This window comes from Artemia sp. Qi Xiang Cuo, chromosome 15 (assembly GCF_049724085.1).
Source record: "Artemia sp. Qi Xiang Cuo chromosome 15, ASM4972408v1, whole genome shotgun sequence".
Taxonomy (NCBI): domain Eukaryota; kingdom Metazoa; phylum Arthropoda; class Branchiopoda; order Anostraca; family Artemiidae; genus Artemia; species Artemia sp. Qi Xiang Cuo.
Window position 1 is genome coordinate 27,300,542 of NC_142808.1, and position 72,089 is coordinate 27,372,630.

General features: G+C 36.0%; 1 protein-coding gene across 2 annotated transcripts; it reads left to right on the plus strand.

Moving 5' to 3' along the window:
- The first annotated feature begins 2,765 nt into the window (after positions 1-2,765).
- LOC148943509 (prolyl 4-hydroxylase subunit alpha-1-like) lies at positions 2,766-56,654 on the plus strand. Of its 2 annotated transcripts, XM_089101609.1 has the most exons (7): positions 2,766-2,931; positions 15,126-15,311; positions 17,353-17,526; positions 30,791-30,976; positions 33,581-33,718; positions 36,227-36,392; positions 56,526-56,654. In XM_089101609.1, exons 1-7 carry the CDS (start codon positions 2,863-2,865, stop codon positions 56,594-56,596), a joined length of 990 nt encoding a protein of 329 aa, XP_088957735.1. In that variant the 5' UTR covers positions 2,766-2,862; the 3' UTR covers positions 56,597-56,654. The 2 variants fall into 2 exon arrangements, with proteins under 2 accessions (XP_088957735.1, XP_088957736.1); XM_089101610.1 differs by lacking the exon at positions 17,353-17,526.
- The last annotated feature ends 15,435 nt before the right edge of the window (positions 56,655-72,089 follow it).

Below are 72,089 nucleotides of genomic sequence, written 5' to 3' on the forward strand. Positions count from 1 at the left end.
CACCCTCTCCAAAACAAAACCCTGTGCTAGTGCCAAGTCAGATCTATGTTAGTTTACCTAAGTAATACCAATGAGGAAATAACACAGATCATTCCCTGGTAACTTGATTTACTTGTCAAACAGTTCGCGGTAACAAACTGTAAGTAAGGAGTGACCCGGCTTAATGGTAACCGAAACTCTAAAAAACGGAATTTTGGGACCAATAGATACATCAAAAGAATCAAATTTTAATGGTGATTTACATTATATAAGTTTCACCAAGTTTAGTCTTACCCATCATAAGTTACACGCCTGAGAAAATTTGGCTGATTTTCGAAAAAAGGGGGAAAGACCCCCTAAAAACTATAAAACCTTAATGAAAATCGCACCATCATATTCAGCGTATAAGAGAACCCTACTGTAGAGGTTTCAAGCACCTACCTACAAAAATGTGGAATTTTCGATTTTTTGCCTGAAGAAAGATCACAGATGCGTGTTTATTTGTTGTTTTTTTTTAATTTCCCCAGGGGTAATCGTATCGATCCAGTAGTCCTAGAATATCGTAAGAGGGCTCATTTAAACGGAAATTAAAAGTTCTAGTTCCCTTTTTAAGTGACCAAAAAATTGGAGGGCAACTTGGCCCTCTCCCACGCTCATTTTTTTCCCGAAGTTACCCAATTAAAATTTTGAGATAGCCATTTCGTTCAGCATAGTCGAAAATCTAATAAATATGTCTTTTAGGATGACTTAATCCTTAGGAAGGGCTGCAAGTTATGAACTTTGCCCATCGTTTACATATTGTATTGGTTATTGGGAAGTATACAGACATTTTCAGGAAGGATTTTTTCTGGTGGGGGGGGGGGGTGGCGGAGGGCGTTACACGGGAGAATCTTTCCGTGGAGGATGTTTCTTTGGGGTAAGGGATATTTCTATGAAGGTGTCGTCGGATTTCCCAGCATTATTTTAAAAACGATCGGAAATTAAATAAAAAAAAACAAGTTTTTTTTTTCAAATAAAAGTAAGAAGCAACATTAGAACTTAAAACGAACAGAAATGATTACGTATATGACCGGGTTCGCCCCAAGTCAATACCTCGCTCTTTACGCTACAGTTTTTTTTAGTGCTTTCAAAAGAACTATCTATTCTAATTAAACGGCCTTTGTGATTCAGGGGTTTGGGATTTAAACAAAATTTTAACTTTAGCGTAAAGAGCGTGGTATTGACTAAGGGTAGAACCCCCTCATATACGTAATAACACATACGTAATAAAAAAAAACAATAAAAAAAACAAGCGATACGGCCTCTTTACGCCAAAGTTTTTTAGTACTTTCAAAAGAGCTATCTAATCTAATTAACCGGCCTTTGTGATTCAGGTGTTTGTGATTCAAACCGAATTCGAACTTTAGCGTAAAGAGCGAGGTATTGACTAGGGAGCAAACTCCCTAATATACGTAATAAAAACATACGAATATAGAAGTTCGTTACGTAACTTAATTGGTAAGTTACGTCAGAACAAAATTTCGAGAAAGCCAATTAACCAAAAAAAGGAAAATTAATATGCAAATTTCGTTTTAATTATTCATGTATGGTGAGCCAAAATCAAAGCTGCATTAATTAAAAAAAAGAAGTTTTTTTAACTGAAAGTAAGGAGCGACATTAAAACTTAAAACGAACAGCAATTATTCAGTATATGAAAGGGACTGTCCCCTCCTCAACGCCTCGCTCTTTACGCTAAATTTTTTTATTGTTTTATAAAATAAAGTTGTGAGACAGAGTCAAACTTTAGCGTAAAGAGCGAGGCGTTGAGAAGGGGATAGCCCCTTTCATATACGGAATAGTTTCTAATTTCTTAATAAAATCTTTCAGTTAAAAAAACTTGTTTTTTTTTATAGTTAATTTCATAATAAGCCGAGTATTTCTGCTGAACCGTCGCACGAAAATCTCTGCACTCCTCGTCTATATCCCAAGAGTTCAAGTAATAGCATAAAAACAAAAAATAAAGTATTAGAAGTCAAGTCAAGAGCAACAATTGTACACATAAAAATGTATGTATTTTTTCTCGAAAACAGCTTGATATTTTTTTCCTGAAAATCACATGCTAACCTATACGTTATCTGACCTGCTAAAACGGTCGAGATAGGTGACGACTTAAAAAAAATATATTTTTATCCCCAGGGGTGATCGTATCGAACATATAAGATCGGAAGAGCGCTCGTTCATGACATCAGGTGAATTTTTTTCAGACAGTCGTTCTAAATTAAACTTCTGAGCGTCTGAAATCAAAACTTCGTTCTGAGCGTCAATAAACAAAAGAAAAAATGTAAATTTGGCAATCAGTTATGAATAAATGTGTCGCCTCACAGGATAATACAAATCCTTCAAAATTTGTGATTCTTTGAAGAATAAACAATATGGAGGAACTGAATTTACGCCATAATTTATTAATTCAAATGAAATTGCTGATGTGCCACCGCATTACTTAAAACTAAAGAATAAGATGATAATTATGCTAATACATAATTTAGATATTTCAGAGGGTAAGAAATATCTGATTCACATTAATCTGTGGTTAGAAGACTAGCGACAGCAAGAATAATATATATATAAGCCTGCGCCGTGCCCAGCACCATTGGCCGAGTGAAGCTCAGTCTCCTGGCACTAGTAATCAATAGCTCCGCTTTGAAAGAAAACGGAAAAGTTTACCAGTCACGATTCTTAAAAAAAACATCGAATCTCGATATTGATTTTCCACTAGTTTCAACATTCTCTCCTTTCCTTTTAGCCCTTACTGCTTCAGATTGTTTGTATCTTGGAAAATATGCCTATAATGCACAACTTTACACCCGTGCCATTGAATGGTTTGAACAGGCGCTAAATCTTTCAATGACAACGAATAATCCAAGGAGCACCCCAGATCTCGCTAGGAACTTGCTTTTGCTGGCTGAAAGAGAGGTATTTAAAGCTTATCTTTTAGATGAACAATCTTTGGAAGTTTCTTATTTTATTCAATTAAATTAAAATCAAATAAGTAGCTGTTTTTATTATATGAAATAGATGGGGCTATACAGCCATGTGAGGCATTTGAGACATACTTCAAAATCTTTCAGTAACAAGGATTCTTATGAAGCTATTCACCATGTCTCCTTAAATTTCATTGTAGTACAGGTGCAACAAACTGGTTTTGTAAAGTTTTTTTTTCTCCCTATGCTTCCGGATTTATTTTATTGCTAAAAACGGTGAGGACCTATCTCTGAAGTTTTTGACAGAAGGTGTGGACCTCAGGTTGAATTGACGATTATGACCAGGGCCACCAAGAGCCATGACCAGGCCTGGGGTACACCACTTCTTACACTCCCTTCATCATTCAAGGTGTCCTCGAATCGAAAGTAAATTTTTTCTCAGAAAAAAGTTCACTAATAGTCCTAGTTAGTATGTTTTGGTTCTTCTAGAAACAGTGCTTTCTTCTGATATAAGCAATATACTTATCGTTTTGCAGAGGGTTATTTCTGGGAATTAGGGTGGGGAGGGGGAAGAGAGTCTGGGATGCAGTTATATTGGAAGTGAATTCCAAATTTTACAATCTTGGTGCAAGACATGGCAGAAAAACAGTTATCGCTTCTTTTGAACTAAACATTACTATAAAACAATTGTTGCTTCATTACATCCACAAAAATATATCTATTGGATTTTCAGAGTCACTTTAAGATTTCCAGAGTTTCAGTGCATTTCAGACACACACACTCACACACACACATACCCTCCCCCTTAAGGTCTGGATATAGCTTTAAAATTACAATCAAAAGGAATGTACAGGACGTACGAAGACACATAGCATGTTGACATTTGACAAAACCCGATGCAATTTAAGTTATCCCCACGTAAACTTGCTCCAGGTAAACTTTGCCCCCAGAACTAAATCTCCAATCACTGCGCTCTCTAATGAAAAGCAGGATAAATGAACCACATTGGATTAGAAAAAATGTGTCAGTTACATTGTTAATATAAGAAACTAACTACCAGAGATTCTGGAAAAGGGCCCTGGCCCCCTGGATGCCTACTTGTTTACGCGAGAAATGAGTAACGCCTAGTTCGAGAATGCTTTACAATACATTATTATGTATAATTTTATTTGAAAAATTTATTTTAATATCGACGAATAGACAATTATCAGAATTTGAAGACTATTTGATCTGAAATCATAGACCATATAAATACAAATCGCATTGTACCCCTTTTAAGATCATATTTGCAGCATAGAAACATATTTTTGCATGGCCCTCAGTCAATCCTGCCGTTATCAAATGTACTTTTAATTATCATATATCAGACACTGACGCAGGAATACATTTTAGAGGGCTCACCTTTGGAAAGTGGCAAGAAAACAAACTTTCGTTTGCAAAACGAAAAAATCAAACAGAGTAATAACGAAATCGAGCCAGGTTTCATTATATGAAAATAAAGTTTCCTGCTTGTCCCAAAATCCATGGCCAACAGTGTATGAGCTGAACTGGATTTATAAATTTAATGTCAGATAGGACTATCCGTAGTGGTTATGCCAAGCTGTTGTTTCTTCGGGCCAGGTTTCTACTTTCGGATGGAAAGCTGTGTTCAAGCAGGCAAGTAAGTGGGCTCCAGTTTTAAATTTAAACTACACTAAAATCTAAAAATGCTGGAGTTATGCGATATTTCCTTGGCTCTATCGTCAAAATATTTGGTTAGAATAATCAGTAGACCGGTTGACTTCTTTATTTACATTGATGGTAATATTCCAAATGAGATGGAACACCTAAATTTGGTCACACTTTCTTTTTTTAGTTGTTTTTGAAAATGTATAGATAGATAGATATTTATTGCGACAAAGTCCACTTTGGGCCATGGTAATAAAACAACAAATAACACACATTAATACCAAACGGTACTAGCACACATAACAGGGTATAACGAAAGTATAATAACGATGAAAAAGCATAACAATTGCAAAAAGAAAACAAACATTATAAGGCACATAATATCATAAAACTAACATAATTACACAAAATGTTGCAGAGATGATCAATATATTCTAAATGCTCTAAAGCTACATGGATCATGGCTACACAAAAGAAAAAAGAAAATACTTCAAGCACACCATATAAAATTACATTCAACATTCTTTTCTTGTCCCACCTATCGTCCATCCTCCAAAAATCTCTCTCTGTGCTTCGTGGCTACACGCGCGTACCGCCCCACATTCTTAATGTCCACTCTACACTTACTTTTCAAATTCCGACCATCCAATCCTATATGATAATATTACGAAAAATGGTTCTCAAATAGTGGTGCAAATTCACGAAAATGGAAGGGAGGGGGAGTAAATGTATTTTAAAAAATCAAGGAAAGGGTATTTTCCAAAAAAATACCATTTTTTTAATACAAAGAACGGTATTTTTCATTGAAAATGCAAAAAAGAGGTATTTATATTTCTAGGGGGTCTGGCAAAAGATTGACGGAGGAGGGCAAATTTCCCTGCAGCCATGAGAACCAAATATTCAAACTGTACGCATTTATGAAGCAGAAGAAAGGAAGGATTCTTAAAGAATACTTAAAGGAAGAAAAACTTAATAGGGTACACTAGAAGAGGAAAGATAGAAAACGATAGAAAACGAAAGAAGAAATAGAACACAAACAACTCGGTTTCCGACAAGACAATAGATTACTACAGCTTGACACAAAAGCTTGTTAGCTACACTGAAGCTCTTAGAGGTTGTTAGTTTTTATAGAGTATATATTTTCTTGTTTTTTTAGAATGTATTTTCCTAATATATATTATATTTTATTGGAACAACAAGTTGAGCCGTTGACCTCGTTATTCCACTCTCAACATTTGGGAGTGAAGCAGAGGAATGGTATCACTCGTGCCTCCTAAGCCTTAATCTTGCTTTCATTGCTGAAGAAATAAGAGCTTACCGTTTGCTTCTTTCTAAGTAGTGCCATTCAAAAATTTGTCCAAGAACTATTTTTTTCTCAACCTTACCTACTTAGACTTAGACCTCAACTTAGACCACAAATCCTCCTGTGCCACCAGAGGCACCCAGGACATCCACGATTAGCCGCCAGTTGTTCTGCAAGTGCTTTGCCACCAAAACATCTTCCCATTGGGGTTGTATCGTCGTATGTATGTTAAAAAGGTCCTCTCTATATCTGCGACACAAGGTATTTTTTTTGGTCGACCTCTCTTGCGGTTTCCCTGAGGTTACTATTCCATGATCTGTCTTGGGATCCTATCGTCCTTCATACAGATCACCTGCCCAAGGATCGCCACCTTCGTTGCCGAATGATGTCCATAACCATGGGCTGGCCTGAGATAGATCGGACTTTCTGGTTTGTGACGTGATCTCTCCACTCGATATTCAGAATCCTCCGAAGGCAATTATTTTCGAAGACAAGAAACCGTCTCTCTCGTTGTTGACTTAAACTCCAGCACTCATTGCTGTAGAGGAGTGCAGAATGGACATTGTTATTAAATAGCCTAATTTTTAATTTCGTAGACGCGGATGAATAATCCTTAAAAAGCAAATAAAGTTGCTGAAATGAGTTCTTCTGTTGAAAAATTTGCTCTCTATGTACGCCATTTCATAGGGCTGATAACTATATTGCTGTGGCACACATAAAATGCCCCACGTGTTGCAGGACAATGACTGGTTGCAAGAACAAGCCAAAGTTCTGATTCAGTGCAAAAGAGAGTCAAGTCGTAATTCCGTAATTTAGTGCAAAAAAGAAATTTGGAGGCAAAAAGTATACCCGTGTCTACTTTGCTTTTTCTGCCGAAACTAAGGAGAAACATTAAGATGTAAAACGAACACAAACTATCCCTAATGTCAGGGGGGCTGTCCCACTCTCAAATTCCTCTCCCACAGATTTTCAAAAACGCCTTTTATGGGGTATTTTTATTGAACAGTATCTTTTCGGCATTTTCATCGTAAAAATTGGGAAAAAAACGATAAATTTGCCCTCTAAAGAAAATACACTTTTCCTCCTAAGCGCTCCACCTTGGAAATGACGATTATTGAACCAATTATTCAAGAAACCGCTACAACTTTAAGTGGAACGGAAAGAGAGTTGAAAAAAGCTTGGTAAGGGCTAAGACGCAGGCGACACTATTATTTACTTTAGATATATTTCTTGAATTAATTTACAGCACTTAAAAATAGTAATATTTAAAGAATAAACCATTTGATTAATTGTAATTAACTTATATTATTAGTGTTAAAGAAACCAAACATCTTGCAGCAGGATAATGAAAATGACCCTAACATCGGGTGGTGTTCCGGGTTTATATCAGTATATCGTGAATTAGTTAAATAAAGAAAACTACACAGATTGACCATTTGCATATACAAAAAAACGAAAAAAAGAAAGAAATAAGTGCGTAATAATCTCTTAATGCCAATATTCCACCGTTTGCCAATGTTATCAGACTATTAATAGCTCCTAGTGTTAAAAATATTTGTGAGTTACTGGATTTAAATGATCGTTGAAATTACCATATAACCTTATCGGAACTGCTGAATACTGAGATCGACTGTTTGCATGTCAAATAAAAGAAAAAAAAAGAAAGAAAGAAGTAAGTACCTAATGATCTCTTATTACCAATATTCTACCGTATGCCAAGACTATTATTAGCTCCTAGTGTTAAAAATGTTTTTGAGGTACTGCATTCAAATGATGATTGAAACAGTGTTGCCACCAGCGTTGCCAACGCTTTTAGATAAATTGTACCAGTTTTTCGACCAAAGTTGTACCACTAAAGATTAATTTGTACCATCTGAACAGTAGGTTGAAAATTTGCCGCTCACGTCGCTTTTCGACGCTTGCCGGTCTGGTAGTTATGTTTAATTGTTTTCGCTGAAAACTGAGAAAAAGTTCTAGGGTGAGTGAAAACTGAGAAAAAGTTTTATATGAAGAATGCTTCTATAGACTCTCTCAGCTTAACATAATAGCAGCTTAAAAATCGCCTTAATGCCCAAACCGCTGAAAGCATTCTAGAAGAAGTTTCAGTAAAATCTTCTGAAAGCATTCTCGAAGCTGATTTTTGGGGTTAATCCTTTTATTCGAAATTTTGGGCATTAAGGCGAATAATTGATAAAGTAAGAAAACCAATAACGTAGTGTCAACAGCTTATAATCCAACTATAGGATGAGTAACGAGCTCGAGAAGCTACAAACAAAACATATCAGCAATCACGCCATGAAAGTGTCTAATTCCACAAATTCCCATAGGTCGACGGATTAGGTTACCCACCGGCGAGTTACGCGTTGAAAACATACTTCACTGGTCATCCTCATAAGTTCTTGGTCGATTCTACTATTCAGAACTAAATTAATTTAACATAAGTATTTCGACTATATTGCACCAGAAATCAGGTTAAACCATACAAACGTAATAAAACTGTAACATTAAAAAAAAAGAAAAAAATAGGAACATTCTTCTTCTTCTTCTATTTAACAGCAGGCGGGCTTTTCACTATTACTATTTAGCCCTTTTCCTTTTGCTTCACTCTGTGGGCTACAGAGCTACTGGCTTGATTGCCTCATATTTATTAGATATATTCAGATATCTTTCAGCAGATCTTTCGACTCTAGGAGTTCAAATATAAGATGATAGATGTCGATTTCTATGCTCTGTGTGCAGGTATAGTTGGCTAGGCTCTTGGCTGATAGTGGGATTTTGTGGTGTTTGAAGTATTTTAACAGTTTACAAAGCAAGGTATGTTGTGCAGACGTCAGCATATTACATTCAAATAGGCAATGGTCAATTGTTTCATTATTCATATTACAATGCCTGCAAAGAGGGGACAGGGGAATTGAACCGCTTGAATTAGGAAACTTATACGAGAATGCAAGAAAATTTAGTCCATTTGTGCCAGAACGAATTCTATGGTAAATTTTAGAATAATACTTATTGGGAAAGGTGGAAAGGATAGGATTATTTTAACGAAAATTAATATCTGATAGTCTCCATCAGTAAATATCTCTAATCGGGATTGGTCTGCCACTTGGCTGGTCAATATTTATAGCATTTTTTGCTATTTCATCAACCTGATGACTACCACTTATGCCAGAGTGGCTAGGAATATACTGAAAATAAGTTCTTATGCCACTTGAAGCAAGTTTATATATAATGAGACAATGATAAGTGTCAATGTCAGACTTATACTGAGGAGCTAAGGCCTGAGAATCAGGGCTTGATAAAGAGTCGGAATATACTATAGTATTCTATGAACTCGCAATCAGACACTGCTCTTCCTTAAGGTGTTCTAATGCCATAATTATGGCATTTAACTCTTATAGATACATTATTATATAATCTCTCGCCTATTACAATTTTCAGGTGAGGAAGGAAAGCACCACTTGCTACCTTCTCATTCATTTTTTACCCATCAAAAAATATTTGGAAGTGGTTTTTATAAGTAATTGTATTAAGTTCAGCAAATTTTTTCTGGACAAAATCAATGGGGGTTAAATCTTTATTCCACTTTGAGAAATCAGTATTTATTATGGGGATTGACCAATTCAATGGAGGGGAATGGGGGAAAATAGGTGCAATAGACTTTGCCGGTACGAGGAACGTCTTATGAATATTGGCAAACTCATCTTCAATGCAACTATACTTGTCTGGATTTCTCAACCAATTATGCAGTGTGTGTGAGATATTTGATTCAATTTTTGTAAGATATTCCATCAAGAGAAAGCTACGTCTCTCCCTTATTGTTGTTAATACACTCTCCATAAGCAGAAACTTGGTGCTTGTGGGCTTCCTAAGACCAAATATCAGACAAAATATATCATTTTGTGTTGTTTCAATTTTTTGCATCTGGGTCTTTGCACATGCACCATAGACGATGAGCCCAAAGTCAATATGGGGTCTTATATGTGATTTGTAAAACTGGAGTAATGTTTTCTCCTTACATCCCCAGGGCGTGGAAAGAAGTATTTTTAGTATTTGTTTTTAAATAGCATTTTTTTTATTGTGTTTGAGATTTGGAGGTGGAAATTAAGTTTTTGTTCAAGAATGAGATCTAGGTAACTAATATGATTATTTTCTGGAATAGTTTTTCCATTTAGAGTTAGTTTTGCACTAACATGGTTCCGCTTTCGGTGAAATTGGATTCTTTTTAGCTTTGTAGGTGCAATGGGTAAATCTGAATGTTGAGAGCATTTTTCAAATTGGAAAAGTGACTTTTGCAGATTTGACTGTGCTATCTCAAAGGTTTTGCCAGATGACCATAGCACCAGATCGTCAGCATATTGTAGATTCGTGTGGGGGAGGTTCATGTCCCAGAGATATAGGGCAAAAAGGAGGCAACTGAGAACTGCTCCCTGAGGTAGGCCTTTGGTTATTGTCTTTTGGGGTGAAGAGGCTGAACCAACACAAACAATGAAACTTCGCACTTCTCTGAAAGATTTTATAAAAGATACTAACTTGGGGGGTAGTCCAAGGTTTTCAAGTTTGTTTAAAAGTATTTGGTGGTTCACATTGTCGTATGCCCCTTCAAAATCTAGGAAAGCTGCAACTAGGACATTATTTTTTTAGAATGGTTCATTTATTGCATTTGTTAGCAAAATGAAGGCATCTGCTGAGGAGTGGTGTTTCCTGAATCCAGTTTGAGTGTGAGGGATCATATGATTTTTTTCAACAAACCAGAGGAGTCTGTAATAGGTCATTTTCTCCATTATTTTCCCCATCACAGGAGTAATCATTATGGGCCTATAGGACTCACGGTTCTCTTTGGGTTTATTTTTCTTTAGGATTGGTAGGAGGGACGAACATTTCCGTATATTGAGGGACATAGAAGATGCCCAAGCGTGATTATAACAGTTTAGCAGTTCCTGATTGTATGAAGGGGTGAGATTCTTTATCCATGTAGGGTGTATATTGTCATAGCTGCCGCTAGTTTTGGTCCTAATATGATGTACTTCATTGTACATTTCCTGAATTGAAAATGGACCAGTTATATAATCGGGTCCTGGGCGTGGTTGGTAACTTGGGTTCATAGGAAGTGGGGATATTTTGCTTCGATTATTTGATGTTAGCTTATTAACAAATAGAGTTGCAAATAGCTTAGCTTTTGCATTATCATTGTCATTATGGGTATTATTATGTATAAGCTCATACAGGAGTGGGTTGGGGGAAGTCTTTTTCCCTCAGATGTGGCTTATGACTTTATGTATAATTGGCTCATGTCTGGAGAGATCTGAGCCAGATCAATAATCTGGAGAGATTATTTGCAAAATTATTCCAGTATTTATATTTAGCATCTATTATAGTCCTTTTTAGATTAAATTCTGCTTGTAATTTTTTTAAATATGTAGTAGGTGATGGTTTTCTTATGAATGCAAAAAAGGCAGCTAGGAAGCTGCCTTTTTTGTTCTCCATTTATTTTGGCACTCATTTGTCCACCATGCTTTGGGAATGTGTTTAGGGAAGGTTTTTTGGGGTTTTGTGCTGGGGATAGCATGATTAGCTGTATTTATTATTAGAGATGCCAAGACTTCAGCATGTGCGTCAACTGTTGTGTTTGAAATGCATGAATTTTGGGTGAAACTTGTAATTTCATCATTTAGCTTATTTTGGAACATAGACCAATTTGCTTTAGTGTTGATATATTTTGATGTGTGTTCATGGCCTGAACTGCATTACAGTTTAGAATGAATAATCATATATTTGGGGATTGCATGTTTGGTTGTGCATCCTGTTTGTCAGTTAAGGGATTAATTCCTGGTAGTGTTTCTGGTTTGTTTCTTCTTGGGAGGGGGTGGGGGGGCAGGCTGACCTCATCTCACCGGACAAGGAGGCTTGTTGACTTGGTGATTCCTTCTGATAGGGATGTGAGCTAGGGGGCTTAGAAGATTGTGTTTTATACGGGGTAATTGATGCATTGGGGGCGTTTGACTTTGGGGTTTTGGTTGGTTTCATTACGAGCTTTATTTGGTATTGTTGGGCAGCATTTGCTTCTATTGCTGCAAAGGGGTATGGAATGACCTTCTCTGTTGGTATTTTGAGTGTTAGTGCTCTTTTCTTATATGCAGGGCAAAGTGATTTATTGGTAGATTCATGTGGACCTTTGCAATTGATACATATAGGCTGAGTGTTGTTGCAAGTTGTCAACTCTTTAGGATGGAATGCTTTACAATTACTACACTCTAGGAGAATTTCATTGCATTTGTTTGTTGTGTGTCCCAGTTTGAGACACTTCTGACACTGGATAGGCTTTGGTTTGTATTCCTTGTGCGGTTTGATTTGCCCAAATAGGAATAACTTTTCTGGGATATTAATTTTTTCCTTCCGTGTAAATAAGAAGGATCTACTTGTTTTTAGGTGATTAGAGTTAGGTTTACCAAGTTGGGCAACATCTTCAACTGGAATTGTGTTGCCAGCCCTATCTGAGAGCCCTTCTTTTAACTCCTGAATGGGTATTTCTGGGGGAACATTATAAACTACTATTTTTGTTGGGGATTCTTTTGGGTTCCATTGGGACAGCTATTAGCAAAGATCCATCACGGTGAATATTAAGAGAGAACGTTGATTTTATCAATTTGAAAATTGCAACTCTTATTGCAGTAATCTTTTTTATTTCAAAGGGGGTAATAAGAGAAAATTTAAGGTAAATTCCTAAGTTTTGGGAGGGAGGATCTTGGGCTGGGAGAGGGGAAATGCTTTTGATTGGGTAGATTTTTTTCCTTTTTTAGAGCTTCTAGAAAGGACCTCTTGAAACCCATTATCATCATTTATAGTGACGTTAGCCCCTACACTGATCATTGTCCTATTCTCAGAATTGGAGGTATTATATGAACTTTGAGATAGTGAGCTTGACCAGCCAATATGGGTATCAGTTTCACTGGTATTTGGGGTGGGATCTGGGGGGACTTTTTTTTTGGAGCCCAGTTTTTTTTAACATCCTTTTACACAGTTTTTTCCCTTTGGATACAGAACCGTTTTCAAAGGTGGTTTCCAATTCTTTGAGACGATCCGTTTTGCACTGAGAAGCCCGTCAAGGTGGTGAAACCGAGACGACTTTTAATACTGGTTTTGTTCAGATTGACAGCTGAGAATGTTCGCTCAGCAGCAGCGGAGGCGTGTGGGAGAACAAGCAGGCTTAAAGTGAAACGCCCGAGCAGAGGACAACGCTTTGACCCATTAAAATTTTTTGCCTGTAAACCCAAAAGTCGTGCCGTGTTTTGAGTTCAAAACACGGCTGGATCTGAGTCAATCGAAGTACCAAGCTCAGAGCAAAAGGGTAATCTCTTAGCGGTGCAAGGTTTGGCTAATTTTGCTCTAATCCCATAGCATAGCGTGGATGAAGCCAATCGAAGTTTCTTACCAATAAATACCTGGAGTTGAAAAAGCGCTTTCTCATCTCATGACAGAGCACGATCAAAAATTTCCTACACTCTTTTTTTTAACTCAACTGCAGCAGATAGAGATACCTTTTCTTTGGCAAAAATCGCTCTCACCTGGCCCTCGCATTCCACATCCTTGAAATCGACGTAGTAGTTGGTGTCATGTGGGTTTATGAGGCGGGAATCACTTTCTTTGGTATAACTAGGCAACACAAAGGGGGATACTATTGTCTTGTACACTCCAGAAAAAAGATTATAGACAAGATGAATCTGGGTGTCTTCTGCATGAAATTGCTTGTTTAGGTCTTCGATATACTTCAAAATATGTACCAGGAAGGGAAAGTAAGACTTGAAAACCGCTGACAGCAGATTTTTTAGTATGGCAGTGGCCTTCCCCAGCTTTCTGGCCTTTTTAAGATTTCCCGCACGGAAGAATTAAGTCAAGCAATCCCACTGATCCAAACATCAAGCTACAACGGCTTGTCTAGACAAACATCGAGCTGCTATATGTCTCAAAATTTGATGTCCTTTCAATTCCATTTACTTTTGCAATTCTAAAATCTCACTAGCCCGTTTCAGGCTGAAACGAATACAGCCGTATACATCCTGAAAAAAATCTTTAATTTCTTTTGGCAATTGTTTGCCGGCAGCACTAGCACATATTTGAATGGAATTGCATGAACAACCAAACACAAATAAACTTGAGCCGTCTTCTGACAGCTTTGGCAAAACAACACCTTGCTCCCCATCATAACCGACGCATTGTCTGCAGCAAATCCTATTAGGTTTGTGTTTGGAGTTCCAATTTCTTGAAAAAGTAGTTTAAGTTATGACCCGGTAAACATCTTCGGCTGTACATTGCTGAAATTCTATAAGTTTCAAGAAGGAGCCTCTTGCAGGAAAACTGTCTTCTCGATTATCACCATTCAGATCAAGATGGCGAACAACTATAACCAGGCTCTTTGTGTTACTCAAGTCTGTGCTTTCATCAGCTATTATCGAGAATCTCTGTGTCTTGATGATTTCGCACAGATCTTCGAAACCAACTTCGCCAATAACGTCGTTCATGACATGTGAACGACGTTAAAATTTGGATTGAACCCAAAAATTTTCAAATGTACCGCATTGTACCAGGACCTCTAAATTGTACCAAAAAAGGTACAATTTTACCGCGTTCGCAATGCTGGTTGCCACCCTGGCCTGGAAGAATTTACTAAATCTGAGAGAAAAAATTTACTAAATCGCATCTGCTTTTACTAAATGCTCAAAAAAAATTTGCGCACCATCAAGCATCGATTTTTACTATAGGAGGATAATCAATAGTATTTTCACAATCTTTTTTCCTTTATTCTTCTTTTTTTTTATCTTTTCCTCTTTTCTCTGTCTTTTCCTCTTTTCTTCCGTTTTCATAGTATGATTGAAAATTCTGGAAACTTATAGTAGCCATAATATCTAACGTAATCAAAATCAGATTTTGTAATGAATGGACCCTAATTTTTTCCCTTAAATTCATGGAAAATAACAAAAGTTTTGTTTACTATAAATCATGACTTTTTACTAGATTTCGGAAAATTTACTAGATCATTTAAATTTACTAGATTTTTTTTTTACTAGGTCTAGTATAATCCTACTGACGGTGGCAAACTGGATTGGAATTACTACATGATCTGATTAGAACTGCCAAATATAGTGCCTAATTTTTATCAGCAAAAACAACCCTTCATTAAACTGAGTATAAACGAAGTTATAACTAGTCTTCTTTTGTAGCATGACCAAAAATTACAAAATGGAATGGTGTCTGATTACTTACATCCTCTGCCCGTTTCGAAAAAAACTGCAAGGCTGCAACGTGAAGATAAGATCCTAAATAGACGCTTTGCTCTTGGGAAACATCTTACGACTTACCAGGAACTTGAAAATTTCAAAGCCCTTTGTAGAGGCGAACAGTTAATGGTAATTTGGATTTCTTTCAGTTAATCGATACAGGTACGTACAGAAGAAGGGGGCTGTAAGAAAAAGAGAAAGAGAGCGACCCAAAAAATATTGGAAAGCATGAGAGAAAGAGTACAAAATGTTTTACTGCTAAATGGTTTTGACAATCTCTTTGGGTTTACTTTGACCCCTTATAATCACTGTTTAATTAGTCAATTACTGTTAAATTAGTGCTATAATTACTGCGTTTTATAAGTGTAATTATTTGTCATGTGCACAAATACTACAAGTTAAATCACATTATGTAAATGTTTTACGTGTAACATTCAATGTTTCAGCTGTAAATGCTCGGGTGCCACGTTGGCGGCTGGTGCTGAATTCACCCTCAGTGTATTTTTTTTTAATTGTGTCGAAGGTCAAACTAGCTATTATTTAAATTTAAAAAATATTTCAATGAAGTCAGGAGGAATGGGGAAAGCTAATGAGCTAGATATGACCCAAACTTTCATACCATCTGAAGATTGGAACCCTATTCGAAACCACAACGAATTTGAAGAGAAAAGTAGTAAGTATGTTTCTTTACATTTCATGTAAATTTACCTGTCTATTCTTGGCCCTTAATAACTGATAAATGGCTAAACTGATATTCAAAATTGAAAATTAATATATCTATGAAAAACAAAACTTTCATTCTATCTAAAACCTGGAACCTCATTGAGAACTATAAAGAATTAGAAGGGTAAGACATCAGAATTTCAAGGGACCGTTGGTTAAAGTGTTGGGACGTATGGTACAGTTTCTAAAATCTTCGCGGTTCGCAAGGACACTGGTCCAAAATAGCAAAACCTGGAGGTTGCACGAATGAGACATGTGGACAGGTTCACCACTCAGGATTCTTGCTAGGGAGTGAAGAACCAATCTATTTTGAAGTTTTTAGTCAATCAATTTATTTCATATTGTTTTTTTCTTATAAAATAAAGTAGTTAAATCATCACCCCTTCAAGGCCACATAGCCTAGTAAAAAAAGCAGGTAATGTGACAAGTGCAAGCATAAAAAAGATTAAAGATGCTTAATAAATAAAAAAAGCCAGGTAAAGAGGCACAAAAGACAAATCTGACATATTGAACGCCATAAAGGCAGTGGCATCAACTCGAAAGAGGTACGGAGAGGGGACTATTCACTAAATTTTTGTCTCTCTTCCCAAATTATTTGCCCTTCCCCTGAAGTTTTATTCCCACCCCTTAGATTTTGAACTATTCTTTTTTATATTTTTGCTGAATGCCCTTTTTAATATTTTCATTGAAAAAACTGAAAAAAACGACAAATATTCCTCTTTAGATATTGAATAATACATTTACGCCGCCCCCTCACCCTGCTTAATTTTTGTGGGTTTGCACCACTGCATAAAGAGTGTAAGATGGAAACCCAGAGAATTTATAACTATTTTGTAAAAGCCTCAAAAGAATGAACCCATGATCTGGCGCAGGAGATGTGTTCTAGGGGATTTTACATGGAACTAAAGGACTAATTTACTTTGAAAATACTAAGACTTGAAATCAATATGCAAGTTAGTATGATCTACAATTAAAATTTAATAGAGTAAAAGAGAAATATTTTATAAAATGAGCTTCAGAACTTAATGTTCATATTATTTGGTTTACTCTTAAGATTATTTAATATACTTGAGATCAAGCAAACACCTACATTTCTAAACACATTAAATTCTCAGTCAGTGTGGAAAGATATAGACCTGATTTTCTTCAGTAACAAATTCCCGTGTATAGGCTTTATATTGATTCCACTACGTTCTGCTGATGTCCTCTAGCACCGTTACCAAATATCAAGGCCTCGCCCAAGAGGGGCGGGGCTGGTCATGAGGCTTGAACCCCTTCCTGCCAAATTGTATAGTGATGGAAAACTTTAAGTTTTAAGAATTTTCTAAGAGAAAAAAGCCCTGAACAGCTTTTGCCAGAATATACTATAAACGGCCTTGTCAACTTCCATAAATGGACTCTGGATGGTGGAACAATTTACATTTCGTCAATGTTTCTCTAATTTCAGAGTGAACATGAACAATCAAAGCTCAAATGTTGGTTAGACACAAGAAAAAACCCTTACTTGTTGCTGATGCCTGTAAAGGTGGAAGAGAATAGTGATGTTCTTAACTTGTATACATTCCATGACATACTGACTGAAAATGAAATAGCCATCATTAAAAGTATTGCCAAACCTAAGGTAAATATTTTATATTTTGAAATTCAATATCTATATTACTATATATATAATATATCTTTATCTTGAAAATCAACAATTATTTTTTAAATATTTATTTTCTCTAACAATGTCTATAGATGTAACCGCAAAATGAAGAATTTCACTATTAGTGAAGGAGAAAAGTGGCGTAATCTCACAACTAAAATTTTTCTTACATTGGAATGTTCATTTGAATCAGTTTTAAAACATTTAAAAATTAACTCAGAATTAATGCTATTAAAACGGCTCTGAGATAGGGCTTATGGGCTGCTGACCAAAGCGGTTGTAGGTGGAGCGGAAGCGCAGTCAACCAAACGGGATTGGAGACGTCTTGCATACCAAAGGGAGTTAGGAACGGAGAGTGCGTGCTGAGAACCAGAAGGAGCTTGAGATGGAGCGTAAGCAGAGCTAACCAAAGTGGTCTGGAGACAGTTTACGCTCTGTTGACCAAGGGAGGTGGAGGGAGTCGACGAGAGCGTGCACACTTTTCACCAAAACTGTCGAAGTGCGGAATGTACGTGGGGCAGAGCCATTTAAGCCCTTCAATAACGCAGATTGAAAGTTCTTGTATGAATCTAATTTCAGCAAGGTGTAAAATCTCTAGATTTCTTCCAGGAGTTCTCCAATTTCTTCGATCATCTGTTAAGTATAATGACGTTGAAAAAAAAAATGGGATATATGTTACTCTTTATTAAGTCTTTACAATTGTGCTCAATGGTGATGAGGAAGATGCTTTTCAATATTTGGATAATGCTGGCACATTGATTACAGCTACTATTCAATCAGAAAGAGATGAGGGAGATGGAGGTACAAATGGTGGATGTGACGGCCGGGTAGATGATGACGAAGCTAGTGGGGCAGAAGGAGGTGACACGAAATGTGGTGATGAAGCTGGTACAGTTATTACGACTTTTATTTCGAATTCCCTTTTAATTATTTGTTCAGTTAATACATAATAAAACCATGCAAATAAAAGACCAGCAGAAATTAAATTCGAGATACCAAAGATGTTTTTTTTTCAACAGAAAAGAGATATTTCAAAACTTTAAATTAGCAGAAATTGCCCTTTTTAAAATTAAAAAAAAAAGACAGAATTTAATTTCAATTTGAAAATAATCAAAATTAATATGAACTAGTAAGTCAAACCTAAACAAAGAAACTAAAATGGCTGCTGCTACCCCTAAGCCCCCTTCTCCTAAAGTTAACTTTTTATTAGACCTTAAAGAAAAATCAATATAAATACGGTTGTGACAATCAGTGTAGTCTTACTTTTTTAATCGATATTTTTTTATTCAGTTTCTTATCATTTTTATATCAATACAAATGTACATGAAATCGATAGCTAAATTCAACTTTCAGACATACCAATGGGCAACCTCGGCTCTAAGCAGCAACCCGTCCGAAGGGGCAACCCGTCTTCTGATAAAAAAGGAGGATAAAGATCCTCCTGACCCATTGATGGCGCATAGAGCGTCAAATCGACGTTTCAGTTGCTGGGTCTTTTTTACATGGACAAGTGGCAAGCCTGTCGCCCAAGTTTGCTGCAGCAACCTTGCTTGCTATTCTGATGGTCTTAATAATTTTAATTTCTATTCCTTTCGCAGGTTATTTGAATATTTAAAGTAAAGCACATTTCTATAAAGCACACGAAGCAAAACCTAATGAATCAAAGTTTAATGAAAGCGATATTTCTCAATTTACAGAAATAAATTTTAGTAACACAAATATTAACAATACTTAATTATGGTTGTAAGCTATGGGGAAACGGAGATAGCAAAGGATTTGGAAATAGCTCGATTAAACTTCAACAAAAAGTATGTTGTCACCACGTTCAACTTTGGTTCTTAACTTTGGCATTATTTTACCATATATTTAGGTAGGAAGCTGCAAGTTGAAGTCACTGATTAAAACTGTTACGCAGGACGGATGAACGATTAGAAAAACAAGATAATATGGAAGATCTGTAGAAAGAAGGGAAAAGAATCCAGTACACAGAAGCAAACCCATTTTGGGTGAATTGCATTTACCTTATATAAAGCGCATAATCTCACCCAGTGTATGAAAACTAAACCAATGATGGAACAGAATTATGAATTAAAGTAAATACGTCTGGTTTTTATGCGGGCTTGCCGTCACTAGTAGGTAAATTTCTATCTGGGTAATGCCAAAATCGTAAAGTAAGTTTTCCAGGGACTGAGTATGCTTGTCCTGTCTGTGACTCGTTATGAGGGGTTAAATCGTGCTTTGTTTAGATGCAGCAGGCTTTTGTCGATCTGGGGCTCTGTTTTTAGGCAGGATCAGGAGATGGGGAAATTTTTTCTGTATTATTATTAACCTCTCGTAGTGGCACTTGGTAACTTCATATGAAGACTTCATTCATTCTTGTTGTATTCTAGCCCATTCTTTAATTAGTCGATTTTCCCTTGTAAATCAAATTTTAGGATTTCTTATATACTTTTTTTCTAAATAACTTAAAAGCTTTGGTATTATTTTAAATATTGTTACACGAGAGGTTTAAAAGAGAAAAAAGGTGTAGCACATACTCTTTTGTGAGGAGCAGAGAAAAGACATTTGTTCTTTCTCCTAACTGAAAACCTTCCACCCTCTAGGGAAACCTGGCTGTATGCAATCCGTGTAATGAGAAATCCTCGCTTGCCATCAGGCATTAAAAGGAAGATAAAGTAAGAACTTGTATCTCTGATGCTTACCGGAACGGAATATACTGCTGACTGCAGTCTCTGTTGTATCTTTGGCAGGGTTGCCACTGGACGCAATAAGAAATCACTTTTTTCTTTAAGAATAATTCACCAAAAAATCACCAAAAGGGAAAATGGCTGTGAAACATTTTAGTATGCCAAACAGATCCGTATCATTTAAGTAATTAATCAAAAAACTTTTTGCGCAAAATAATTTTTAAAAAAAATTTAAAGAACTCCATTAAACCAAAAATGAAAATAATAGAAACAAATAATCTACCAAGCATACAACTACCACAAATAAGTATCAAACAATTCCTGGTAACGAACTGTAAGTAAGGCTCAATAGTAACCGAAACTCTAAAAAACGGAATTTGATACCAATAGATACATCAAAAGAATCACATTTTTATGCTGATTTCAAATATATAAGGTTCATCAAGTTTAGTCTTAACCATCAAAAGTTACCTGCCTGGGAAAATTTGCCTTGTTTTCGAAAAAAGGTGAAACACTCCCTAACATTCATAGAACTTTAATAAAAATCACACCATCAGATTTAGCGTATCAGAGAACCCTACTATACAAGTTTCAAGCTTCTATCTGTAAAAATGAGGAATTTTGTATTTTTTGTCAAAAGAAAGATCACGTATGCGTGTTTATTTGATTTTTTTTTTCAGGGGTGATTGTATTGACTCAGGGGTCTTAAAATATCACGGGAGGGCTCATTCGAGAGGAAATTAAAAGTTCTAGTGCCCTTTTTAAGTGACCAAAGAATTGAAGGCATCCAGGCCCCCTCCCACGCTCATTGTTTTCCCAAAGTCACCCGATCAAAATTTTTAGATAGTCATTTTGTTCAGCATGGTCAAAAAATGCAATAAATATGTCTTTGAGGACGACTTAAGCCCCCACAGTCCCCGGGGGAAGGGCTGCAAGTTATCAACTTTGCCCAATATTTACATATAGTATTGGTTATAGGGAAGTATACAGCAGTTTTCAGGGGGTATTTTCTGGGAGTAGGGGGGGCGTGTGTTACGTGGGAGGATCTTGCATGGAGGAAGCCCTCATGGGGGAAGGGAAATTGCTATGAAGGGGGTGCCACATTTCCCACCATTATTTAAAAAAACAATCAGAACCTAAATAAAAAAACAATTTTTTCAACTGAAAGTAAGGAGCAACATCAAAATTTAAAACGAGCAGAAATAATTAAGTATATCATTGGGTTCACCCCTTAGTCATTACCTCGCTCTTTACGCTAAATTTTTTTGGCACTTTTAAAAATTTTACTTATTGTTTTAATTAAACGACCCTTGTGTTTCAGGAGTCGTTTTTGCAGAATTGGGACGAAATTTTAACTTTACTTAAAGAATTGGAACAAAATCTGAACTTCAGCGTAAAGAGCGTGGTATTGACTAGGGGGCAAACTCCCTAATGTGCGTAATAAAAATATACGAATATAGAGGTTCGTTACGTAAGTTAATTCGTATAAGTTACGTCAGAAAAAAATTCGAGAAATCCATTTAGCCAAAAAAAAGTAAAATTAATATGCAAATTGTATTTTAATTATTCATGTACAGTGAGTCAAAAGCAAAGCCGTATTATTAAAAAATGTTCAGAAATTAAATAAAAAAAATAATTTTTTTAACTGAAAGTAAGGAACGACATTAAAATTTAAAATGAACAGAAGTTATTCCGCATATGAAAGGGGCTGTCCCCTCCTCAACGCCTCGCTCTTCACACTAAAATTTGACTCTGTCTCAAAGCTTTATTTTTTAAAACAATAAAAAACTTTAGCATAAAGAGCGAGACTTCGTAAAGAGCGATATATATATATCTATATATATATATATATATCTATATATATATATATATATATATATATATATATATATATATATATATATATATATATATATATATATATATATATATTGTACTTGAGTAAATATAATTGATAAAAAACAAGGAGAGGATTAGTGGGTACAGTAGACAACTGGTAGGTTGGCTACTAGTTTCTGACTTGCTTGCACAATTTACAAGTAATATTTGACTAATGTTAACCAGAAAAAGAAACTGCCGAAACCTCTAAAAAAAAGTACCAAGATCTTTACCTCTTGGATAGGATGGAAAAGAGGTTTTTTTTAAACCTCTGGAGATAGCCCTAAATATGTGGCTATCTCAAAATTTTGATTGGATGTGTTTGGGGAAATGGTGGGCGTGAGAGGGGGGTTAATTGCCCTTCAATGACTTTTGACTCCTAAAAATGACATTAGAACTTTCATTTTCCAATCGAATGAGCCCTTTTTGGAGTTTCTACGACAATTCTTTCTGTGTAAACCTTATTTGGCCCCAGGGCATAACTGACACTCCTTGCGCTGAGGGCTACGAGGGGATTGTCATCCTCAAAGACATAATTTCCGGAGTTTTCAACTACGTTGAACAAAATGACTATCTCAGAATTTTTATTGAATGTGTTGAGGGAAATGGTGGGCGTCGGAGGGATGTTAGTTTCCCTCCAATCACTTTTGACTATTAAAAAGGGCACTAGCCCTTTCAATTTCCAATTGAATGAGCCCTTTTCTAAGTTTCTATGACAACGCTCTCTATAAAAACCCTATATGCCCCCACGGCATAAATTATAACCCTTGTCCTGAGGGGTGTGGGGGATTTATCATCCTCAAAGGCATAATATCCAGAACTTTCAACTACTTTGAAAAAAATGGTCATCTCAAAATTTTGATTGGATGTGTGCGGAGAAATGGTGGGCGTGAGTGGGGGGTTAGTTGCCCTCCTATGAGTTTCGACTGGCCTATTATAGTGGCACTAGCCCTTTCAATTTCCAATTGAATGAACCCCTTTTGAAGTTTCTACGTCAACATTTTCTATAAAAAACTTTATATTCCCCCAGGCCATAACTTATAACCCTTGCCTAGAAGGCTGTGGGGAGGGGGTTGTCATCCTCAAAGACATAGTTTCCGCTTTCAACTACGTAGTGTCTGAGGCTCGGAGTACTCGATGCGGATCTTTATTTCCGCGTTTTGCAGGACTGTAGCTGTGGAATTCACTCCCTGAGGGTATAAAGGTGACCGATAATGTTAGCCAGTTCAAGAGTGGGCTGAAACGTTACCTTCTGGGATGTTGTTAATGATTTAAGTTTGTGTCGCTAGTAATTCATTTCCGCGTCGTTTATGGTTTATCAACGATATTGTTTAATACTGTATGGTAATAGTTAAAAGCTGTTATATTTTCACTACTTTTTTTTGTGATTTTGATTTATAGGTGAAGTGTGAATATATATTAGTAGATTATAACGATGGAAACCACCATCGGGTTTCCCCGATGATTGTTGAAAGATTATGTAAGCGTTATTTTGGTTAATAAATTATTTCTCTCTCTCTCTCTCTCTCTCTCTCTTTCTCTCTCTCTCTCTCTCTCTCTCTCTATCTCTCTCTCTCTATCTTTCTCTCTCTATGTCTTTCTCTCTCGCTCTATATCTCTTTCTCTGTCTTTATATCTCTATCGCTTTCTTTCTCTCTCTGTCTATATATATCTCTCTATCTATCTCTATCTCTCTCTCTCTATATTTATCTATCTCTCTCTCTCTCTCTCTCTCTCTCTCTCTCTCTCTCTCTCTCTCTCTCTCTCTCTCTCTCTCTCTCTCTCTCTCTCTCTCTCTCTCTCTCTCTCTCTCTCTCTCTCTCTCTCTCTCTCTCTCTCTCTCTCTCTCTCTCTCTCTCTCTCTCTCTCTCTCTCTCTCTCTCTCTCTCTCTCTCTCTCTCTCTCTCTCTCTCTCTCTCTCTCTCTCTCTCTCTCTCTCTCTCTCTCTCTCTCTCTCTCTCTCTCTCTCTCTCTCTCTCTCTCTCTCTCTCTCTCTCTCTCTCTCTCTCTCTCTCTCTCTCTCTCAGACGCCCACCATTTCCCCAAACACATCCAATAAAAATTTTGAGACAGACATTTTGTTCAATGTAGTTGAAAGATCTGGAAATTATGTTTTTGAGGAGGAAACCCCCTCCCCCCAGCCCTCTGGGTTAGGGTTGTAAGTTATGCCCTGGAGGCTTATGAGGTTTTATAGAAAGCGTTGTCGTAGAAACTTCCAAAAGGGCTCATTCGATTGGAAATTAAAGGGCTAGTGGCCTTTTAATAGTCGAAAGTGATTGGAGGGCAACTAACCCCTCCTCACGGCCACCATTTCCTTAAACATATCCAATCAAAATTTTGAGATAGAAATTTTTTCAACGTAGTTATACATAAATGTGTAAAATACATAAATTATGTATTTTAGGATGACCCTCCCCCCACAGCCCTCAGGGCAACGGTTGTAAGTTATGCCAGGGGGCATATAAGGTTTTTATAGAAAGCCTTGTTTTAAAGACTTTAAAAAGGGCTCACGCGAGTGGAAATTGAAAGGGCTGGTGCACTTTTTAATAGTTGAAACTAATAGGAGGGCAACTAATCCCCCTCTAACGCCCACCATTCCCCCAATCACATGCAATCAAAATTTTGATATATCTATTTTGTTCAGCGTAGTTAAAAGTTCTGAAAATTAGTCAATCCAAGTAAAACACTTTCTCCAATGTCAGACTGGTCAAATCTTCTCGTGAATAATTGTTACGTCTCAATTTGCCGATTATTTACGGAACATACTCTATTTTGATGGAACAGCAGTGGTAACAGCGGGCATTGCATTACAATATTTGGCGTCAGCGAGGCTTCCCCTCCAGTAAGTGGTGTAGCACCATTTTTGCACCAATATCTGGTGGCAGTCGTGGCTACCAGTACGAACAGTGGCGCAAACGTTGGCAACAGTGGTAGTACGAACAATGATGGCAGCAACAAAGGTCCTATCGGTAAAACTGATAGTAAAAGAATCCGCGTTTCCGATAAGACGATTTAATGTAGCCTAAAAAGTAGCCTATTATGATTACATATAAAAAATCGCGGAAAAAACGGAATCAATTAATAATATTACGAAGATCTAAATGGGCTATGCCTAGTCAGACAATAATAAAATTATGAATCAGTGTATCGTGCATCTAGTTAGTGTGCAAAAATAATCAGCCAATTGAGACGTAACAACTATTGACGAGAAGACCGGAAGTTCGACATTGAAGAAAGTATTTTAATTGGATTGAATTAATAGTTGTTTGATGAAATTTGAAATAATATCGGTCAGAGATAATACAGATATGGAACGAACGGATTCAGAAAATGAATTGAGAGAATATAATGACGCAAGGAATCTAAGTAGATCGAATAGAAGGAGCAGTGTGGAATCAAGATTCAGCAAGGAGTCACAAAAAAGTAGCCCTGTAGATATGACACAATATATATTAAATTACGTAAAAGAAAGAGAGAATAGCCAGAGAACGAAAAGAGGAGGAAGATAGAAAAGAAAGAGAGAAAGATAGAATAGCCAGAGAAGAAGTAGCCGAAACAAAGCACCTAGATCATATGAAAAAAAATACAGGATGAGATAGATCAAATTGAAAAAGATAGTCAAGCCCAAACAAAACTTCATCAAACTTGTAGAGATAAAATTAAAAAGACAGTCAAGCCCATGAAATACTTCATCAGGCCCGTATGGAAAAAAATTGAAAAAGATAGATAAGCCAATGAAATATATCATCAGGCTCGTATGGAAACCCTTACTAAAGCATGTGAAGCCCGTAAGGGAATGTCAATGAGTGAGAAATTATCAAAGAATTATCAGAAATTAAATGCTAAGACGGAAAAACGTGATACTTCGTCGACTATGCGGGGAGGTGGACCGGCCCAAAAAACAAAATGGGAGGCTGAGCCACCCTGTCGAAAAAACGAAATGTTTGATACACCAGTTCGAAATGTTGATAATCCGGAAAAATGGGATGCGGAAGTGGTAAGCCACATAATATTGAAAATAAGACGGGCGAAAATTATATTTCGGGAGAATTTTTAGAAAATAGAAAACATGAGAAAATATTTAACGAATATGAGACGCTGAAAAATATATGCCAAAATAAAGCACTGATTGTACCAGAAAGAAATGAGACGAAATTTTTTGTACGCTCATTTCCTTGCGAAGTTCGAGAACTTTTAGTACAAAATGAAAAACCAAATGTCGGAATTCAATTCCCATTTAATGATGAATTATTTGTTTTTAAGGTAAAAGTAAAGAAAACAAAAAGAGAGAAAAAAAAATGCAAAGCGTAATTACAGTTTAAGAATTCAATTTTCACTTAGCGACGATTTATTTAATGCTACTAAAAAAAAAGAAAACTAAAAAAGAGAAAAGAAATATTAAACGGAGCTACAATGAAAAAATGCAGTTAAAGATAATGGACACTGAAGTTCAATTCAAATTAAATCAGGATTTGAAAAATTTGAGAAAAGTAAAAAAAAAAGAAATGCAGAAAAGAAACAGATTTTGCGGATTCAGCCTGTAGTGGCGAGAAATAAAAAGTAGCTGGGCTATGCCTAGCTAACATAAATAAAATAATGTTTAGGGGAGACAAAGAGGTCCAAGACCTATGGGGAATAAAACAAGATGATCACAAAATAGAGTTGAACGACCTACAACGGGTTGGGGAAAAGTTTGGAGATGTTGATTGTCGGGTTGGATTGGAAAAACTTGGGAAGGAATCTAAGATTGGTCTTATCAACTCTAAGGGAGATTTTGCTTCTTTTGCGGCGGAAGAGCCCATTTGGGGAAAAATGAAATGAATGGCTGACCAGTTGTGATCCTGTTACCAAGATTTTGCCTATCTGATCTTAGTCCTTGGCTGATACTCTCTCCCAGTGACCCCATATTTCACCCAAACCCTTGTCCAGTAACCCTATTCATAGTTTTTACTTTTCATGGGAATCGACAATTATTTCTGACAAACCTTATTCAGTATCTAAATTTCATCTTCAATTGGTATCAACACCTATTTTTCATTTGATTATCCCAGGGGATGGAATCTTGAATGAACTGATTAATGATTCGCTCAAGATTTTAGCTGATTTCCCTCTACCCCTATCGTTTTCACAGGCCTGTGGTTTTTCGACCCTAGATTATTGTAAATTATGCCAAGGGGCAAATTGCATTTTAATTGAGATGTGGTGCTGTTTCCACCAATGAAAATCAAGTGGCTAGTGCAGCCAATTTTTCATGATGGCAGGCATTATCGAATGAAATGATTGATGATTCTCTGAAGATTTCAGCTGATTTCCTTCTACCCCTATCGTTTTCACAGGCCTGTGGTTTTTCAACCCTAGATTATTGTAAATTATGCCAAGGGGCCAATTGCATTTTAATTGAGATGTAGTGTTGTTTCCACCAATGGAAATCAAGAGGCTAGTGCAGCCTATTTTTCATGATTGCTGGCATTATCGAATGTGCCACAAAATGATTCTCTGCTCCTCTCCAATGTAAATTAGTGAGAACGAGAAAATTTGAATCTTTGATCATGCGCAATTATGTTCTGCGAACCTTTGGGACTTCAATTTTTAAAAGCTGATGTGGATACCATACGATATAGACCATGGTGGTTCTACGGTAGAGTCGTGTGGATAGCGCCAGATCCAGAGCCAAGTGGTGGAAGCAGTAGCACCAACGCTGGGGAAGAAAGAAGACAAATGGATTTTGTTGAACTTGAAGTTCAGTGTTTATGGCTATAAGGGTGGACCAGCGTTGCGCTTGGGTGGTCATTTATCTTACGGGGGGAGGTGTTGAGGCTCCACCCCTTGTTCTTTTTCTTTTCAGATACATGACCCGCTTTCATTTATCTAATTACACTTGTTTGGATTTCCCTATAATGTAATTTTCAATTGTAAGTTAAACTCTCGTCGTCAAGGCAACCATTTTGTAAAAGAAAATAAGTTGACTGGATTATAATTCGGTATGAGTCATCACATGGGCTTGCTAGATCTCAAGCCAACGATTCTTAAAATATGCGTAGGGCAAATTCAATAAAGGGACGTGATACATTAGATTAGCCCACGTCACACTGAGGCACACCACAAGTGCCAAGATTTTTTTAATGTTGTAAAATATTAAAAGTTAGGCTGTATTGATAGTCTGCATTGAGACCCTGCTTAGGGAGTTTGCTTGGCTATATGTTTTTCGTGTTTTTTTTTATGAATACAAGTAAGCTATTTTCTACAGGTGTGTAGACTAATTTTTTCCAGGAACCCAGACTGGAAAGGAAAAGAGTTGCGAGAAATACCGTCATTTATTATATGGACAGGGTGGTTTACCATCCAAGGAGATAGCTAGAGATAATAATGGTGACCCAGGTTGGGTCTTTGACCGTTTGATCACGTTATCATACCCTGGAGCAGGGTGTACCGTACTAGGGTATTAAGATACTCTATATTTACGGAACAGTAGTGGTAACCGCGGGCCTTCCATTAAAATATTTGGCGCTAGCGAGGCTTTCCCTCCAGTAAGTGGTGTAGCACCACTTTTGCGCCAATATCTGGTGGCAGTCGTGGCTACCAGTACCAAAAGTGGTGCCAGCGTTCGCAACAGTGGTATTACGAACATATATTACCTGGAAGATAAGAATTGAAAATAAAGTGTCCCATATTGCTCTATCATTTCGTTTTGCTAGCGTAAATCAGACAGCGCTCAGCTGTATCAGGAAATGTCTGGTACTGTCAAAATTTCATTTTCCATTTTGGGCTAAACACGATAAAACCATAAAATGTCATGACTGAAGTGCAAAACACAAGGGTTTAAGACATCACACCAAGCAGCTGAGAAAAGGTTAAAACAAATAGTAGATACAGCCGACAGTTGCAAGCCATGGAGAGTCCTCCTTCAAAGACTTCAAAGGATCCAAAAATGTGTGCTAACACATTTTTGGATCCTAGCATGATACATGCATTGTCCAAAGCAAAGGCAACAATGATTGTCAGTGGTATTTTTCTCTCATTTTACTGAATTCATCTGCAATTAAGCTCTTCAACCCTTTAGCTGTCGCATCAGAAACATCAGAAATTGAAAAAACTGCTCGACTGGTTTCTGTTCTTCCAGAGAATATTAGCGAATAATTTTACAAGAAATTTTGTTGTTCTTCCGTCTGTTGATTCATCAATGATGATTGAGATCTTGGTCACTTTCAATACTACAACTATCTCGTATTCACCTGGTTTTCAAGTTACATTTTTATTATTGTGGTTGTATTGTCCTTGCCGAGGCCTTAAGGTGAACGGAAAGTTTGTCTTTTTCTTTTTTTTTCTGACTGCTTAATTTACTTTTTAAGTTTCATTGCAACTGGTGTCCTCACCCTTGTGAACCTGGGTGTCTTGACTGTCCTCTTATGACAAAATAGATAGAAATATAATGTTTGTACCAGAACTTTTTACAACAGAAGCATCCTGCGTCACAAACGTCTGAACAAACGTTGCATTTAAATATTTTTTCAACAGAATAAGCTACCTCTGTCACTTCTTCAACAGCCTCACTTGCAGAATTATCACCAAGCTGTTCATGCAAATTTGTGCTTTTAGTAGGAACAATAAATAGGACTGGGATAGAATGCTTTATTAGACTTTTAAATAGTTTTCTCTTAACCTGACTAATTCTTTGTTTAGCAGCAGGGTATTTTTTTTATAATTTCCTGAGCTTCAATTAACTTCTCATCCACATTACGCTCAACAAGTATTTTAGATTTAGGGTTTGGAATAAGTGTTCCTATTTTCAATCAGAAGTCCGGGCTTTCTAAATGCATCGAGGATTGTGAAACCAACTTCTTTTAAACCAGACTCATCTGAAGACAAATAATCTCCAAACAAATAATACAGTAATGACCATAAAATGGGAGCTAGAAAACAAATCTACTGGGCATAATTTTGGGTTTGAGTCAATTCCTGAAAATTCGACTCTCCTAGTGCAACTATTTTCCAAACGAGTGAAAAGCCCCTCGCCTTGAATTATACCTCATCCAAAGGTTTAAGCCCATCTTTGCTTATTATAGTAGTTGAAGACTAGAAATTTTTTATAACCTACCTACGTAGGCTAATTAGATGTTAAGATATGAATATAGACTAAAATATAAATAATAAAATATATTATCTGCACCTGAGTGAAAACTTAAAAACGAGCCGCCTGTCGTAGATTCTGCGACTGTTCTCTAAAATATTTTTCTTGAGTTTTCTTCTTTTTTGATATAGATGGCACGGTTTATGGTCATCTCCTCTGATCAGCTATTTTGATATGCAATAAATTCGCTATACATTGACAATCTTTCATCAGAATTTGCCTCACTATGTTCAAAATCTGGAAAGCAACCATAGTAAAATCGCCAAATCTTATGATGAAATCACCAAACTTTAGGTAAAATCACCAAAAATTTACCAGATCACCAAACGAAAGACCAACGGTGGCAACCCTGATAGTGGTTTGGAGATACTACCCGCTGTATAACACCGCAGTAACTGGCTGGCTGAAGGGACGGACATTGCCAGTTATTATTATTTATGTTTTGAAAAGACCTCTTGAAATTTGAAATATTTAATTAATCTTAAGGATTCCTCCGGCTGATAAATAATGGGTTCTAAAATAGCAAACTAATTTGATTTTATTATAGTTGAACAGAGCGAGAGTACAGAGTGGGTCGAATAAAGAAGAAGGACATGTGAGTAATCAGAGAACCTCCAAAGTTTCTTGGACTGATGAAAATGATCACCTACTTATGCTAAAGCTCGCAACAAGGATCTCCAGAATTACTGGCCTGAGAGTTGACAGCCGGATAGGAGAATCTGAGAAATTCCAGGTGTAGTACCTTTAAAGTTTTGTGTGAGTCGAACAGAGAACAAGTTTTCTTTGTTTACGAAGAAATCAAGCAAATACAAAGCTTATGAAATAAAGATGGTGCCGTATTAAAAAAAAAGAATTCCAATAAAATTAAAAGGAAAGATTAAGCTGCTTCAAGCAAGTCCGTCCCCAAGGAAATAATAACATCGTGTAAACTGAAAGGCATAAACAAATACCCGGGTTGCCACGGTAACTAGCAACCTAGTAACATTTAAATAATTTCCCCCCCCCCCCCCGACAAATAAACTTTAATAGTTTCTGATTAAGAGCTATTAATCTTAAGGTTGTAACCATATACAATTAACACGAAGTATTTGGAAGCAATATTTTAGGGGCTTGGAATTTAAAGGTTTAGAATATTATCGATTTAGTGGCAAGTTCGTAAGCAGGAAGTGAGAGGAGACTTCAGATCCTTGTTTTCACCCTGAAGTTTGAATTTTAAGGCTCTTTGCCATTGTTTCCTATATTGTTTAGACAAATCAGGAATTAGACATCTAGAATCATTTTTTTTTAACAATGCTTATTATAATTTTAAACAGGCTTTACAGATTTATTTCTAGCTTGGTTTCTTATTAAATAATAGCTTTACTTGGTTTCTAACTTGGTTTCTATATTAAATCTTATTTTATTTTCTCAATAAACTAATTCTCCGTTTTGATGGATCTTGTTCTAATAAGTATGGCAAAGGCTTCCGGGGAGCTTGGAATCAAACGAAATGATAAGACTCTCATAGACTCATACCGATGCAGATGATTTAATTGTCTTAGATGAAAATATTAAAAAGGTTACTGATTTTTAGGGAGTTTTGAGAGTTCAGGATGCAAGAATTGGTTTGAAAATTAATGTAATAAGACTAAGTTGCCTTAGACTGAGAATAAATTAGGGCGATGACGTGATGCTGGGTAACAAAAGATCGATCAAATGAATAACTTCTCTTACCTGGGTCGCATTATTAGCAAAGATGATGGATTAGGTAACGATGTAAAAAGTAGAATAGTCAAGGCCCTGGGCGTTGTTCCACAGCTGAAAAAAGTTTGAAAGAATATGAAAACAACGTTGTAAGCCAAGATTAGAATGTTGGAAAAAAACAGTGATGACAGTGGTCAAGTATAGTTCTGAAACTTTGGCACTTCGGAAGACGGAGGAGAATTTGTCAGATGGTTTCCAGAGGAATTGTCTACGGACAGTTTTGGTTGACCGTATTTCAAACAGTAAGCTCTGCGATACTACTACTACTACTACTAACAACTCACCGCAGCACCAAGCCGCCTGAGGCAAACACAGCTACGCACGCTCCTCCTCCACTCCAATCTATTCAAAGCCTCCCTTTTTACACCCGCCCACGAAGTTCCCATTTCCTTTAAATCTTTCTTTATGACGTCCTCCCACCCCAGACGGGGACGACCTGCTTTCCGTTTAGCCCTAGATGGTTGGCCGAAAAGAACAATCTTCAGCAATATTTCATCATTCATCCGCACAACGTGCCCTAACCACCTCAACCTTTCTTTCATTATAGCCTTAGAGAGCGGTATTGAACCACATTTTTCGTATAGCCTATTGTTTGAAATACAGTCAATCAGCCGGGTACCCAGAACAATCCTTAAGCAATTTCTTTCTGCGAAATATTTGGTTTAATCCCACTTTCTAAGTGCTGTAATGAGAGCAAGGTTGATATGGCTAGGAGATGTTTTGCCGGTGAAGGATGAAAGATTGCCGAAGGTCGTTCTTTTCGGTCATTCATCTACGACCAAACGAAATGCAGGTCATCCAAAAATGAGTGGGAAGAGGTCATAAGAAAGGATTCCAAGGAAATTAGAGGTTCTTGGGAGGGGGCTTTGATTAGATTGGGATGGAGGAAGAGTGTGCGCAGCGGTGTTTGTCTCATGCGTCTTTGTTTTGTATTGAGCTGCTATTACTATTATTATTATTAGTGCAACCCGTCTTCCATTTATGGTTTCTGAATCGTGTCTCCAATTTTCGAATTTTTGGTTTAAAGAGGGAACATTTGAGTAGTTTGGGATGGAGGGGGAGTGTGTGCAGCTTTGTTGGCCTCAGGCGGCCTGGTGCTGCACTAAGCTGTTATTATTATTAGTAGTACTTATATAGTCCGTTTTTTATTTATGGTTGCTGATGCAAATCTCGAATTTAGAAGACTTTTGTAAAAGATGTGGAAAACAGGTTTTTGTAAAACCTGCTGGACTATGCTAGAGATGTGGGGACCAGAACTACAAACTTGCTTGACTTGAGTAAGAAAGAAACAAGGTTCACATTGTATTGTAGTTTGCAGAGCTAAACTATTTTGTTACCGTGTTTTCTTTTCTTTTAATTCTTCGTATTATGTGGAAAATCTAACAAGATTGCTATCCTTTAACAGTCGCTCAAGAAGTGATGACCCTTGGAGTGAATAAAGCACAGAAACTGACACAACTTTGTGGTAGTGTTTAAGCCTTAGGTAGCTTTTTGCTGAGATGGGCTCTTTTTTTTAACAATTATTTAAGAGTTGTACGATTTTTTTTCTGTGAATAGTATGGTTAAAATGTAAAAATTATTTGTTTGTTTTCAGGTTACCAATTACGGACTTGGAGGGCACTATTCCCCACACACGGATTTCCTAATTAGAGGAAAATCTGCTGCTGAATTAAAGAATATGAACCAAGACTTCCTAGTGCTTGGAGATAGGATTGCCACCTTCATGTTCTATGTGAGTATTTCTTTTTTATTCTGTACCCATCCGTTGACTGGCCGCTTTTAGAATTGAAATAATTTTAATGAAATATAGTCCATATCCTTCTTAACTATTTAAATATGAAAACATTACAGTATCTTATGAAGTATTCTGAATTCTGTTAACATATCTATTTTTAAGTAATCATGTTTTCTATACATCATCCTAGCGTTTTTGACTGGATAAAGAGCAATTAGTCTCAAGCGTATTATTATTCTGATTTTTTTTTTTTTGTAGTTTCGAACTCTGGTAGCAGAACGGATCGTCGTAGAAACTCATAAGTGGGCACCTTCGGTTAAAAATTAAAACGTCTAGTGCCCTTTTTTAAATTTTAAAAGTTACCAGAATCCAACCAGCCCTCATACGTGCCCTTATCTGCCCTTGAATATCTCCATAGCCCTATTGGCATCATATCCAGTTTTGGGATTGCCATTTCACTCAGAATGATCAAAAGATGAAAATGTCTCCAGAAGGGGCATGTCGTATGCAAATCCAAGGTTAAGGGCCCCAAATTATGTAACTGACCCACCCTACATAGATCCATTTAGTAAAAAATGTGGGTATGAGGAACTTAGCTAAAACCAGTATCATGCAAGAAATGTAAATCCGTGGTGATCATGGAAGTACAAAGGTCAGCACTTTGTTTAAGCCGACAACGTGTAATAATTTTTAGTCTGTATGATTGAAGGCAAATAGTGTATCCTCGCCCGCCTCCCCTTAATCATTGAATTTTTAGTAGAAATCAAGGCAATCCCGAATTTATACGCAGAAATGATCCATATTCAAGATGGGTACTGATGTGGCACAAAAACAAGCCAAGTCAGGACTTGACCCTGACTGAGTACAAAAGAGCTAAGTCCCCGTTTGATAAAAAAAAAACTACGGAAAAGGGTTAAAGGACTGTACGAAATTTTGGTGAAGTGGTGCAATAGGGAGTCAAGTCCTGACTGCGAAAATGGGTGCATTCCTAAGCCTGTGTAAGAACGAGCTGAGTCCATGGTGTACTTAGTCCTCCCTCACTAACAACTTTGTTTATCTTAAAGGCAGATAGGCAGCACTTCGTTTCAGCTAACAACGTGTAACGACTTTCAATCTGTATGATTGAAGGCAAATAGTGGGATACTGCCCCTCTAACCCCCGCCCTTTTTGCATTGAATCTTGTGGCAGAAAACTTGGCCATTTTGTAACTTGTTTGAACTTAAATAACGTGAGGGTTTTCTAGCTGTGTGATCGGAAAACCAGAGTGAACCAGCGACTTCTTTAACATACTGCCAACCCTGCACCCCACCACAGAGCCTTGGCAACTTTTCAGCTTTGAGGTAGGCAGGTTTCTTCCCTTTTTCCAGCCAGCTTGCAACTTATGGACAAGTAACATGAGCCAAGGGAAAAGATTATCGGAAGAGTGTGCTACTTCCAAGCCCTACCTAATTTCTATACGAAAGTACACGGGTGTGCCTAAGACTATTGGGCACGTAGCTAAAATCGGTAAGACTTTTTGCAATTAATTTGAAACGGATGACTTTTCGGCTGAAGCACAGTAGGCTTCAAAGTTTCAAAAGTCGATCCTCCAAACTATGAAACTCTGAAACCTGTTAGGGACTGGATTGTAAGGGTTAGCAGTCTAATTAGGTGTATCAGCCCGATGTTTTTCAAGCTCCAAATTTCGCATACCACGTAAGTCTTCTGCCCTTCTGCTTGCCAGCTTCGATCTCTTGCACGTAACTTAAAGCTGTCCCTCTGTAGCCTATGCGCATCCCAGTTCTTTACTTCTCTTGGTTTTCAATATGATTATGGTGTGTGACATAGGGCATATATATTTAGGTTAAGAGGGAAGAAATGGATGGTGGGACTTTGAAGAATAACTGCCACTTGGATTTTAGGGAAATAGTAAGTATGGCTGTGTGGCAATTGACCATGGAGAAAGCTTTTTGGAGGGTGGAGGAAGAAGAGTTTGAAAAAACAAGCATGTTTATAATGTAAGGGGGTATTTGTTCGAGCTGTTTTTTTTCTGGGATAAATTTGTCAAAAATGTAACGCGTTTTTTGTACTTCTTCGAAAACGTTGCATTCAAATGTTTGAACCACCTTCGTTTCAAATTTATATTTTAAATTTTGGCGATAGATAGATTTATTTTCCATATAACAGTAAAATAGTTACACAAAAATCTACAAATCCCCACAAAGGCTCCATGGCCTTTGTGAGCGAGCATTAGGATCTGAAGTAAGAGCGCTTTTTTCTCTATTTAGTACCTTGGATATCGCCTTTCATTAAAATGAGGGGAATTTTCAAGCTCGTGACTATTTTTTGTTCAGTTCCCAATTACAAAATCTATCACTCTGTTCCGATGAATAGGGAGGTTGTATAAAAGCCTGATAGTGGGGCACTGTTGAATGCTTGGGCTGAGAAAGACGTCAGAGGCCTCAGCCCCGTTTTATTGCGCTAGGATAGTAAATATTTTACTTTATAATTTGTTGATATTTCCAGCTAAGTGATGTTGAAATAGGGGGCTTTACGAGCTTCCCAAGAATTGGGGCAGTTATTCGACCTAGCAAAGGATCTGCAGCGTTCTGGTTCAACCTCAAAAGAAGTGGTAAAGCAGATATAAGTTCTTACCATGGTGCATGTCCAGTTGTGCTTGGAGATAAATGGGGTAGGTTCTGTTCCTTATTTAGTAATCATGGTTGGTTAATCTGTCCCTCTATCTGAATTATTCCTTTAGACGTTTTCTAATTGCTAATTCTTCGGCGTGATTTTCAAAACAAAGTAGCTGTATGAGTTGAAGTGTAATTCTGAGTTGAGCAATTAAGGTTCAAATTGATAACAATTTTTTAAAGAAACGGACTCGAAGTAAAACAAAAATAAACAAAATTACTTACGTAACTTACGGCTGCAGAAATCGACCCCTGGATCGATGTGTGTGATTCCTGGGAATTCTTCAGAATGAAATTTGACATTTAAGTAACGTATTCAGTTAATACAATTAAAGTTCCGCCTTGGAATTATATGGAAACTGAAGCGAGTATTTCTTTTTTCTATCCTCTTTTTTTATGCTTCTCTCTTATTTATCCTTATCTGAGTTACTGTTTGTCTGTTTGTATGTCCACATTTCCATCTCAACTTTTTTTTCACCACCTTCAAGAGAAAGTGGCTGGAGTCCTGCAAAAACTACCCACTCTCATGTTGATCTTCTGAAGATGAAGCACTTTTGTATTTCACCCGTATCTTTGCTGACATCTTAAAATTTTCAATAAGAGCTCCCATCTTGCTTTTATCGACTGCTTCGACAAGTGAGGGACGTAAATCCGTACACAGTTCCTAACGGAGATGATTTAGTGGTTCCGGCCACCCCGCAGTTTCTTCAGTATTTCGATGTTGCCATGACGGGGGGGGGGGGCAGACTTGAACGCTTGTCTAATGAACAATTATATTAAATAGTCAATATCCTCTTAGTCCTTAACATCAAACATTTACATATAATACAAATAACAAAATAAGCTTTTATATACATAGAGCATTAGTAGGGTAAGAGGTACCATATTGCCGCCTTTGCGTTCCCTGGCAGCTTTCCATGGTTGATTACCAGACTAATTCAAGTTTCTGGGCCAAGCAGACAAGTTTCTGGGCACAAAACCTACCAGACAAGTTTCTGGGCCAACCAGACGGGTTTCTGGGCTAATAGGTGTATGGAAATACTGTGGGTATACCATATACGGCAACCTAAATGGAATTTGAGGGTCGATAAAGTGAAATTATGTCACTATTCTAGTTTTTTTTTTTCTAAACCAGTATTGCCTATAGCTTAATATATTCAAAATATTTTTTTGATATCTCTAATAGTGTATGTGTCTTCTGTGTCAGAAAACCAGTGGTAAATCCCGTATAAGAAAACCGGTGTGTCTTGTTTAGCTGCCAATATATATCAACTTTTTTTTGTATATATTCAGGTTTCAGATTATAATTTTCTACAGTTTGAATAGTTCATTCAATCTAGTAGTATCAATATTTTTTGCAATCATTTACATATATATGGAATATTATAATCGAATTCTGGTGATTAAAAAATTTTCTCATTATTATAAAAAAAAAAGAATTTTTTTTTTGTCTCGTCATTAAGTTAGGGAAGAATTTCCTTCCTTTCTTACGCTTTTTTTTCACCGTGTTGTTAGCTCTTTTAAAAAAGCATTTCGCTAAATATTCAAAAAACAGGATCAGTCAGTTTCGCTATAATAAAAAATAAATCTATTTTTTTTTTGTCTCGTTATTAAGTTGGGGAAGAATTTCCTTCCTTTCTCACGCTTTTTTTTTACCGTGTTGTTAGCTATTTTAAAAAAAACATTTCGCTAAATATTCAAAAAAACAGGATCAGTCAGTTTCGCTATAATAAAAAAGAAATCTATTTTTTTTTGTCTCGTCATTAACTTAGGGAAGAATTTTGTCTCGTCATTAAGTTAGGGAAGAATTTCCTTCCTTTCTTACGCTTTTTTTTCACCGTGTTGTTAGCTCTTTTAAAAAAGCATTTCGCTAAATATTCAAAAAACAGGATCAGTAATTTTCGAGATAATAAAAAATAAATCTATTTTTTTTTTGTCTAGTTTATTATTTTAGGGAAGAATTTCATTTCTTTCTTACGATTTTTTTTAACTGTGTTTTTATCTGATTTAAAAAAATAATTTCGCTAAATATTCAAAAAACAGTATCAGTCAGTTTCGATATAATAAAAATTAATCTATTTTTTTTTGTATCGTTATTAAGTTAGGGAAGAATTTCTTTCCTTTCTTATGCTTTTTTTTTCATTGTGCTGTTAGCTCTTTTAAAAAAAGCATTTCGCTAAATATTCAAAAAACAGGGTCAGTCAGTTTTGCTATAATAAAAAAGAAATCTATTTTTTTTGTCTCGTTATTAAGTTAGTGAATAACTTCCATCACTTATTATGCTTTTTTTTTCATCCTGTTTATATATATTTTAAAAAATAATTTAGCTAAATATTAAAAACAGGGGTCAGTCAGTTTTGCTATAATAAAAAAGAAATCTATTTTTTTTGTATCGTTATTAAGTTAGGGAAGAATTTAATTCCTTTCTTAAGGTTTTTTTTTACTGTGTTGTTAGCTCTTTTAAAAAGCATTTCACTAAATATTCAAAACAGGGGTCAGTCAGTTTCGCTATAATAAAAAAAAGAAAATCTATTTTTTGTCTCGTCATTAAGTGGCTTTTTTTTCAAAATTGAGTTATGAATTAACTTACGAAATATGCCTGAACGGAGCACTTTAATTTTTACGAAATGGGAATATTAATTTTTGATATGGAAGGAGAAAAAAAAAGTTATTCGCTTAAAATGATTTATTTAGTAAAGGTTAAATGCTTGTGTCATTTTTTTTTCAACTTTTATGAGTTGAGCACTGTAATATTCGTAATTTAGATATATAAGTTTTTAAAAGCTTTGCATAAAAAAATACATAATTTTCAACTTTTCATGTTTGATACTATGGAATTGAATACCTAACGCCCTCCGTTAATATTCTGAAAAAGTAAGAATTGAGCTAGCTAATTAAATTGCGTAATTTTTTCAACTTTTGGGGGTTTGATATTAAAGGGGTAGTACCCTCCCGTAAGCTAAATAGTTTGAAAACTGAAAATGATTTTTATTTTAGAACACTGTTGATCAATCATCACAGCAAAAACGAGCAAAATTGAATGAAGCCCATGACAACGCTGAGACAGGTGTAATCAAGCCAAGTGCCAGCTCTACACAAAGCTCTATGCAACCTGGGAGGAAATTCAAGAGAGAGTGGACGCTTTCATATAATGCTTCAATCTCATCCGATCAAGATGGGGGGGACACTCCTCTTCATGCTTTACCAGAGACTTCAGGTGTAGAAGCCCAGTCAGAATTTGTAAGTATATATAATTTTTTTTTTCCGTATTTTCAAAAATAAGGTAAATTTTCTCAAGCGCATAACTTTTGATGAATAAAACTTTAATTTGTTTCTAAGCTATTCTATAATAATCCTATTTCATTTTCTTTCATTAAGATATTAACACAGGAAAAATCTCATAAATTGGTTCCACAGCGCATTTCTATCTGACGCTGTTTCTACAGCATGTTATAGGCTAACAGAATATAGGCTAAGGGGTTAGAGACGCACTTTCGAACTGTAAGAATGTTTCAGCGTGTGTTTGTGTGTGTGTGTGTGTGTGTGTGTGCTTGTGTGTGTGTGTGTGTGTGTGTGTGTGTGAATGCATGTGAAATTATGTATGTGTGTTATTAAAAAAATTTTTAATTTATTATTTATTGTTTTGTAAATAATGCTATAAGCAAAAAATTTGTAATTTATTACGCATTTGTTTGATAAATTCGAATCCAATTGATATTTTCTAATGCAATAATCCAATATTTCTTTAAACAAACTAACTATATAAACAAATTAATATTTCACATTTGACAATCATTCTTAAACTGGGATATGTTTTTGCACTAAGCCTTTGTGCGTATCGGCTTATTATCAAATTTCACATCGGGAAACTTGAATTTTTAATCTGACAGATATAATTTGAATTTTAATCGCTCGCTCGCTGCGAAGTGGGGCTTCATATAACAGGATGTTTATCTTCGATAAGATATTGACACAGGAAAAATCGCATAAATTGTTTCCACAGCTCATTTCTCTCTGATTCTGTTTCTACATCTTTCTATAGTATAGTAAAATATATTATAAGGGGTTAGAAATTCAATATCAACCTGTAAGTATATTTCAACGTGTGTGTGTGTGTGTGTGTGTGTGTGTGTGTGTGTGTGTGTGTGTGTGTGTGTGCATGCATGAAAGCGTGTATATGTGTGTTATTAAAAAAATTTGTAATTTATTATGTATTGTTTTGTAAATAATGCTATAATCAAAAAATTTTTAATTTATTATGAATTTTTTTGATAAATTCGAATCCAATTAAGAAAAAAAAAGAAAAAAAAGAGAAAAGTGTGTTAAAATTGTGATAAAACTTTAGTCAAAAAAAAAACTTAATCCATTAATATTATAGTTTCAGGGGGAAGCTGTGAAAACTTCTGCCTTTTCTGGTCCAGGACTTCAAAGTATCAAGGGTAATTGTTCTCTCTCACCAGATGATGATGTTTGTGAAATTACTTTATTTGAGATCACCCTGGATTTCCAATTTATAGCTGAATAAATTGAAAATCTAATGCACATAGTTAACCTTCATTCTTCTGGGAACACTTTTAAAAACAACTTTACTATTAGTGAATTCTATCCTGTACAAATAGTTGCAAGGCGTTAAAAAAGCGCCATGTCCCCAGACCTACATTAATTTTGTTTTTTAAAGTCTGCTCTAAGTCATTTGAAAACGTATAGGGTAGATTTTAACCCTCTCGGGGAAAACGGGGGCATTATTTTAACTCACCCTGTAAGTGTTCTCCATAGCTACATTGACAGAATTCGAGCACAAATTGAGATTAAGATTCAGAAATGGGGGGGCCAAGGGGGGTGGAAGCATCAGGGAATCAAAAATTGTTTGTACACACGGGAACGGCCGGGGATATTTTTTATTTTAGTTTTTCAACTGGCAGCCAGAATTTTTACCCTGGTCTCAATGAATCTCAAGACAACTTTTCCAAATGGGTGAATACATTAATTTCAAATTTAGACACATTCGATGAGAGAGTTCTTGAGACCAACATTTTATAAATTTAATACATGGATCTGAATATTAGTAGATTTAACAAACACTTTATTTTAAGGGGAGCGGGTAATCTAAAAATAAATTGCCACCCAGATTTGACAACAATGGGAGGGGTTAAAGGTTTCTGTTTTGACACAGGGCTGCAATGCTTTAAATACGTGTTTTTAGCAGCAGGCGGTAAAACATTTTGTAATAAGTCAACAATGAAAAATCTCAATGGACTTGCACGTAACGGTGGAGAAAATTTCCCTAAAGTAATTTCTGATTTTTTAGTGGATATTTAACCAGTGTCCTTGAAGTAAATGAGCAGTTGTTAGAAAAAAACTTCAATTATGCGGTGGGGGGGGGTCGTTCTATAGTATGACACAAAATTTGTAGAAGAGGGAAAAAAACAAATAAAAAAGGGGTTTTGTATTCAGTGAGGACACTAAGTAGAAAATGTTAAAAATTGGCTTTGAACTATTTACAAGCCTTCCAAAGATGTACAGTTTTATGGTCTTTTTTTCCCCGTTATTGCAATAAGTTGATTCCTATCTCAGGGCACTCGGAAAGGGGAACATTTCTATTGCCCATTTTGCCTTTCCCCATTTAGATCTGAGCGAACATTCTCGGACCACATGAACCATTGCAAAATTCATGGGAATCAAAGAATTGAAATGCCGCTAGAAGGCAAAGATACTTTACAATTTAAAATTTTTCAAAAGTCTCTACTACAAATTGATAAAATATCTTTGGATTATGAAACAAGACTGATTGAGGTATCGGACCCATCAAGGCCGAATATAGTCAAGGAACACAAACTAGTTGCATGTTCCTACGCACACGCCCGTCGCGATTCCAACAATAAAATGCAATTGGAAGAGTTTTTTTGCTATGGATGAGGAGGGTAGCATGGAAGAGTTATTGGTAGCTTTAATAAAAACAGCAAATGGTGCAATTTCACAATTGCGTCACATCAACTACCTAATAAAATGGTCAGAAAAAGAGCAGCTGGCGTTAGAAAAGGGGACGATTTGCAGGGTTTGTAGAGATGCTCTTGCCCCAAAAGACGCGGTTCAGGATCATAACCACCTTATTGACCCCAATTCAACGGTAAAAATTAACTTTCGTGGGTGGGCTAACAATTTGTGTAATTTAAAAATTAAACAACAACTCTTTCTTCCGGTTTTATATATAACTCCAACTATGATCTGAATTATGTGCTACCAGCAATGGCGCAGCTTCAAGGAAATTGAACAATGGATGATGATGCACGGGTGATAGACAGCTTTTCCTACAAAATCATACCTAAGTCATCGGAAAAGCTTCTTGTTTTGGAATTTATATGGAAATTTTTTTAGGCCGAAATTTATTATACTAATAGAATTCTCTCTTTCGAGTCCTATAGTTTTTTCCCCACATTGAGTAAATTAATTAAGGTGCAGAAAACAATGACGGTTGTAATGCTTTCCCCCTTTTTAAGCAACAATTTTCCTATGATTTATATGATTTGTTGACGGTCATGGGTATATATCCTCATGAATATTATTGTTCCTTGTCAAGATTTGCCAAGTAAACTATTCTTCCGATTGAATCATTTTATGACAGTCTATACGATCGTAAGCGCACCCCCGATGAATATAGTTTTGCTAAAAAAGTGTGGGGAGAGGGAAGCTGTAAAAATGTCTTTGAATACTGCAAGCTGTATTTTTCGAGTGACGTTTTAACTCTGTTAGACATTATGTGTAAAAATATATACAAAATCTATGAGGAATTTAATCTCGATGTGGGCTATTATTTTGCATCCCCTCATCTAGTTATGGACCTTATCCTATCAATTAGTGGGGAAAAAATTGTGTTGGTCACAGATATTGATCATCACCTGGTCATCGAAAATACAATGAGGGACGGTTTTGTTTCTCAAGGGGATTGTATTATTGAAACTGATCCAACAGGAGAGAAGAAATGGACAAAATTGGAAATAATTTTCCTTGATATTAATTATGTCCACCACTTGAATATGTCCCATTACATCCGACCTTGAGATGACTACAAATAATTGAATGACCATCAGGCTTCTCATGTATACAGAATAGACTTTTTTGAGGAAAATGACTCAGTTGGGTGGTTTTTGTAAATTGATAGAGAGATACCACTCAAGCTTCACGATTCAGTACAGTATTTTGTTTTTCCGTCCATCAATAGACATGTGACTAGGAGCTCTTCGAGTCCTCGTAATAGATGTTTAGTAGATGAGGACGGAGTGAATTGGTCACCTTCAAAACCAAAACTTGTTGCTGATTTTCTGCCAAAAAACACATTGCTGTTTATAACGTGGCTATAAAGGGGACGAGCAGCAACGGTTTCAAGGTTACAAAGGTTCACAGAGCACTTAAGTTTAGCCAAAAACCCTATTTGAAATCATTTGTTGAAAACTTTGTCCACATACGTTCTACCGCGCAGACGAAGGCCGAAAAAGAAATTTTATAAACTCATTTTGAATTTAGGTTTTGGCAAAATATGTGAGAGTGTTCGCAATAAGAATCGTTTTGATGTCGTTACCTATCTTAAACAATGAGCTCAAATTTGTACCGATAAAAGTTGCACGTCTTTCTCCATCATTGGCCCCGACATTGTACTGATGAATAGGAAAAAAAAGACACAGTGTTTTGAGTGAAAACATTCCTGCAGGCAGTGCCATCCTGGAGATCTCTAAAAAGCTCATTTTGGAATTTTAATGCAGTGTGGCTAGGGTAAAGTGGCCGAACAGACGGAAAGTAGAGGTCTGTTGCGGGGACACGGATTCTCTTTTGTTAAAAGTAAAAACTCAAGATCTAATCGATGATCTGGCACACAGTTAACTTAACAGTTCACGGATGGACTACTCCGTTTGGACGAGTATTTTCCTTTAGATTTTGTCACGTCGGACACCCAATATGCTTTTTTTTAAATCATAAATGGAAAGCGACATGATATTCCACGGTATGTACGTAAATCAGAAGGCGTAATTTATAGAGAGATACCAAGAGGAAATCAAGAAACTATGCAAAGAAGTACCCACACGCTATGTGGAAAAGAATTTCGACTTGGACATTTATAGGAATTGTATTATTGAAAATACAATTCCACGAGCCAAATTGCTTGCAAATCGTTCTCTCAAATACAGAAACTTTACTTTAAATATAAAAGAAATTGCCATGAGTACCATCTCCGACAAGGTCTACGTTTGTCAAGACGGTGTGACCACCCTCCCCCTTGGACACTATTTAACCTTAGACCAGGCCGAATGTGTTATCCATGTGGAAAGTCTCGGTATGAGTAAAGTCCTGTAAATTATTTCCTAAAACCTTTGGGAGGGGGGCCTCGTGGCCTTTGGGGAGGGGGGGGGGCTCGCGGCCTGGGGGGGCGGCCGCCAGCGGGGGCGTACCGCCACTATCAAAGTTATCTTTTTTTTACTTAGAGCAGATTTTTTTGTAAATGTTTCATTAAAAAAAAGGTGATATTTTTTTTCAAGTGCCTTAATCTAATGTTGTATTTTTTCTCTATAATTAAAAAAAAAGTGACTTTATTTAAGTGTTTTTTTTTCTCAGTGTGCATATGTAAATGTTGTATTTTTTATTATAAATAAATTTAAAAAGAAGTGTATTTGTTAATGTTTAATGTGCTTTTTTTTTCAATTTGTTGTTACTTTTTTTTATTCATATAATCAAAGAAAATATGATTCTTTGTTAGTCTTCTTCTTCTTCTTGAACAGAGTAGTAGTAGTAGTAGGGGAATTATTTAGTCATTAGACAACTATAGTCTACAGTTAGTTGTCTAGGTGATCTGTTGAAGGGAACATGTATCAATTTAAAATACCATTCAGATCGTTTCTGTGTGGGCCCTCAATGTCAGGCAAAACAATACTCTTAACTAAAATAATTAAAAATTGCGATAAAATGTTTGCGGAAAAGCCGAAAAAAATCTACTATTGCTACAGTATTTGGCAGGAGTCATACGATAAAATAAAAGCAATTGCTGCCACCACCATCATGGGATTGGTGCAGATACAATTCCTACAGGGACTTGATGTTTTCAACATTATTGAACCAAACTCTTTGCTAATCATTGACGATATGGCTAAATGAATTGAACAATGGTCCCAGGAAATGATGCAGTTGTTCACTTTTCGCTCTCAACATAAAGAGATCTCAGCGAATCTGGTTCTACACAATCTCTTTTATCAGAGCAAATGCTTGCGAACGCTTGCTTTTAGCTGCACCGCCTATACCATCTACAGAGTGGTTCATAATTCTAGCTTGCTAATAACCCTCAATAAAAAAATACATCCAGGTGCTCCTAAATATTAGCTTTCGGCATACAATCAGATAACTAATAAACCGCACGGCTACATCCAAATGGATCTTAATAATAATGACCCCGAGGATCTTCGTGTAGTCACATATACTTTCGACAATGAAATTACAACATATCTCCCTGTGGAAATTTAAAAAAACTATTAGTCACTATTAGGACACTGAAAAAACTACAGGAAGATAGACATTTGTTTTCAGCTCTAAGCACTTCATAACCTCCACTTAGGAAATCAACGTTAAAACATAATATTTACAATGGTTTCATAAACTTAATATTTAAACTATGTTTAAATTTAACTGAGGGTAATTTTAACGCCCCAGAAGTTGTTGAGCAGTAGACAAAGCAACGTTGTTCCCTTGTAAACAAAGGAGGCTCAAAAAGGAAAAGAAAAAATCTTAAAAGAAAACGACTTCTTCAGACGGGCAGTAGCTTTTTTACACTTTTACTGCCAATAAGTGCAGGAATTTTAAACAGCTTAATCATTTGAAGATGGAAAAAACCTATAAATTGATTCCAGGAGACCTCACTTTCTCACCCGTCAAATACTTTGAAAACAGTCTAAGTAAGGTCATTGACAAAGACAATATTAAGGATGATAAAAAACTGCTTTTACTTCAAGATTCAATTTGCCGAGTCGACAAACATAGGTCCTGTCGGTCAAGGTCCACTGTTGCTCCTGGTAGTGATCCCAAAAAAATCAGCTTCTCAAGAGTCTGCTGCTGGGACACAAATAACAAAGGTGTGAATGTTTTCAATTTTTTTTAAATTTGGAAATATACGGCCTAACACTGATCTGGAAAAATTAAAACGAATCCTATCATATCTCTCGGAAAGTGGTCATGATAACATTCAAGATTGAGAGCATTAGGTACGGTATTATAATTCGGCACGAGAGACATAATCGGCTTTATTTAATCTATGATTTGTATACAAATCGTAAAGGGCTATTATCATATGCCGCTCATCTATACAACTTTCTAAATGAAATTAAATTTCCCCAAAAGTCTTATTAGCAATATAAAAATTCTAAAAAATTACATGAACATGCATCATCATGATCATCATCATCATAATCATCAACAACTCTGGAATAATTGAAATATGAAGAAGAAGAAGATTTTAAAACAATTTTGAAAAACATTATCGAACTACTAATTGCATGACAAAAGCAGAAATGAATTAAATCAAAGTCACCACCACCACCAATAGCCAGCATGCAAAAGGGTAGTGGTCATTACACAAAAAGCTTAAATTCAAAATGACTAAATCCTTGAAAGATGTTTATAAAAGTATTGGTGAGGTGGCGAGTTTAGTTCCCCCTTCCCTCTTTCCAAAGTCACTTGTGTTCGCACTAAAAGTTTACTAGACTCTCTACAAGATAAATCAAGCTACACTCTCCAGGCAAATGGAAGACTTCGTGCAAATTAATATCGAAAAACTAAAGCCTTTTACCCGCTGCATATAATGCAAAAAGATCTCCTAACTCTAGATGAGATTCAAAGACGTCACAATACACCATACAAGTACATTCTACTTGCAATCAGTGTTTTTAGTTGCTATGCATATGCATTTCCATTGCGATCAAAGAGAGGCGTTGAATTTGCTTAGGCCATTGAAAGTATTCTTGAACAGGATTCATATAAAAAAATTCCATCTGATTGCTGGTAGTGAATTTGTTCATCCCCATGTTGCAAAAGTACTAGAGAAATATAGTTCACTGCTCTATCATAGTCAAAGTCCTATAAATGCTGCATTGGCCGAACGATTGATAAGAGCTATTTGACTATTAATTTCAAGATTGTGTGCTTTAAAAAATAGATCGGCTTTTATTCCTGATCTAGATAGAATCATGTTGGTTCATAATCAATGAGCTCATCTATCATTCTCCAACTCTACGACAACATTCGAATGTTCAGCACTCTGATCCTGATACAGTTGAAACCTTTCTTAAAAAATATTCCATTGAAACAATAGTCAAGATGAAGAATAAATTCACTGTTGATGATACTGTTCGAATTAATAGGTCAGCTAATTTTTTTGAAAAGGGCAATTACTTGTGGTCTACAGATCTTTTTAAAGTGACAAAAATTCTAAACATTAAACACATAACTATCGCCTGCATGATACCAAAGCTGAAGAGATATTCGGTGGCTTTTATGACTATGAACTACAAAAAGTTAAAAATAATAGCGAAATCTATCAAGTTGAAAAGATATTAAAGACATGTACTCGCAGGGGTAAAAAACAGTTACTTGTTCGGTGGCTAGGATAAAACTCTGATTTTGATTCTTGGATCGGTGTTAAAGATATGGACAATTCACAATGATTTATATGCAACAATCATCTCCAGCGTTTCCGATCTTCTCTAAAAAAACTTGAATACGAAAAGTGACTTTGGGGCGCAATTCTCACTGGGTATCAAATCTGACGGTGCAAATTAAGTGGCTCTTGTCGATTGTATTCTTAAACATATCCATAACATCATGAGAAAGGATCATGCGTATGATAAAAAAGTTATAACAATCGACTGAATGATAATGGGGTTGAATTCTGCTAACTACGAATTGATTAAATCACATAAATCGATCGAATATACAAATGCCAAGTTTAAATATACTGAATACTATAATATGGGGGATTTTTGTCGTTCGATCAAAAGGTAGATCTCATGACGTAGAGCCGGGAAATACTGTCGTGATTATTCATTGTAAAAAGAAAGGATATACTCTAGCAAAATTATTGAAACGAAATAATTATTTTAAACGATAATCTGAGGGAATTTCTTGGCTTTAAACAAAGTATTATCACTAGAAAAAATTGTGAAACTGTTTAAGGGTTGAATCAAGTTATTTTTGCTGATTATCCACCCGGTTTTGCCTCGGACTCTTGCATATTTCTCTATGCATCCTTTGTGGAAACATCGAGAGTCGGTAATTCAAATGTACTCCTCCTACGTGTTTTCTAAAGAAAAACATCCTACGTCCTTGTTCATCTCTATAATAGAAAGCCTCTTCTGTAAGTTCCTGTGAACACTCCATATTTGAAGCTTTGCCTGTTTACACAAAGTAGGGAATTGGGTGATCCTCTAGCAATAGAATAGGGCCTTACAGGAATACCTTGTCATTTCCAACCTACTGTTAGCAACGGTACAATCGAATAGCATGAGAACGGGATGATTTTCGTTTGTCTGCTCTGCTATTAACTGCTATCTCTATGCTTTGAGTCTACGTCAAATAGGGAATGGATTGAACTACTACAAGGGGCATACTACAATGTCTGGCTACGGCCTTGGCAGTTGGTTTGCTAAGCTAGTTCATTTAGCACTACCCCTTGCCAGAAAATACCTTGTACCCACAGCATAAAATAACGCAGCTTTAACATTACAGGACTGGGGGTCGGGCAAGAATTTCAAGGAGAGTGTTAAGGAAAATATTAGATCTTCAGCAAGAGCCGTTGGTGAGCAACTAAAATCTCGATAAAATGGAGAGGCATTGAAAAGTATATGTTCGCGTCATTCAGTCATCAGTCTTGACTCAAGCGGAAAGCAAAAGACAACAACAAAGACTCTGAGGACCAAACAACGGCAAACCAATAAGAAGAACAATAGTAAAAAGTAAAATATTACTCTACCAAAGAGAGATTGCTTCTCTTAAAAGGTCATATCTCCCACAAATGAAATGACATTAATCAATCAGTTCCTCATTGACTCTATTCAATACTTAAAATGTTGATAACAGTGTCAAGTATGGGTACTTTGAACAATATCACCCCCAACAACCCCTCTCTGAAAGCATACACTTTCAAATATTTTACAATGAAGACTATTTCATTGATTTGTCATCAACATTTATTGATTTAAATATTGTGGTGAAGAAAAAGTCAGATAATACAACTCCAAATGCCGGCGATGGTCTCTCCTATGAAAACTGTATTCTACACAACCTATTCAAACAAATTAATATATTTATTAATGGAACATTGGGGAGCAGTAGCAATAATTTATCCAATTATGCAAGCTATATAAAATTTACGACGATGACGACAAAGACATACAAGGAGTTGAGAGGACAATCATTGGGCTATTAATATCGGTCAGGTGTTGATACTGACGGTGAGTTGACTACTGCAGTGACCCAAGAGTATAATCTAGTTGGAAAATTAAATCATGAGATATTCAATATATCCCATTGACTACCCCCCAATTTCAAGACTTACATAAAGTTGCAGATGGCCCAATCGAATTTGATTTTGAGAAAAACACTTCCTGCAGCACCCGATGCAAATGTCATTATCACATCGGCAATTCTCCACGTCCGAAAACAACAAGTTATGAGCTCTGTTGCATTGCCAGTGGAGAATCTTAGAACCAAGTGCAAGAACATTAAACGTCTTGTTTCTCCGACGATCCCCAATTCACGTCACCGTCTCGCCAGTTCTCGCTGCGAGACTGATTTATCGTTAATAAATAGATAAGGCACTTCCAAACGGGCTTTAGTTTTTTTAGAAATCGGCAGTTCCGTTGTATTCTGGACTGAATCCCCCCACAATCTAACAATTTTCCTTCCATCTAATCGCGTTTTTAAGGCAAACGGTAGTCTGCTGTATAGTTTATGTTGTGACAAAAAATTCTAAAAAACTCTGTGCGAGATGACCATGCAATCCCTAGATAATGACTCTCAACTATTTGAAAATGGAATAACTAATTCAATGTTTTAAAAAAATCATGGGGTTATTGTTTTGGATTTGTCTGGCAAACAGGATATGACTATAGTACGAACAGGGAATGTACGTTTAGAGTGTACATTTGCCGATGATCTGACTGAGAGTATCACGCTAATATCACTGAGTCAATTTGAAACCTATTGGGAAATCACACCCGATGGCAGTGTACCTAGCACATGAACACAAACCAAATAATCAATGTATTTAGTATGAATCCATACATGTCCCAGGACAAGTCCTATTGTATACCTTCGGACTTCATTGAAGAAATTCAAAGTGTTAATAATACCCTTATCATTGTTAATATTAGCCCATCGACTTTGTCTACCGGTCAGTGGCTTTGCATCTGTTAAAAAGCAAAGAATATTGAATGTTTTTATCCTCTTGGTTTATCGTATAAATTCTACGCTCCAGACATCAGCAACTTTATTGAAAGCAGTGGGAAACCCACTATTCAAAATCAACGAAGAATACAGGATTTAACGATTAAGACATGTGGCTTTCATGCACTACTCTTTTTCATGTTCAGATGTCGTGGCTACACCTACAAGCAGTTTCTCAACATCTATGTTGACTTACCTCGATTCAACGACTTTCTAGTGTATAATATACTCACAAGTTTATATAATATGGATTTTAGTGACCTAATAATAAAATAGTCTAAAGATGAATTTGGAATTGTTTATTAATAAAAAATTATATACATGATAAAACGTCTTTTATACTCTTAAGCTTTCATCAACTACTAAGTATTTGTCGACAAAAGCCAGTGCAGGTAGATTATCTGATTTCACAGTGTTCTGATCCCGATGTACTGAACTGTCGGAGTCACATTTTGTACAGTAGAGCGTAACTTTACTCTTACCATATCTCTGTGTATAGTTAATGTTACTATTCTTATTCATTCTTTATAATTCCCATGTTTCAATTTGCTTATTTGAAGCAATTTCACAAACAGTGTCCTCAAGTGTCGAATCACATTCCGTCACAGCCAAATAAAAATCAGTGGGCTTATAATCATAACACCCATTGTCTTCACAACAATGACGTAGAAACCATATTCCTTTGTTGTTCCAACAGTTGAATCGCTGACCCGGTTCCTCCTCCCAGAACAATCTAAAACCACGACGATACCAATCTCGTAGCAATAAACTAAAATCACGGTTAGGATTCTTTCCAATCATACCGGGATATGTATTCTCCCACTGATTACAGTTATCATAATGACAATTGGAGCATAGGTGTCCTCTAGGATGAGAGTAACACACTTCTTCAAGACAGGAATTATACCCTTTAATTTGTACAGCATATCCTCTATGCATTTTACACGGGTTGCATAATCTATATTTTTCATCATATTCATAAATCATTGTGAAATTTTCACATGATGATGACATTTTACCCAGTTTTTTCGTAAATAACTGACATGTTTGTCACATTTTTTCATGTGATGAAGCTCTCACTACCATAATTAATCTGAGCTAGCAACAGCAAAAAATTATCTGAGATAGAGAGAGAGAGAGAGGAGTAAATCATCATTGAGCACCATCTTTCTCATGAAAAAAAGTCCTAAATTTCTAAACTAATGTTTAAAAGCATATCCACAATATCATTCTGCCGTGTTGTGATCAATATATCAATAAATTGTGTAAATGCATCTGGACCACGACTCAGAAGCTTCATACAATAGTGTATTGATGGAAAATCAGTTTTCATTATATCGACAAGCATTCCCCGAGCAAATATCTTCCTTTGAATAGACAGCTCTAGAAAATTTTCATCTACAATCAAACGTTTTTACATAAGAACTAGATTCCCCGTGATTCTCTCTTTCTAGAATCTATCTATTTTTTAGAGTCCTAACTCTCTCACAACCAACTACAGACTAACCATAATTTTTTGTACTCTAAAAAATACACGGTAGTCTACTATAGAAAAAAATACCTTTGATTTAGAAAGAATTTTATTGAATATAATTACAATAATAATATCCACTGATACAGTTTGTTCTCATCAATATATTTTGATAGGACATCTAATTCTGATCGAAGTTTATTTATATAGAGAATATTCACTTTTCCAGCAAAACATAGCTGCTCCTCCTGCTTAAATTTGCTTAATGATATCACATATCTGGCATACATAGTGTCCCATTCAAGACATAGTCTACAACCAGTGGTTATTTCCACAGCCACATTGGGTACTCGTATATCGTTGCCGCTGTTGTCAGCTCCATCATTAATCTCCAATAATGTAAATGCACCAGTCATTTTTCTCCACTAATATCTACTCAAATAAACCATTCTCTCTCTGAATTCTATTCTCCTACTTATATGAAATTTAAAGAAAAATATTCCTTTTATTCAAATCACAACCATCAATCATGTTATCGTATATGGAGTTAACCCCACTCTCTGATTGGCTCATAAAAAAACGGATGTTACCTTGAATAACCAGTTTGATTGAGTTATATAATTTCATGCTTGCCCCCAAAACATGTTTGACTACTTTATATCATATCAGTTTTTTAAGAATGTACACGTGATCTCATGACGTACATTCATTGTGCAATTGACAACAAAAACAGAAAAAAAAACCTGTTTGAGGACATTATATTATTACGACCAAACTCTTAAAACATGCTTGACCACATTATACACTGCCAAATAACTAGTCTGGTAATCAACCATGGAAAGCTGCCAGGGAACGTAAAGGCGGCAATGTGGTACCTCTTACCCTACTAGCATTTACATAAGATAGAGACGAAATAGGAGATAGATTGTGGGTAAGACATTAATGTCAGAGCCAAAAAGGAACGGTGTGAGAGTAGAATATAAAAGACGAGACTAAAACTAAAACAGAGCCTTTTAGTATTTGTAGCTCTTAGTTTGTAGTACTTCCTAAGTGTAAGTTTGCTTTTGTTGACATTTTGGACGGACCGGATTGCTCTGAGTAAGTGTAATTATTGATTAATTACTGATGTCTTTTGCCTGTAAATCTTTAGACGTTAATCTTAGACGTGGGCTATTTATTGATTAGTTGTTGGTGTTGTTTGCCTGTAAAACCTTAGACGTGCCATATTCTCGTTTGTATTCTTAGAACAAATAAACATAATCCAGTGATAACCTAGTTTTCCCTCTCTCAAGACATAGAAGGATATTAACCTAATTGTATCTATTCTAGATGGCCTTACTAGCTTGTGAGGAGGGGATCTCACGGCTAAGCATAGGACCACAGGGCCACTCTTAGAGGTCGTGTCACAAAAGATTTATAACAATTGGAGCCAATCTCCAGTACATCAACGGGCAACACCCCAGCCTCCCAACACTTGATAACAAGTTAACCTCCCAACACTTGATTCCTATAAGAAACACATTATTTTTTTTTTTTATTCGGAGTTAAAGGCATAAAAGATTTAATTAATTGATGGGTTTTATTTAGTTAGCGATAGTTACTTGGTGACGCCGAGAAAAACTTGGTATGATTTGATTATCAAATGATCGAGATATCACCATATTTGTATGAATATTCGATTATTTGATAACTTATTTCTTATTTATTTATTTATTTCCAGGCGTAGTCTAGCATGAATATGTTTAGTATTACTCGTATTATTAATTAGTTATTGTAAGTCGTTTCCCAAATAATGGGCCACCGATCCCTTTGAGAAATTGTCCTTGTAAATCTTTATATATTGTAATAAATGCAACTTGAGCCAAAATTATTGTCAGTAACTCACTGTTTTAGGTGTACTATTCAAAATTTATGTTCAAATTTTTTTTTATTTTCAGAAGTTTAGCATAAGGATTTATTTTTTCTTTGTATCAAGAATAGTTCTTGGTAAATTAAAACGAAAATCATTTGCAATAACTGTTTCTCTACCCAGGGAATTGAATTTAGTTACGCAATGGTTTTCTCATAATTGATTAGTCCTAAATTTGTCTAAGACGGAATTTGTGGTCTTTAGGAGATCTAAGCAAGAAATTGTTTAAGTTGGAATCTATAGCTCAAAACCGTACCCAGGATATTTTTTTCCGAGGGGGTTTTACTAAAAAAAAAAAATTTTCGGGGGTGACACATCTCCAAGTCATACAAAACAAAGCTGTAAGAGTTCTCGGCACTTTTCTTCATTGCCCAGCAAGACTTCAAAACCTTTCACAAACAGAAACTCTCTTCTTGCTTCTTAATACATTAAACCTTAGTCAACTTAAAGAATTGCAGTTATCGCTTTGGCATTATGATATTTCGTCTACAGAAAATTACTTTTGCGATTTACATATTTTTGGCCGTCCCTTCTTGCTCGCTCGCTCGCTCCTACTTTGGCTCCTTATGAAACATACAGAGCCCTCTCAGTGAATTTTAAAAGCTAGATTTTCGATGAGATTTCAAATCTCTTTCACAGCAAATAGGCTTAAATTAAATAATAATTTTAGAAATCTGAATAGCCATCCTCTTTTAGAGAAATAGTAAAATTAAAATATTATTTACTCTTGATGACAGGTACATCTTATTCTATAATTTTTCTTTGCAATATATATTGTGAATTGGCCGCACTGGGGTAGCCCCCCTTGTCCTTCTCCTGTTCTAAGTTGTCATGCTTTTTCCCTTGTTCTTTGTTTCCTTTTATTTGGGTCTTTTGGTAGATCGCAAAATTAATTTTTATATTAGGTTAGGTTTCGATTCAAGCTTAGCTTTCTCTTGGCTCTATTTACTTATTTTTTTTTGTCTATATTTTGTCTTAAATAAAAAAAAAATCTTGAATCTTGATCTTAAAGCATCTATACTGACGTTTAGATTTTTGATACGGCTAAGAAAATTAGCCCTGCTCTGATGTATTAGCTAAATCGTTCATTTTAAATTCGTCCCCTTTCATCAGAATTTAAACAAATTGAGGACCCTTGTAAATTCTTGTGGAACAGAACTCTTGCCTTGCCATCTATAGTACGATTTACGTAGAGCATGTTTAACCAAAATAGCAAAAAGACCTATATACGAATCATGAATTAGATTTTGACATCTAACTAAGGAGCAGTAGTTCCTATATTTGATTGATACAGCTCATCCAAACAATTCTCTTTCAAACAGAAACCTTTTTTTTCACCAAGCATAGGAAAACTTTTCAGTCAGGTAAGTCACTCAAGTATTTAGTAATAATTATAGTTAATATTTTGTTCCTCCGTATAACATTCTAAGTGCATTTTATTTTTAGATTATATGAACCAAACTAGTGAAATCCTACACCGAATCAGACTGATATGTCTGATTGTGACTTTACTATTGATTCTTGTCATATTTTACTGTAATTGTGACCTAGCATGTATGCAAGAGTAGGAAGGGGGAGGGAATGCTTCGAGCTGGTGTTACCCATGAAATCGTGATATACAAGATTTTACCTTGAACTCTGTAAGATCCCCAGCATTTTTTCGAAGTCGTTTCAGCAATCTCCCCTCTCCACCATAATGTCGCCCTTCTCGAAATAAAATTCTGGTTACGTGTTTGGTCGGGAAAATACAGAACAACTGCATACAACATGTAAGAAAATGTTTGATGAAAGGCCAACACCCCTGTTCCTCCTGCAGATTATGTGTAAAACGTGTTGAGGTAAGTATACACCAATATATTAGTGCATTAAACGCACTCTGCTTAAGCAAGAAGAAGAAAAAGAAACTATCTGATTCCCTTATAGATTAAATAATTTTACCTATGTTGTCGGAGTCACTTAAGCGGGATTTAAGAGTTTTTACCATGGGCCTAAACCGAATGAAAGGTTGGCCGAACCGGGATTTCTCAGCTCTTTAGTTGTTAGCTATATATATATATATATATATATATATATATATATATATATATATATATATATATATATATATATATATATATATATATATATATATTGGAAAAAGTCTAAAGATGCAACATCTATAACCTTTGGAAATATCTGCTTAATACGGTCGAGAACTTTCCTTTAAGTTTTGTTTATGCTGTAATATATAACAAAACAAAGGTTTTTGCTACATTTAATAAGATTTTTCTTTTTTAGTTATGAACAAGTGGATCAGAGAGACAGCACAAACTTTTACCCATCCTTGCTCACTGGATGTCAATGACTAGCCTTTGGTAAAAAGTGTTCTTTTTATAAATAGAATAAATATTCTCATAAAACTCTAAAGTCTAAGCTTTCAATGATCATAACAGGAAACAACTTTATGATACTCGTAGCTTGAAAGGACAAATCAAACAATTCGTGGTAACGAACTGTAAGTAAGGAGCGACCCGGCTCAATAGTAACCGAAACTCTTTAAAGCGGGATTTTGATACCAATAGATACATCAAAAGAATCAGATTTTAATACTGATTTAAGATATATAAGTTTCATCCGTTTAGTCCTACCCATCAAAAGTGAGGCGCCTGAAAAAATTTGGCTGATTTTCGAAAAAAGGGGAAAAACCTCCTAAAAGCTATAGAACCTAAATGAAAAACCCACTATCAGATTCAGCGTATCAGGGAACCCTACTTTAGAGGTTTCAAGCTCCTATCTGGAAAAATGTGGAATTTTGTACTTTTTGCCAGAAGAAAGATCACGGATGCGTGTTTATTTTTTTTTTCTTTTGTTTTTTTCCCCAGGGGGTGATCGTATCAACCCAATGGTCCTATAATTTCGTGGGAGGGCTCATTCGAACAAAAATTAAAAGTTATAGTGCCCTTTTTAAGTGACCGAAAACATGGAGGGTAACTAGGCCCCCTCCCACGCTATTTTTTCCCAAAGTCACCCAATCAAAATTTTGAAATAGCCATTTTGTTCAGCATGGTCGAAAATATGATAAATACGTGTTTTAGGATGACCCAAAGTCCCTGGAGGAGGGCTGAAAAATATGAACTTTACCCAATGTTTACATACAGTATTGGTTATTGGGAAGTATACAGATGTTTTCAAGGGGGATTTTTTTTCTGGTAGTGTGTGTGTGGGGGGGGGGGTTGGGGGATATGTGGGAGGATCTTTCAATGGAGGAAGTTTTCATGGGGGAAGGGATTTTGCTATGAAGGGGGCGCCAGATTTCCCAGAATTATTTAAAAAAACGATCAGAAACTAAATAAAACACAAACAAGTTTTTCAACTGAAAATAAGGAGTTTTTTAACTGAAAATAAAAACGTAACACGAACAGAAATTATTAAGTATATGATTGGGTTTACCCCTTAGTCAATATCCCGCTCTTTAAGCCAAAGACTTTTTTAGTACTTTCGTAAGTGCTATTTATTCTAATTAACGGCCTTTGTGATTAAGGGGTCATTTTTAAAGAATTGGAAGAACATTCGAACTTTAGAGTAAAGAGCGAGGTATTGGATAGGGGGTGAACCCCATAATATACGTATTAAACATTATATGGATATAGACGTTCGTTGCGTAAGTTAATTCGTAAGTTATGTATATTTATTACACATAAAAACGTTCGTAAATAAAATTAAACAACTTTCGAGAAAGCCATTTCACCAAATAAAAGTAAAATTAATATGTATTTTTTTTTATTATTCATGTACGGTGAGCCAAAATCAAAAGTTCCATTAATTCAAAAACGTTCAAAAATTAAATAAAAAAAACAAATTTTTTTTAACTTAAAGTAAGGAGCAACATTAAAACTTAAAACGAACAGAAATTACTCCGTATATGAAAGGGGCTGTCCCCTCCTCAACGCCCTGCTCTTTACGCTTAATTTAGACTCTTTCTCACAACTCGATTTCTTAAAACAATAAAAAACTTTAGCGGAAAGAGCGAGGTGTTGAAGAGGGGACAGCCCCTTTCATATACGGAATTATTTCTGTTCATTTTATGTTTTAATGTTGCTCCTTACTTTCAGTTGAAAAAACTTGTTTTTTTTATTTAATGTTTTTTAAGACCTAAGGTTTAAGCGGTTCAACCAGGGTGCTTTTTTTAGGGAGAAAACACTTATCATTAAAGCCCACAATTTATTCTCTTGACTAGTACAATAAATATTATTTCTCTAGTATGTGTTTCTGATGAATTAAAAGTCTTTTATTGAATTAAAATCTTTTATATAGACAGAATATCATTCCTTCAGATTGTAAAACCTTGAATATGCTGACAGGTATACGCTGAAAAACAGGCCCTTAAATGGGTCGACTCTTTCCAAAGAATCGACTAGATCGTAAATCTAAAGTAGCAATGCTTTTACAGTATTCCATTTTTTAAATATTTATTTTAAATAGATCTCTATCAGAAATGATTTAATCATGAAAATTGTTTTCGGCCAGCTTTGAATCCATTGCGAATTTTCCGTTTCGGCATTTTAAACGCCTAAAGAACATCGGATCATGTATCAGTAAAATTCTGGAAACCAACAAAGTAAAGAAATTTGTTTTCTCTTTTTCTTGTGACTTAAGCTACAAGCTAAAATACTAAATCCTGTCCCCCTTATCGGCTCGTAAAATCTGTGCTAAACCCATATGTTCAAGTAGGACAGTAGGCTGGATTTTTATTTATTTATTTAAACTGGTGATTTATGCATTAAAAAAAACATAGGAAGCTACGAGAAAAATCAGATTTTGCAATTTTGTGGGATCCAAACTCGAATGACTTTGTACAGGCAGTGCTTTAAAGATTTCTTGCGGATAGCTTCTAGGTTCATCTAAAAGTTTGACATGAGTGTTAAGCATCTTAAGAGTTATTTCCACGCTGAATAACGGTAGGCCGAAAGATCACGTGAAATTTCACAACGCTTAAGTTGATGCTGATTAGGCCAATCTCCAAATTAGGCTATCTCCTAATTTGGAAAACTTAAGCTCTTGTTTATTTTTATAAAACATCAAAATATCGTCGAGTATGTAAGTCAAATATGCTTAAAATCAACAATAGATTTCAGCAGCATGCTGTAATAGTCAAGCTCAGCACGTAATTACCTAAAGAGCTCCACTTCTATTGCCCTTGCACTAATAGCTTTTTTCAAATATAGCCGGTTTTCGCTTACTAAGTTGAGTGAAAGTATGTAAATACCCGAGCGAAAACTTATAAACATGTGAGAAGAGGGCTGAAATTACAAATACTTATATTTAAAGACTGCATTCCTGAATTGGAACTAAAAGAAATTAATCTTGACTAGGAGTAAATAAGAAATGCTCAAAATGCATGGCACACGTCCCAAGAGAGTGTAGGTTGTATGTGTGCCTTATGACTTCATCGAATAGTCCTCTTTAATTTACTTAAAAATTTACAATAACTGGATAAATATGTAGCAGAATTTGCAACTGCTTTTTTAATTTACTAAGTTCCAACTTTTCCAATTTAAAAAAATTATGCCTTAAATCCTTAACCTGATGGGTCAATCATAAATCTTACGCATGAAAGTTGAACAACGTTCAACTCCAAAAATTGAGAGTGGGGTAGTAATTGGGATCAGTTGTGCGCAATTTCGAAAATGTAACTATAAAATAGCTCAAGGATTATTATAGAATAGCTTATAATATATATTCTGAGAATGAGAATCTATAGCGGAGTTACTTAATCCCTGTTTACAAAAAATGAGGTATTGGATGTTTTTCCCATTCCGATTTATCATGGAGGTAGTTATTTGTTTTTTGTTTTGCTCTTTTATTAATTGGGCTGATCGTATCAAATCAATACTCGTAGGATATTGGGAGGGAAAGGGCTCATGTTGAGTTGCAAATTTAAAGTTTTAGTTACTAATTAAGTAACAAAAGAGATCACCCCCAGATAAAGTGCGATGTCTGCCATTTTTTGGCTGCAAAACAATAATTTTGGCTGAAACAGGGCCAATATGTAAGTGAGCAAACATTGTAGAGTCGAAAATCATTTACAACTATCAAGAGGATGTTTATGCAACCTCCCATTTTAAGGGGTCATTTTAAGGGGTCATATTCTAACGGGGTGATGTATTCGCCCAAAAATATCTATGCAGAGCATTCAAATTGAACGATTGTTGTAGACCTTATATAAAATCATGCTAACGGGGATACAGAATTGCACGGTTGCGCGCCAATGATCAGTCATCAGATTCCTTAGGTTTTGTTGGGAGAGAGGGTTCTGAAGCCTCAACAGTGCAGTTATAAGCCCAAATTTTAGTTTTTTTTTATGAGAAAAAAAAATCAATTCTGCACATCAATATGAAGGGAAAATTGACTTTCCTTTATTTTGTAGAATATATTTGTAGTAAGCGTACTGAATATGAGCTTTTGTTCATTGAGTTAATGTTGGGGAGACGGTAGTAGAGATTGGGGTACCAGTCGTGACCCCACACCATATATGGGCATAGCCTCCCTGGGGGGAACACGTGGTTAATGGGGTCAATGACCTAAATTTCCAAGGTCGATGTTGTTGTTGTTGTAAGTGCACGCTCTCAGCGAATGTCAAGGTCGATGTTGTTGTTGTTGTAAGTGCACGCTCTCAGCGAATGTCAAGGTCTATGTTGTTGTTGTTGTTTTTGGTACGCTCTCAGCGAATTTCAAACACCTGTGCTGTCGACCTCAATTCACCTATCGTGAATCAATAATTCCCCTTAGAAACAACAAATTAATTTCCCCTTTCTTGACAGATCAATCAACCAATAACATCATCTGTCAGACTTTAAAAATTTTCGCATAGAAACGATTCTCCAGGAATAGATCCAAGTCATTAATGTCTTTGCCTCGAAAACAACTCTTTTGGTCGAACTCCAAAGGATATTAATAGCCAAAGGCCATGGAAACAATTCTCCAAGAAACATCTTAGCGATGAATTGTTTTAGCGCGGGAATCAGGTTTCTTATTAATTTCAAATGCGTTAGCACAGGGATGCCAAACAAAAGGAACACGTTGAATTACGTTTAGGGATTATTTGGGCGAAACCGTTTTAGACAGGTTATGGAACTATTTCGGCGAAACAGTTAGAGACATTTTAAAAGATGATTTTTGAAGAGATTTTAGAAGAGAATTTAATGGTGAAACTCTGTGGTCGTTATAATACACAAGTCTCATTTGAACAGTGTTGTGAGGTCCTCTAACCCAACCCCAAAGGGTTCCAATCCTCCTACACCAACCCCGAAGGAAGCCCCCGGTCCTCAAAGGCCCCCCAAGCTCCCAAAGGGTCACCGGCGCCCCTAAAGGCCTACCCAGACCCCCAAAGGCCATCCCCGGGCCCCCAAAGGCCCATCGAGCTCCCAAAGGACCAACGGGGTCCCAAAGAACCTCCACCGGTCCCCAAATGTCCCCCAGGCCCCCAACTGCCCCCCCGGACCCCCAAAGGCTCTCCCTGTGCCCCAAAGGCCCTCCCCCAGTCCTCAAAGGTCCCCCGGACCAGAGAAGCGCCGCCGGGATGCGCCGTGGGCCAGGAAAGCGCCACAGGATGTGCCGCAGGGATGCGCTGCAGGGATGCGCCGCAGGGATGCGCCGCAGGGAAGCGCCGCAGGGATGCGCCGCGGCGATGCGCCGCGGGGATGCGCCGCAGGGGGATGCGCCGCAAGTCGGGGAAGTACCACAGGGGATGTACTATCAGAAGGCGCCACAGGAAGATACTACAGGGATGCACTACGGAAATACGCCGCAAGGATGTACCGCAAAAGGTAAACTCACAAGTACAACTATCGACCGGTTCTCCCCCAACCGCCCGCCTCAGACCCCCCAAGGCCCTCCCCTGGGCCTCAAAGGTCCCCCGGGCTCCCAAAGGGCTAACCGGCCCCCAAGGGTCCCCCGGGCCCCCAAAGGTCCTCCCCCGGTCCCCAAAGGTCCACTTGGCTCCCAAAAGACCACCCAATCCTCAAGGGCCCCGGATCCCCAAACGCCCTCCCTGGGCCCCAAAGGCCCTCCCCCGGTCCTCATACATGCACACGAAAACTTACACACACACACGAAAAATTACACACACACACACAAAATCTTACACACACACATGAAAACTGACAAACACACCCGAACAATCAAACAGACACTCAAAAACTTACACACACACACAAAAACATACACACACACACACACACACAAAAACTTAAACATAAACACAAACAAAAACTAAAACAAAAACGAAATAAAAAATAAACACACACACACACACACACAAAAATGACACACACAAACACGAAAACTCACACACACACGCAAAAAATTACACACACAAAAACTTACACACACACACACAAACACACATACTTATACACACGCACACACAAACTTACACACACACACAAAAAAATTACAACCACAAACAAAAGCTTAGACACACAAAAACTTACACACACACACACAAAACAACTTAGACACAAAAGTAAAAAATAACATTAACAAATAAAATTAAATGCACAAATATAATTACACACACACAAAAACAATATAAAACCCACACTAAAATACACACACACACAAAAACTTCCACACACACACACGCATGGAAACTTACACAATCACACCAAAACTTACACACACACGCCAAAACTTACACACACACAAACTTACACACACTCACACACACACAAAAACTTACACATGCACACGAAAACTTACATGCACGCAAAAACTTACATGCACACAAAAACTTACACACACACACACACACACACAAAAATTACACACACACACACACGAAAAAACTGAGAAACACACTCCAAAACTTAAACACACACAAAAACTTACACACACACACACAAAAAAACTTACACATGAACACAAAAAAAACTCACACACACACACACAAAAACTTACACACACACACACACACAAAAAAAAAACAAAAAAAAAAGATAAATAAATAACACAATCCAAAAATTACACACACAAAAAATTAAACACAAACACACACACACACAAACTTACACATGCACACGAAAACTTACATGCACACAAAAACTTACATGCACACAAAAACTTACACACACACAAAAACTTACACACACAAAAACTTACACACACACACAAACACACACAAACTTACACACACACACAAAAAAATTAAACCCACACACGAAGGCTTAGACACACAAAAACTAACACTCACACACAAAAAATTACACACACACGAAAAAACTTACATGAACACAAAAACTTACATGCACTCAAAAACTTACACACACACACAAAAACTCACACACACACGCCCAAACTAACACACACACAAAAAAACAAACACACACACAAAAAATTACACACACACACACACACACAAAAACTTACACATGCACACGAAAACTTACATTCACAAAAAAACTTACACACACACACACACACGAAAACTTACACACACACACAAAAAAGAAAACAAATAAACACACAAAACAATAGACACACAAAAACTTACACACACACACACACACACACAATAAATTAAACACCGAAGCAAAATCTAACATTAACAAAAAATCTAACATGCGAACAAAAACTTACACACACACAAAAAAAAACACACATGCACGAAAATTTACGCAAACACACAAACTAACACACACACACTAAAACAAACGCCCACACACACACACACACACACACACAAAAAAAAAAAAAACTTACACATGCACATGAAAACTTACATTCACATAAAAAATTACATTCACACAAAAAATTAAACACACTCAAAAAAACTTACACGCACACTCACACACCTACACACACACACACACTAAAAATTACACAGACACACAAAAACTTACACACACACACAAAAAAAAAAACACACACAATAAAACAAAAACACACACAAACGAAAACATAAACAAACACGAAAAAACATAAAAACACACAAAAACTTACACACACACACACACACACAAACAAACACAATCACCCTAAAAATTAAAAGCACACAAAAACTGACAATCACACAAAAAATTAAAAACACACACACACACACACACACACACACACACACACACAAACACAATCACACACACACACACACACGAAAACTTACACACACATTCCAAAACTTACACACACACAAAAACTTACACACACACACACACACAAAACTTACACAGGCACACCAAAACTTAGATGCACACAAAAAATTACATGCACACAAAAACTTACACACAGACACACACACACACACAAACTCAAACAAACACACACACACACACACATACACACACACACACAAAAACTTACAAACACACGCCAAAACTGAAACTCACACACAAACAAACACACACACACACAAACACACACACACACAAAAACTTACACGTGAACACAACAAAAACTCACACACACACTCAAAAAAAATTACACACACACACACACAAAAAAAACTCACACACAAAAACACTAAAACTCTCACACACACTCACAAACTTACACACACACACACAAAAACTTATACACACCCACACAAACAAAAAAAAAAACACACTCACACAAACACACACACTTACAAACACACACAAAAACTTACACCCACACGCAATAGCTTAGAAACACAAAAAATTACACACACACAAAAAAAATTACGCACAAACACACGCACACACATAATAGCACAAAAAAACATACACACACACACACAAAACTTAAACACACGCAAAAAAACATACACACACACACAAACAATTACACACACAAAAAACAATACACACACACACACACACACACACAAAAAAATACAAGATAAAATTAACAAAGACTTTAACACACAAACTTAAACATACACACACACACGAATAATTACACACACACACAATTCACAACATACACACACAAAAGCTTAGACATACACAAACTTACACACACACACACAAAAAAACAGACACACGCACTCCAAAACTCACACACACACGCACAAAAACTTACATGCACATAAAAACTTACATGTACACAAAAACTTACACACACACTAAAACTAACACACACTCAAAAAAACTTACACACACACACAAAAACTTACACAAACTCACGAAAACTTACGCACACACACACACACACACACAACAACACACAAAAAACTTACACATGCACAATAAAACTTACATTCACATAAAAACTTACTCGCACACAAAAACTAACACAAACTCACAAAAACCAACACGCACACAAATAAACTTACAAAAAGACAATAAAACTTACACACACACAAAAAAACTAACACACACACACACAAAAAAAAAAAAACACAAACAAGAAAACTTACACACACACTAGAAAACATAAACACACGCCAAAACTTACCCACACACAAAAACAAACTTACACACAAAAAAAAAATTACACATGCATAATAAAACTTACATGCTCAAAAAAAACTACATGCACACAAAATCATACACACACACACACACAAAAATCACACACACACACACACAAACAACTAAAACACACAAACACACGCAAAAACAAACACACACACAAACACACACACACACACAAACACACACAAAAACTAACACATTCACACGAAAACTAACATTCACACAAAAAATTACATACACACAAACACAAAAACACATAAACAAACACAAACAAACACACACTAAAACTTACACACACACTAAAAAAATTAAACACACACAAAAAATTACACACACACACACACACACACACACACACACACACACACACACACACAAAAACAAACACAAGAACAAAACAACAAATCACACACAATCGACAAAAAAATTACAAACACACACAGACACACACACGAAAACCATACACACACACACGAAAACACACACACACACGCCAAAACTAACACACACACACAAAAACGAAAAAAATTAAACACACACAATAAAAAAAATTAAAAACACAAACAAAACCACACATAATAACCAAAAAACAAAAAAACTAACAAAAAAAAACAAAATCATATACCAACAAAAACATAAACCCGCACACACAAGCAAGGACACACATGCAAAACGAAAAAGCACACAAAAATTTACATTTACACACAAACATACACACACACAAAAACTAAAATACACGCACAAAAACTTACACACACACACAAAAACAAAAACACACAAACACAATTACACACACACACACACACACACACACACACAAACTTACAACAGCACACGAAAACTTACATGCACACAAAAAATTACACAAACACACAAACACAAGAAAACAAACGAACACACACTACAAAACTAAAACACACAAAAGCTTACACACACAAAAAATTACACACACACACACAAAAACTTACACACACACGCAAAAACTTACATTCAAACAAAAACTTACAGGCACACAAAAAATAACACACACAAAAACTTGCAAAAACGCAATTAAAATTACACACACACACAAAAACTTACACACACACACACACACGAAAAATAACGCACACACACTAAAACTTACACTCACACACGCCAAAACTTAGCAACAACTTACTAAAATTTAACCAAATCAAAATAGCTAATGTGTATCCAAACTAACAAAGAAAGTAAACAGACTTTTTTGCGAATGGTATCAAGTTTTCCATTTTAGGTCAACTAGAGGAGGTATGAAACTAAATTAAATAGTACTATTTGTGTCCAGATTTTTAAAAGGGTGTATGTTGTTAAAAATTGCTGAAAATTTTTCTCCAGCTTACAAATAGCAAGCCAAACTATTAAGTATTAAAAAGATTTAAAGTATTATTTTCTTTTTCCCTGAAAAGACTATGTCGATATAAAACGAACAGAAATTAATTACAAAAAATTTTCCACAAAATAAGTTTTTCAAAGAAAAGTAAAGAACTCCATTAAACAAAAAATGAGCAAAAATAAAATCAATATAATCTACCAAGCGTGAAACTACCACAAATCAGCATCGATAAATAAATGAAACCCAAAACAAACAGAAATTACAATAAATAAGCGAATCAAACTCAAAACGAGCAGAAATTAACATAAGTTGGCCGCAAAACCCCTATGCCTTCCCAAGGCCAGAACTAAATTTGCAACTTTACTGAAAAAATACAAATGAGTGTGCATTGTCAGTTTAATATACATATACTGATATTTAGTAATCAAAATGTTAAGATTATTTGATTTATTAAAGCTATTAAAGTAAAAAAAATTTATATTTTTTCAGTAAAGTGCAAATTTGACTCGGTTATTTATTGTAATTTCTGTTCGTTTTGGGTTTCATTTATTTATCTATACTGATATGTGGTAGTTTCATGCTTGGTAGATTATTGGAATTTTATTTTATTTTTGCTCACTTTTTGTTTAATGGAGTTCTTTACTTTTCTTTGAAAAACTTATTTTGTGGAAAAACTTTTCTTAATTAATTTCTATAAAAACCTTATATGCCCTCGGGGAATTTCTTACAACCTTTGCTCTGGGGGTTGCAGGTTGTTGTCATCCTCGAAGACCTAATTTCATAAACTTTAAACTCCGTTGAACGAAATGGCTATCTCAAATATTCAATTGGATGTGTTTTGGAAAATGGTACGCGGGAGAGGGGGTCTAATTGCCCTCCAATCACTTTTGGCTATTAAAAAGGACACTAGCCCTTTCAATTTCTAATCGACTGAGCCCTTTTTAAAGTTTCTACAACAAAGCTGTCAATAAAAACATTATATGCCTTATAACTTATAACCTTATAACTTAAAACCTTTGCCCTGACGGTTGTGGGGGTGGGGCTGTCATCCTCAAAGATATATTTTCCAGATCTTTCAACTATGTTGAAAAAAAATGACCATCTCTAAATTTTGATTGCATGTGTTTGGGGTGGGCGTAAGAGCCCCACCCACTTTCTACTATTAAAAAGGGCATTAGCCCTTTCAATTCCAATCGAATGAGCCCTTTTTGAAGTTTCTAAGACAACACTTTTTATAAAAACCTTATATGCCCTCAGGGCATAACTTACAACCCTTGCCCTGAGGGGTGTGGGGGGTTTATCATCATCAAAGACGTAATTTCTGAAATTTTCAACTATTTTGAACAAAATGGCTATCGGAAAATTTTGATTTGGTGTGTTTAGGGAACTGGTGGGCGTGAGAGGGGGGTTATTTGCCCTCCAATCCCTTTCGACTATTAAAAAGGGCACTAGCCCTTTCAATTTCCAAACGAATGAGCCCTTTTTGAAGTTTCTACGGCAACCCTTTCTATAAAAACTTACATGCCAACAGGGCATAACTTACAACTCTTTCCCTAAGGGGTGTGGGGGGTTTATCACCCTTTAATACCCAATTTCCAGAATTTTCAACTACGCTAAACAAAATGGCTATATCAAAATATTGATTGGATGTGTTTGTTGAAATGGCGGGCGTGAGAGGGGGATGAGTTGTCCTCCAATCACTATCAATTATTTAAAAAGGCACTAACCCTTTCAATTTCCAATCGAATGAGTGACTTTTGAAGTTTCTACGAGAGGGCTTTCTATAAGAACCTTATATGCCCCCAACGCATAAATTAAAACCCTTTCCCTGAGGGCTGTGGGGGAGTGTCTTCCTCAAAGACATATTTTCCAGATCTTTCAGCTACGTTGAACAAACTGGCTATCTCAAAATTTTGATTGGATGTGTTTGGGGAAATGGTGGACATAGAAGGGGTGTTTGTTGCCTTCCAATCACTTTCAGCTATTAAAAAGGGCACAAGCCCTTCCAATTTCCAGTCAAATGAGCCCTTTTCATAGTTTCTAAGACAACTCCTTCGATACGAAGTGCCCTGGTCTAAAATAAAGAAATAGATAAGACATTGTGGCTACATCGTTCTTTTCTTAGGCAGCGTTATTGTTCTGCCTATGATACCAGATAATATACATCAAAGTGATTAGTGAAGTTGAAGAGGTGATGCTGGGCAATGAGAAGATCAATCAAGTGAAGGTGCAGTGAAGATGTTAAAGTAGAATAGCGAAGATAAGGGCATTTTTTCACAGTTGAAAATTTTTTGGAAGGAAGTCTAGAAAAAAAGATTAGAATATTGGAATATACAGTGATGGCAGTGGTCATGTGTGGTTCTGAAGCGTGAGTACTCCGAAAAACGGAAGAGGATTTGTTAAATATTTTCCAGAGGAATTTGCGTACGGATTATTTTGGGCACCCGACTGACCATAGGTGCCGGCAGGGGGGGGTGGGGTGGGAGGGGCTATGACTCCGCTCTGGAAATTTGGGTCTATAAAGTAATCATAAGGAAACCAGAGGAAAAAGAGCAGAATAGGGAAAAACCATGGAAAAAATGTGTGTTGCCCCATTGTTGGCTGTCTGCCAATAGACCTTGACCCTTAATAAGGAAAATATAAGTTCTAATTTGTGACTGAGTGACCCATTTCCAGTTTTCCGCAAAAATTTTTTCTATATGATTTGGATGAAGTAAAAAAAAACAAACATCCAATTCTTTATAGTAATGAATGATAAGTAAATAACGATCCTTGTCAATAACGAAAGTTTAAGAGCTTAACTATTGATGACATTCAAGCAAAAAATCAGCTTCTTATGATGATCCTAAACATTTATTTCCTTATTAGTAATTATTGCAGTTATTAATACGCAAGAAAGTTCGTATAATTATAGAAAACACAAGGAAAACAACTTAATAAGGGGCAAACCTCGGTAAAAATATGCCGTCAACTTTTGCTTGTATTGCAAGAGTCCCATGAGCTGTTATATGAAGCCACTATAATTAGAAATGTTTCCCCTGAGCGGAATGCTGGGAATTTTTGTATTTTCCCCCTGAACAGATGCGTTTTTTGTGTTTTATTATCATTTATTTTCTTTTTCCAGGAGTGATAGTATTTATCTAATTGTCACTTCGAAAAAGATGTGATTTTTTACAGTTCTGAAGTATAAAGTTAGCAAATATATTGGGTTTTGGTATTCAAAATCAAATTTAAAATATTGAATTAAAAAAATTTACTTGATTTTCTTATCTTAGTTTTAATGTTTTACTTTCAACAAACTATGTTCATAATGCGTTACTTCTTTTAAACAATTGAGTCTAAAGGCATTAAATATATCGGTGTTTGATAACCAAGTTCAAAACTGTCGATACTGTTAAAAAACTTTCCGTCCAACGCTTCGGTATTACTCAACAGAACTGAATGCAGGAATTTTATATCTTAGTTTTTGTAAGTAGGCTATTGTTTTGTGTATTTTTTAAAATTAGTCACTTCTTTCATTTTTATGTACATTTACTTTAATTTACATACTTTTTTCTTCGCCTTTAGAAAAATGTTTGTCTCTAAGCTTCATTAAATAAAAAAAAAGCAAGTTTTTTCAACTGAAAGTAAGGATCTACATTAAAACTTAAAACGAATAGAAATTATTACGTATATGAGGTAGGTTGCCCCCTCCTCAACATCTCACTCGTCATGCTACAGTTTTTCGGCACTTTAAAAAACGTTATTTATTGTTCTAATTAAACGACCCTTGTGTTTCAGAAGTTGTTTATAAAGAATTGGGACAAAATATAAACTTTAGAGTAAAAAGCGAGGTTTTAAGGAGGGGGCAACCCCCTCAAATACATAATAATTTCTGTTGGTGTTAAGTTTTAATGTTGCTCCTTACTTTCAGTTGAAAAAACTTGTTTTTTATTTATTTTTGTATCATTTTTTAAAAAACGACAGGATACCTCGCTCTACCTCCACGGAAAAATCCCCCTCACCACTGAAATATCCTCTGGATAATTCAATCCTGGCTAAAGTTTACCCCGGACAACTACCCTTAACATCTCCACACTTAAAATTGAATTGGTAAAGAGAAAACAAGACATATATAGAAATTTCGTTTAGGAATTCTGGCAAATTCAACCAGAGTGAAATTTCCTCTGAGAAGTTCACCCCCTGGAAACTTCTGTGTCCATGGTTAATTCTCCCCGTGCAAAATTCTCCCAGCAGAGTCCCCCAGCAAAAAATTCGTCCTCCCCTCCCCACCCGAAAAATGTATGCATATTTCCCAATAACAAATAAAACCATGGGTAAATTTTATAACTGAAAAACCTTTCCCCAGGGGTTATATGGGGTCATTTTATCTGTAAAGACATAGTTATTGGGCCTTTCAACTATACTGAACAAAAATACTATCTCAAAATTTTAATTGGACGATTTTGGGAAAAAGTTGCGTGGGAGTGGTCCTAATTGCCCTCCGATTTTTCGGTCACTTAAGAAGGGTGCTAGAACTTTTTACTTAAGAAGGGCGCTAGAACTCGATGTTCTAGGCTCACTGGGTTGGCACGATCACCCCTTTGGGAAAAAAAATAACAAACAAACAAATAAACACGCATCCGTGATCTTTCTTCTAGCAAAAATTACAAAATTCCACATTTTTGCAGTTATGAGCTTGAAACCTCTACAGCAGCGTTCTTTGATACGCTGAATCTGATGGTGTGATTTTCATTCAGATTCTATTACTTTGGGATGGGGGGTCTTTTCCCCATTGTTAAAAAAAACAGACAAAGTATCTCATGTTCGTAGCTTTCGATTTGTAAGACTAAACTTAGTTAAAATTGAATATTTGGAATCAGCTTAATCAGCCAATTCTTTTGATACATCTATTGATATCGAAATTCCATTTTTTAGAGTTTTGGTTAGTGTCGAGCCGGGTCACTTCTTACTTACAGTTCTTTACCACAAACTGTTTGATTACCCATCAAAATCCAAACAGATACTATTGAAATATTCATCGTTTTTTCTGTGTTACCAAAAGTATTGTGTTCATAAAACTTTACAGTCTCATGA

What these genes read in the sequence shown, in the direction of transcription:
- LOC148943509 (XM_089101609.1), top strand. Translation starts at nt 2,863, where the DNA reads ATGACAACGAATAATCCAAGGAGCACCCCAGATCTCGCTAGGAACTTG. An exon ending in AAAGTATTGCCAAACCTAAG is followed by an intron (nt 17,527 to 30,790) that starts GTAAATATTTTA and finishes ATTTTATTATAG; the next exon opens with TTGAACAGAGCGAGAGTACA. An exon ending in TTGCCACCTTCATGTTCTAT is followed by an intron (nt 33,719 to 36,226) that starts GTGAGTATTTCT and finishes TGATATTTCCAG; the next exon opens with CTAAGTGATGTTGAAATAGG.